Here is a 72089-nt window from a genome sequence, read left to right as displayed (position 1 = left end):
ATAATAATAATAATAATAATAATAAAACATTGTGTACAGTGCTCAGGTGCACTGCAACTCATCTAAAGTATATGTATAGTACATAGGGTAATGTACAAGCGTCAGGAAAAGAACAGTGCATGAGTCATGACATACACATGTGTATGAGTATGGAAGGGGGACAAGCAGGGGTAGTTTCGGCGGATTTTGGAAAGCATGAGGGCCTTAAAGGATGCAGTGAAGGATGCAATGCAAGTAGAAACGCAAGGGGGGCAGAAAAACCATTAATGTTATATTGAGATTTTGATTGAGATTTCAATCAAATATGAATAATTTAGTACAGATGATCTCAGTTGGTACCGAAATAAGTTAAGGAAACTAGTTGTCAGCCTAAATTCATGCAAACACAAATTTCTTTAATGGATTCCTCAGAAGCTTCTGCTGAATAAATGTGTAACTGTTAAATATTTTGGTAGAAAAAAAAAAAAGGACAATTAGAACTGAAACCTATTTACATCTGATTCTCTTTCTCAACACTTTGCCAAGGCCTCCAACTGTTATATTCAATTCCATGGAATATTGACTAAATTATAGTTAACTGAGCAGTCACAAAGTCCACAAAGTTTAATACTAGTTCCTTACGTTTTTGGGTCTTTAGCAGAGTTCATTCTATTGCAAAAATTCAAACCAGGCAGATATGATTCCTTGAGCTGATTTCCACAATATTTATGCATGGTACCATTGTTTGCTGAGAGTGCGGGTGCAAAGGTTTCTTTGCAAAGGCTTGCTGCTATATAATACAGGAAGAATGTCTCAGGAAGCTGTTCTACCAGATGGCACATGATTCTGTGTTCTATTCTCGCAACACACATGGCTGGTTCCCCCATAAGTATAACATTTTGAGAAGCATGTCTGCACCTACAAGCTTCTGGCTGGGCTACCTACAGAGATCGGCATAAGGGCTGGTGACAACCCAGAAATCAAGGACTGCTATTCACATTCTGTTACCAAATCAAATGAAACCAAAATCAAATACTATGGGAAACTCTAAAATATAAAGTAATGTTAAATCTGCTGGCGAATTCCACCATTTTGATGAACATTTAAAAACAATAATATAATAATAATAATAATAATAATAAAACATTGTGTACAGTGCTCAGGTGCACTGCAACTCATCTAAAGTATATGTATAGTACATAGGGTAATGTACAAGCGTCAGGAAAAGAACAGTGCATGAGTCATGACATACACATGTGTATGAGTATGGAAGGGGGACAAGCAGGGGTAGTTTCGGCGGATTTTGGAAAGCATGAGGGCCTTAAAGGATGCAGTGAAGGATGCAATGCAAGTAGAAACGCAAGGGGGGCAGAAAAACCATTAATGTTATATTGAGATTTTGATTGAGATTTCAATCAAATATGAATAATTTAGTACAGATGATCTCAGTTGGTACCGAAATAAGTTAAGGAAACTAGTTGTCAGCCTAAATTCATGCAAACACAAATTTCTTTAATGGATTCCTCAGAAGCTTCTGCTGAATAAATGTGTAACTGTTAAATATTTTGGTAGAAAAAAAAAAAAAGGACAATTAGAACTGAAACCTATTTACATCTGATTCTCTTTCTCAACACTTTGCCAAGGCCTCCAACTGTTATATTCAATTCCATGGAATATTGACTAAATTATAGTTAACTGAGCAGTCACAAAGTCCACAAAGTTTAATACTAGTTCCTTACGTTTTTGGGTCTTTAGCAGAGTTCATTCTATTGCAAAAATTCAAACCAGGCAGATATGATTCCTTGAGCTGATTTCCACAATATTTATGCATGGTACCATTGTTTGCTGAGAGTGCGGGTGCAAAGGTTTCTTTGCAAAGGCTTGCTGCTATATAATACAGGAAGAATGTCTCAGGAAGCTGTTCTACCAGATGGCACATGATTCTGTGTTCTATTCTCGCAACACACATGGCTGGTTCCCCCATAAGTATAACATTTTGAGAAGCATGTCTGCACCTACAAGCTTCTGGCTGGGCTACCTACAGAGATCGGCATAAGGGCTGGTGACAACCCAGAAATCAAGGACTGCTATTCACATTCTGTTACCAAATCAAATGAAACCAAAATCAAATACTATGGGAAACTCTAAAATATAAAGTAATGTTAAATCTGCTGGCGAATTCCACCATTTTGATGAACATTTAAAAACAATAATAATAATAATAATAATGATAATGATAATAATAATAATAATAATAATAATAATAATAATAATAATAATAATAATCATCATCATCATCATCATCATTTAACGTCCGCTTTCCATGCTAGCATGGGTTGGACGGTTCAACTGGGGTCTGGGGAGCCCGAAGGCTGCACCAGGCCAGTCAGATCTGGCAGTGTTTCTACAGCTGGATGCCCTTCCTAACGCAAACCACTCCGAGAGTGTAGTGGGTGATTTTATGTGCCACCGACACAGGTGCCAGACGAGGCTGGTGAATGGCCACGCTCGGATGGTGTTTTTTATGTGCCACCGACACAGGTGCCAGACGAGGCTGGCAGACGGCCACGCTTGGATGGTGTTTTTATGTGCCACCGACACAAGTGCCAGATGAGGCTGGTGAACGGCCACGATCAGATGGTGTTTGTTACGTGCCCACAGCACGGAGGCCAGTCGATGCGGTACTGGCTACGGCCACGTTTAGATGGTTTTCTTGTGTGTCACCGGCATTGGTACCACAAAGATACAAATTCCATTGATGTTCATCTATTTTGATTTTTTGATTTTCACTTGCCTCAACAGGTCTTCACAAGTGTCACACACTTGCCTCAACAGGTCTTCACAAGTGTCATAAGAAGGAAGGTATGCACAGGTGGACTGACTACGTCCCAGGTAGGGGCCACGGGTTATGGCCTGACTACGTCCCAGGTAGGGGCCACGGGTTATGGCCTGACTAGTCTTGCCGGGTCTTCGGATGGTGTTTTTATGTGCCACCGACACAGGTGCCAGATGAGGCTGGCGAACGGCCACGATCGGATGGTGTTTGTTACGTGCCCACAGCACGGAGGCCAGTCGATGTGGTACTGACTACCGCCACGCTCGGATGGTTTTCTTGTGTGCCACCGGCACTGGTACCACAAAGATACAAATTCCATTGATGTTCATCTATTTTGATTTGTTTTGATTTTTACTTGCCTCAACAGGTCTTCACAAGTGTCACAAGAAGGAAGGTATGCACAGGTGGACTGACTATGTCCCAGGTAGGGGTCACGGGTTATGCCCTGACTAGTCTTGCCGGGTCTTCGGATGGTGTTTTTATGTGCCACCGACACAGGTGCCAGATGAGGCTGGTGAACGGCCACGATCGGATGGTGTTTGTTATGTGCCCACAGCACGGAGGCCAGTCAATGTACTGACTACGGCCATGTTCGGATGGTTTTCTTGTGTGCCACCGGCACTGGTACCACAAAGATACAAATTCCATTGATGTTCATCTATTTTGATTTGTTTTGATTTGATTTTCACTTGCCTCAACAGGTCTTCATAAGTGTCACAAGAAGGAAGGTATGCACAGGTGGACTGACTACGTCCCAGGTAGGGGCCACGGGTTATGGCCTGACTAGTCTTGCCGGGTCTTCTCACGCACAGCATACTTCCATAGGTCTCGGTCTCTAGTCATTTCCTTAATGAGACCTAAAGTTCGAAGGTCGTGCTTCACCACCTCATCCCAGGTTTTCCTGGGTCTACCTCTTCCACAGGTTCCCTCAACTGCTAGGGTGTAGCACTTTTGCACACAACTATCTTCAGCCATTCTCGTCACATGACCATACCAGCGCAGCCGTCTCTCTTGCACACCACAACTGATGCTTCTTAGATTCAACTTTTCTCTCAAGGTACTTACACTCTGACGATTATGAACACTGACATTACACATTCATTGGAGCATACTGGCTTCATTTCTTGCGAGCTTACGCATATCCTCAGCAGTCACGGCCCATGTTTCACTACCATGTAGCATGGCTGTACGTACACATGCATCATACAGTCTGCCTTTTACTCTGAGCGAGAGGCCTTTTGTCACCAGCAGGGGTAAGAGCTCTCTAAACTTTGCCCAGGCTATTCTTACTCTAGCAGTTACACTTTCAGCACACCCACCCCCGCTACTGACTTGGTCTCCTAGGTAGCGGAAGCTATCAACTACTTCTAGTTTGTCTCCCTGGAACATGGTAGAAGTTGGTCTCTGCACATTTCCAGTGTTTATTGCTCCTGAGCATCTGCCACAGACAAAAACTATTTTCCTAGTTAGCCTTCCTTTGACATTGCTGCACCTCTTATGTGTCCATAGCTTACACTTGGTGCACCTTATAGAGTTTCTACCTACACCTTTTTTTACAGATCGAGCAGGGCCATCTACCTGAAGTCGTTTGTGATTGGTCCACCTTCCTACTTATTAGGACTTTGGTTTTGGCTAGGTTGATTCTAAGGCCCTTCGATTCTAATCCTTGTTTCCACACCTGAAACTTCTCCTCCAGTTCTGATAGTGACTCAGCAATTAGAGCAAGGTCATCAGCATAGAGGAGCTCCCAGGGGCATCCTGTCTTGAATTCCTCCGTTATTGCCTGGAGGACTATGATAAATAGGAGGGGACTGAGGACTGAACCTTGGTGGACCCCAACCTCTACCCGGAATTCTTCACTGTACTCGTTGCCAACCCTCACCTTACTAGCAGCGTCTCTGTACATGGCTTGCACAGCTCTCACCAACCATTCATCTATCCCTAGTTTCCTCATTGACCACCAGATAAGGGATCGGGGGACCCTGTCAAAGGCTTTCTCCAAGTCAACAAAAGCCAGGTACAAGGGCTTATCTTTGGCTAGGTATTTCTCCTGCAGCTGTCTTACCAGGAATATAGCATCAGTAGTACTTTTCCCTGGCACGAACCCAATAATAATAATAATAATAATAATAATAATAATAATAATAATAATAATAATGATGATGATGATGATGATGATGATAATAATAATAATAATAATAATAATAATAATAATAATCCTTTCTATTATGGGCACAAGGCCTGAAATTTTGCGGAAGGGGACCAGTTGATCACATTGACCTTAGTGTGTAACTGATACTTAATTTATCGACCCCGAAAGGATGAAGGGCAAAGTTGACCCCGGTGGCATTTGAACTCAGAACATAAAGATAGGTGAAATACTGCTTAAGTATTTTGCGCAGCATGCTAACAATTCTGTCAGCTCACCACCTTTATAATAATAATAATGAAATTATTGTTTATAGTGCTCAGGTGCACTACAACTCATCAAAGGTGCAAATGTCGGGAAAGTGAACAGTACATGAGTCGTGATATGTGTGCATGCATATGGAGGGAGCAATATCAGGTGTAGTGTTGGTGGATTTCAGGAAGCATGGAGGTTTTAAAGGATGCAATGGCTTGGCAACTAACAACTAATGCAGGTAGTTTGTTCCATGCTTCAGCAGCTCTGAGTGTGAAAAAATGTTTCCCAAAGTCATGGGAGCTGTATTGTTTTCTGACTTTGTAGGCATGCCCACGTGTGTTAGACACATGGAGCTCAAAAAGGTGTTCAAGGTATTTACTTTGTGGGTGTTTACCAAGTCAGTTGCCAGATGTTGGAGCTTCAGTGTATCTATCCCCAGGGAAGCGAGGTATTGTAGATGCCTGATGAAGGGTATTTGTTTGGTTGCATGTCTCTGAACAGTTTCCAGGAGGTCAATGTCCTGAGCTAGGTAGAGGCTACAGACTGATGAAGCAAATTCCAAGTGTGGCCACACCATAGCCATATACACAGCCTAAAATAGTTAACTGGAGAGTGGCTGACAAAGGTTTTGCTGAGTGATGCCAAGGCACCTTCAGCCTTCTTGACAATTTTAGAGATGTGCTTTGTCCAGCACAAATCGTTGCTGACAGTAATGCCCAGGTCATGTTCACAAGAAGACATCTTGATATTAATGTTGTAGAGAGAGTATACCAACACTGTGTTTTTTTCCCCAAAATGCATTGAACCTGGGATCATGTGGTTACATAGTGAGCTTCTTCATAACATATCTATATCTGTGCCTAGTACAATTTATCTTTTATGTTCTACTAGCAGTATCGCCCGGCGTTGCTCGGGTTTGTAAGGGAAATAACTATAAAGCATTTTTAGAGAGTTATAGCCAAAAAATGGAAAAAAAATTATGGTAAATTTTTTTTAGTTAAAAAGGTCGAGTTGCGTCCCCTAGACAGTCTGTGGTTTGTGTTTCTGATTCTCGACCCCATGTCGAATTTATCGATTTTTTTCAGAACTGGGGGAACTTTTCAAAATTTTCGCTGCGTTAGTTTTGAATTATGACATTGGGCTATGTGTGTGTTAAGTTTCATCAGAATCGGTTGAAAGCCGTGGTCAGGGTGAGGGTACAACCTAACAGACACACAGAAACACACACAGACAAACTGCCGTTTATATATAGAGAGATATCTTACTCGCTTTGGTCATTAGACTGCAGCCATGCTGGGGCACACTGCTTTGAAGAATTTTAGTAGAATATATCGACTCCAGTACTTACTAAATGTAAAGTCTGGTACTTCTTATTCTATCGGTCTTTTAAGCTAATGGGATGTAAACACACCAACACCGGTCGTCAAACAGTGGTGGAAAACAAACACATACACGACGACACACACACATATATATGATGGGTTTCTTTCAGTTTCCATCTGCCAAGTCCACTCACAAGTCTTTGGTTGGCCCAAGGCTATAGCAGATGGCACTTACCCAAGGTGTCATGCAGTGGGACTGAACCTGGAACCATGTGATTGGGAAGCAAATTTTTTACTACAAAACCACGCCTGTGTCTATTTAGTCGAATGTTTTTTTAAAACAGAACTTAGAAAATAAATGTGTAGTTGATGAGAAAATTTTATTGCTGGTTGCTGTTAAACGCTTAGGAATGGCACATCCTACTCTAAATAGCTTTCTGCAGCCACCTTGTTCATGATGATGCTGTTTCTTATCTACTAACAGACTGTCTTTTGACCTGCTTTGTTAGCAGATTTCTCTAGGAATCATTTTGAACCCAATTTCAAATGCTATCTAGAAAGATATCAGGTTACATAACTCTTGAACAATATAACTTTTTTTCTGAAAAAAACTCTATAATACAAACAAGATGTTTTTAACAATTCAAAACAATCTTCATTACGATTTATGAGGGTTTTACTTAATATTTTAAATGATATACAATTTCTCTCTAACCTTTTTCTTGTTTCATTCATTGGACTATGGCCATGCTGGGGCACCACAAGATGTTTTTAACAATTCAAAACACTACATTACAATTTGTGGAGGCGCACTGGCCCAGTGGTTAGGACAGTGGACTCGCAGTCAAAGGATCATGGTTCGATTCCCAGACCGGGTGTTGTGTGTGTTTATTGAGCGAAAACACCTAAAGCTCCACGAGGCTCCGACAGGGGGGTGGTGGTGACCCCTGTTGTACTCTTTTGCCCCAACTTTCTCTCACTCTCTCTTCCTGTTTCTTGAGTAGTGCTTCAATGGACTGGCGTCCCGTCCAGCTGGAGGTACACATAAGCCATAGAAACCGGGAAACTGGGCCATGAGCCTGGCTAGGGCGCATAAATAAATAAATAAAAAGACATTACAATTTATGAGGGTTTTACTTAATATTTTAAATGATATACAATTTCTCTCTAACCTTTTTCTTGTTTCATTCATTGGACTATGGCCATTCTGGGGCACCTCCTTAAAGGATTTAGTTGAACAAACTGGCCCCAGTACTTATGCCTTTAAAGTCTGCTATTTATTTTATTGGTCGTTTTTGCTGAACCACTAAGTTATGGAGTCATAAACATTTGGTTGTCAAGTGGTGTTGCTAGATAAATACAAACACACACACACATCTTTTATCTTTTACTTGTTTCAGTCACAAGACCGTGGCAATGCTAGGGCACCACCTTGAAGGATTTTTAGTCGTGGCCATGCTGGGGCACCACCTTGAAGGATTTTTAGTCGTGGCCATGCTGGGGCACCACCTTGAAGGATTTTTAGTTAAATGAATCAACACCAGAACTTATTGTTTTTTAAGCTTTACTTATTCTATCAGTCTATTTTGCCAAACTGCTAAGTTATGTGGATGTAAACACACCAATACCAGTTTTTAAGAAGTGGTGGGAGACAAACACACACACAGACACATATATGTATACACAAATGGTTCCTTTTAATTTCCTTCTTCCAAATCCATTCACAAGGCTTTGGGGTGCCTGGGGCCAAAGGTACCATACAGTGGGACTGAACTGGAACCAAGTGGTTGGGAAGCAAGTTTCTTTTATTCATTTAATTGGCCACAAGGGCCTTACAAAAGAAAGGAAGGTGTGGGCTGAACAAGGACACAATGAGATGAAATGATAGATGATATGATAATAATGAGGGCAACAGCAAGGCCTGTCGATTGCTGTTTACCCGAACACATTCATCATCATCATCGTTTAACGTCCATTTTCCATGATAGCATGGGTTGGACGGTTCAACCGGGGTCTGGGAAGCCAGGAGGCTGCACCAGGCTCCAGTCTGATCTGGCAGTGTTTCTACAGCTGGATGCCCTTCCTAACGTCAACCACTCCGTGAGTGTAGTGGGTGCTTTTTACATGCCACCGGCACAGGGGCCAGAGGAGACTGGCAAATGGCCACGATCGGTTGGTGCTTTTACGTGTCACCGACACGGAAGCCAGTCAGGCGGTGCTGGCATCTGCCACATTCGGACGGCGCTTTTCTTTTAACGTGTCACCGGCACGGGTGTCTTAACTACTATTTCCACTCAATTTTCATTTGATGTTGGTGCTAACGTACTTGACTCAATAGGTCTTCTCAAGAACAGCGGGTCATTCTTCTTCTTAAATACATATTGAGGCAACAAACCTCTTACATGGCTGTGTGATAAGAAGCAAGCTTCTTATCACACAGCCATGCCTGCACATCATCATTATCATCCCTTAACATCCATTCTGGATGCTGGCATGAGTTACACATGAACACACACATATGTGTGAGTGTGCATGTGTATATGTATACAATGAGCTTCCAAACAGTTTCCTTTTATCAAATTCTCTCGCAAGGCATCGACTAGCCTGGGGCTATAGTAGGAGACATCAAATATACTGAGCGGAGGGACTGAACCCAAAACCATGTAGTCACAAAGCAAGCTTCTTAACCACGCAGCCAAGATCGATATTTAGAACAGTAACTAAATATTTTAAGAAATTTATAAAACAATGATTTAGTTAAGAAAAAATATAGTTATGATTCAGGAATGGCTGTATGGTAAGTAGCTTGCTTACCAGCCACATGGTTCTAGGTTCAGTTCCACTGCGTGGCACCTTGGGTAAGTGTCTTCTATTATAGCCTCAGGCTGACCAAAGCCTTGTGAGTGGATTTGGTAGACAGAAACTGAAAGAAGCCTGTTTTATATATATATATATCACTGTAATCACTGTGACCGACCAGGCTATCAGATGTTGCTACACATCACTTGTCACGATGCGCTTCGCATTGTTTTCGCCTTCAAATGACACCACCCTGCTGGCTAAGTGAGCAGGCCAACAGAAGAAAGAGTGAGAGAAAGTTGTGGTGAAAGAGTACAGCAGGGATTGCCATCACCCCCTGCCAGAGCCTCGTGGAACTTTTTAGGTGTTTTCGCTCAATAAACACTCACAACGCCCGGTCTGAGAGTCGAAACCGAGATCCTATGACAGCGAGCCCTATGCCCTAACCACTGGGGCCATTGCGCCTCCACACACATACACGCGCACACACACATATATGTGTGTGTATGTGTTTCTGTGTCTGTGTTTGTCCTCTCAACATAGCTTGACAACTGATGCTGGTGAATTTACGTCCCCGTAACTTAGCGGTTCAGCAAAAGACACCAATAGAATAAGTACTAGGCTTACAAAGAATAAGTCCTGGGGTTGATTTGCTCAACTAAAGGCGACGCTCTATGATGGCCACAGTCAACGACTGAAACAAGTAAAAGAATAAAAGAATATAGCATGAAATATTCAAAAGCTGATATAAATTAATATCAAGGTGCAGGAGTGGCTGTGTGGTAAGTAGCTTGCTTAGTATCCACATAGTTCCAGGTTCAGTCCCACTGCATGGCACCTTGGTGAAATGTCTTCTTCTATAGCCTTGAGCCAACCAAAGTGAGTGGATTTGGTAGACAGAAACTGAAAGAAGCCTGTCGTATATATGTATATATCTATATAAGCTGATATAATTTATAATCAAGAGGTGAAGTGGGGAGGCATTGATTTAATGTTGTTACTGTTTTGCTTCAGATTTAGAATTATTTCCTTTATTTTCTTTCTCGTTAATTTCATTTAAGATAATTGATATAGTTTTAAAAGCTTTCTTCCAGACCATGAGGTTTCAGGTTCAGTCCCACTGCAAGTCACCTTGGGCAACTATCTCCTGTTATATCTCCCTACAAGGCAACCAAAGCCTTGTGAGTGGATTAGGTTGATAGATACTGAGACAAGCCTGTCATATATATCTTCTTTTACTTGTTTCAGTCATTTAGACTGTGGCCATTCTGGGGCACCACCTTGAAGAATTTAAGTAGAATGCATCTACCTTGATACTTTTTAAAGCCTAGTACTTATTTCATCAGTTTCTTTTGCTGAACTGTTAAGTCATGGACACGTATACATACAAATAGTAGCTGTCAAGTGGTGGTGAGGGAGGACAAAGGCAAACACACCAACACACACACACATATAATAATAATAACGAAATTATTGTATACAGTGCTCAGGTGCACCACAACTTGTCAAAAGTGCGTATAAAGCATATGCAGTAATGTACAAATGTCTGGGAAGTGAACAGTGTACGAGTCAGATACATGCTTGCATGTGTATGGAGGGGAGAAAATCAGGTGTAGTGTTGGTGAATCTCAGGAAGCATGGAAGTTTTGAAGGATGCAGTGCTCCGACAACTAACAACTGATGCCGGCAGTTTGTTACATGTTTCAGCAACTCTTAGTGTGAAAAAAATGTTTCCGAAAGTCATGGGAGCTGTGCTGTTTTCTGACTTTGTAAACATGTCTATGGGTGTTAGACAGGTGGAGTTTGAAAAGGTGCTCAGAGTTATTGCTTGTAAGATGGTTAATAATTTTATGGGTGTCTGCCAATTCAGCTGCCAGACATCGGATTTTAATGTGTCCATGCCCAGGGAAGTAAGGCGTTCAGAATATGGCAAATGCCTGATGGAGGGTATTCTCTTGGTTGCACATCACTGAACAGTTTCCAGATGATTAGTATCCTGGGCAAAATAGGGGTTCCAGACTGGTGATGCAAATTCCAGGTGAGGCTGCACCATAGCTATATAAAGCCTCAGATAGATAGCCGGAGAGCGGCTCGTCAAATAGTCAGCACCAACATGTCTTGTAGTCTTAAATTTTAACCATTTTAAGTAATTTTTCTGCTTGCTGGCAGATTCTAATATTTCTTGTATTTATGTCTGCCATTAATTACATTCTGAGTTCAAATTCTGCTGAGGTTGACTTCGCTTTTCCTCCTTTCAGGATCGATTAAATAAGTACCACTTACGCACTGGTGTCAATGTAATTGACTTAACCCCTTTGTCTGTCCTTGTTTCTCCCTTCTATTGCCCCCCCCCCCTGTGGGCAATAAAGAAATAAATATTTCCTGTCTTTAAGGCAGTGAGTTAGAAAAACCATTAGCATGGTGGGCAAGATGCCTTGCAGAATTTCGTCCATCTTTATGTTCTGAGTTCAAATGTTGTTGAGGCTGACTTTCATTCTTTCTTGGTCAATAAAAGGAGTACCATGTGAGGACTGGGGTCGATGTACTCAACTTACCTCCTCCACTGAAATTGCTGGTCTTGTGCCAAAATTTGATAAAGGTGGCAAGCTGGCAGAACTGTTAATATGTTGGGTAGAATACTTTGCAATGTTTCATCTGTCTTTGTGTTCTGAGTCCAAATTTCATCAAAGCTGCCTTTGCTTTTAAAGCCTAGTACTTATTCTATCAGTTTCTTTTGCTGAAGTGTCAAGTCATGGGGACATATACACACAAGCAGTAGCTGTCAAGTCGTGGTGAGGGAGGACAAATGCAGACACACTGACACACACACGTACATATATGATGGGCTTCTTTCAGTTTCCATCTACCAAATATATTCACAAGGCTTTGGCTGGCCTGAAGCTATAGTTAGAAGACATTTGCCTAAGGTGCCATGCAGTGGGACTGAACCCGGAACCATGAGGTTGGGAAACAAACTTCTTACCACACAGTCACACCTGTACCTATGTATATATATGTGTGTGTGTATATATATATATATATATATGTGTGTGTGTGTGTATGTATGTGTGGAGGCGCAATGGCCTAGTGGTTAGGGCAGCGGACTCGCGGTCGCAGGATCGCGGTTTCGATTCCCAGACCGGGCGTTGTGAGTGTTTATTGAGCGAAAACACCTAAAAGCTCCACGAGGCTCCGGCAGGGGGTGGTGATCCCTGCTGTACTCTTTCACCACAACTTTCTCCCACTCTTTCTTCTGTTGGCCTGCTCGCTTAGCCAGCGGGGTGGTGTCATTTGAAGGCTAAAACAATGCGAACGCATTGTGACCAGCGATGTGTAACTACATCTGATGGACTGGTCGGTCACGTGATATATATATATAACACATATATATATGTATATATAAATATATATAAGACAGCGTAAGCCACACAGTCACAAACACACACATATATATATATATATGGATAGAGAAAGAGAAGAGCTGTTATGAAATTGTCCTGGGTGTACAAGAATCCTGGAAGTCCCACATCTATGCCCCTGTGTCAACTATATGGCTAGTAGTGTACTGCTCTGATATATATATATATGTATTTACATACATACACACAAACACAGAACCAATAAAATAAGTACCAGTTGAACACTGGGATCAATGTAATCAACTTACCCCCTACCCCAAAGTTGCTGGCCTTGTGTCAAAATTTTGAAACTAATAATATAATAATGAAATTATTGTGTATAGTGCTCAGGTGCACTACAACTCATTAAAGGTGCATGTACAATACATAGAACTATGTACTAAAGTCAGGAAAGTGAACAGTGTATGGGTCATGATATACATATGTGCATGTGTATGGAGGGGAAGATATCAGGTGTAGTGTTGGCGAATTTCAGGAAGCATGGAGGTTTTAAAGGATGTGATGTCTCAGCAACTAACAACTGATGCAGGTAGCTTGTTCCATCTAGTATTTCAATGTTGTAGTAGAAGTGATCAGCATATTGGATATTGGGAATGTCTGATCAGTTAACAGAATTTCAATCATTGATTGAATATTTCTATGTCATCTATTTTTTTTTTATTTCTTTACTTTCTGATACAATATTTTGAATACTTTACATTTTCTGCATTGAACATCATTGATAGATGTAGGAGTGTCTGTGTGGTAAGTAGCTTGTTTACCAACCACATGGTTCCGGGTTCAGTCCCACTGTGTGGCACCTTGGGCAAGTGTCTTCTGCTATAGCCTTGGATCGATCAAAGCCTTGTGAGTGGATTTGGTAGATGGAAACTGAAAGAAGCCTGTCGTATATATGTATATATATATATATGTGTGTGTATATGTTAGTGTGTCTGTGTTTGTCCCCCCAACATCGCTTGACAACCAATGCTGGTGTGTTTACGTCCCCGTAACTTAGCGGTTTGGCAAAAGAGACCAATAGAATAAGTACTAGGCTTACAAAGAATAAGTCCTGGGGTCGATTTGCTCGACTAAAGGTAGTGCTCCAGCATGGCCACAGTCAGATGACTGAAACAAGTAAGAGTAAAAAGATTTAAAAAGGCTAAAATCTCTTGTATTTGTTGGGCCTTTTCTATGGGATTATTACATAAAATTGAACTAGGTGTGGCTGTATGATAAGAAGTTTGCTTCTCAACCACATGGTTCCGGGTTCAGTCCCACTACACAGCACCTTGGCTAAATGCCTTCTACTATAGCCTTGGACTGACCAAAGCCCTCTGAGTGGATGTAGTAGATGGAAATTGAAAGAAGCCTGTTGTATATATGTGTGTGTGTGTGTGCACATCTGTTCTCCCCACCATTTGACAACTGGTGTTTATGTGTTTACATCACCGTAATTTAGTGGCCTGACAACAGAAGTACCAGACTTAACAAAAAGAGAGTACTGGAATCAATTCATTTGACTAAAAATTCTTCAAAGCAGTGCTCTTGCATGACCAAAGTCTAATGAGTGAAACAAATAAAAGATCTGCAGAATCACCTGATCATCATCTTTTATTTACTGCGGATAAGAAATTCACTATGCAACCATAGTTTCTGGGTTCAACACCATCACCTTGAAGGGTCTTCTATCATAGCCTCTAGTTGGTCCAATGACTTATCAGTGGAATTTAGTAGATGGAAATTCTACTGTACTCTTTACACAAAAACATTGTGTGTGCATGTGTGTTGAGGTACATGGCCTAGTGGGCTCGCGGGTTTGAATCTCAGACCGGAGCGATGTGTGTTTATGAGCGAAACACCTAAGCTCCACATGACTCTGGCAGAAGGTAATGGCAAACTTCAGCTGACTCTTTTGCCACAACTTTCTCCTCCTGCATCTAGTGTCCCATCCAGGTGGGTAACCTATACGCTAATGAAACTGGAAAACCGGTCTTTATGAGCCAAGCATGGCTCGAAAAGGAACAAACAACATATATATATGTGGAGGCGCAATGGCCCAGTGGTTAGGGCAGGGGACTCACGGCTTCGATTCCCAGACCAGGCATTGTGTTTAATTGAGCGAAAACACCTAAAAGCTCCACGATGCTCTGGTAGGGGGTGGTGGCAATCCCTGCTGTACTCTTTTGCCACAACTTTCTCTCACTCTTTCTTCTGTTGGCCTGCTCGCTTAGCCAGTGGGGTGGCGTCACTTGAAGGCTAAAACAATGCGAAGCGCATTGTGACCAGCGATGTGTGGCAACATCTGATAGCCTGGTCGGTCACGGTGATATATATATATATATATAGGCACAGGGGTGGCTGTGTGGTTAAGAAGTTTGCTTCCCAATCACATGGTTTCTGGTTGTCCTTTTGTATGGCACCATGGGCAAATGTCTTCTACTATAGCCCTGGGCAAATCAAAGTCTTGTGAATGGATTTGGTAGGTGGAAACTGGAAGATGCCTATCATATGTGTGATGGAATGTAAATGTATGATCATGTCTCCTTGTCTTGACATTAAATTATTGTTGTAAATAAATGTCACTGTCACACAAGCAGTGCTATTCATTTCCAATATTCTGCAAAAGCATATCTGGCTATAAGGAAATATTACCTTGCTTGGAAACAGGTGAAAGTTGGTTACAGGAAAGGCATCTGGCTGTAGAAAATCTGTCTCAACTCCATCTGCCCCATGCAAGCATGGAAAAGTGGATGTTAAAATCATGCTGCTATAAAAATCATTGAAAGCACTGGTAAATCAGTATTTCCAAATGAAGTGCTTTGTGATAGTTGTTCCATCCAAGTTGCACAAACAATCCCTATCAGAAATGTAATGAACTAGCGATTGACCTATTGGAAACCTGTAACCACTGGTACTGTTGTTCACAAAATGCAATATGAAATTAAAAATAAACACATTAAGTTTACTTTCATTTGTGAATTAGCTTGTCATCAGGGCCATGTTTATGATCAGTTGAAAGCTTTAACTCTTATTCTCTGTTGTGTCTGGGAAGAGTCATTTTCTTTTTTGTGCCTTATAATGTAACACACTCACTGGTAAAATGTCCACTTTTTTCTTATTTTTATTTTCCTAAAATTTTCGTTGCGTCTTGCAACCTTTTCAATAGTTTTGACTTATTTTCTGGTTAATGGAAAAAAAAAAGCCATCAGAAAGGTTCAATGTGGTTCCTTGATATATTAAGAATAACAACCAAACCTTCCTTAAATCATTTTTAAAACAAGAAAGTGCTGGAGTTTCAGGTATGGGAGCACAGTCTAAAGCTAGTTTTAGGTATGGAAGCAAGGTCTAGGATCAAAAGGCCTTAGAGTTAACCTAGCAATTAGGGAAGCAAATAACTCACAAATTCCCTCAGGTAGATGGCCCTGCACAATCTGCAGGAAAGGCGTAGGTAGAAATTCCATAAGATGAGCCTAGTGTAAGCTATGGACACATAAGTGGTGCAGCAATATCAGAGGAAGGTTAACAGGAAAAATAGTTTTTTGTGAGGTAGGTGCACAGGTACAATCAACACTATAAATGTTCAGGAAATAGATTCCATCAAATGCCAGTGGGAAAACTAGAAGTAGTCAATACCTTCTGTTACCTAGGTGATTAAGTCAGTAGTGGGGCCGGAAGTTCCAAGAGCGAGGCTGTTATAATAAGAATAGGTTGGGCAAATTCCAGAGAGCTCCTACCTCTGTTGGTAACAAAGAGCCTCTCCCTCAGAGTGAAAGGCAGACTGTATGATGCCTGTGTGCAAACAGCCATGTAACACAGCAGTGAAACATGGGCTGTGAGTGCTGAGGATATGCGGAGGCTTGAAGGAAATGAAGCTGGTTTGCACAACTGGATGTTTAATGTCAGTGTGTATGTACAACAGAGTGTAAGCATCTTGAGAGAAAAGTTGGGCATAAGAGACATCAGATGTGGTGTACGAGAGAGATGACTGTGCTGGTATGGTCATGTGATGCGTATGGATATGGACAGTTGTGTAAGGTTCTGATCTCTACCAGTAGAAGAGGGAGACGAGGTAGTGAAGCATGATTTTCAAATGTTGGGCCTCATGGAGGTAATGACTAGTGGCCAAGACCTTTGGTGATATGCTGTGCTTGAGAAGACCTATCAAGCCAAGTGAAATCATAGCTGTGGTTGTTATTGGTGGCTGCTGTTGCTGTTGAGCGAAGCGGTCTTCGTCCCTAGTGGTAGAAGTCTGAAATGTGGTCCTTTGCTATTCGTAAGACCCGCAGAAGAGATAGCAGGTCAACCCCCGACACCAAGAGCATTGACGGATGGATGAATGTGCATCCAGGCTCAGCAGTTGCGTAGGAAGTCTGGGACAAGAAACAGGAAGAAAGAGTGAGAGAAAGTTGGGGCGAAAGAGTACAACAGGGGTCGCTGCCACCCCCTGCCGGAGCCTCGTGGAGCTTCAGGTGTTTTCGCTCAATAAACACACACAACGCCCAGTCTGGGAATCGAAACTGCGATCCTCCGACCATGAGTCCACTGCCCTAACCACAGGGCCATTGCGCCTCCACTTGTTATTGGTGGCTCGTAAATGGTACCTACCAAGAATAGGCTTTCACAGAGGCAATGTGGATGATGCCGGTGGCACATAAAAAGCACCTTCTGAGTACTGGACCTCATGGAAGCAATGACAAATGATGTGTTTGAGAAGACCCATTAAGTCAAGTGAAATCATAGTCATAGCAGATAGTGGTGTCATGCAAACTGACACCTGTTGCAGTGGCACATAAAAGCACCCATTACACTGAGTGGTTAGCATTAGTAAGGGCTCCAGCCATAGAAACCAACTAACTAGAATCTGGTGCAGCTCCTCAGCCCTAGTCAAACCATCCAACCCATGCCAGCATGGAAAACGGACATTGATGATGAGACTGAAGCAATATGATTAAATCCCCTTTATTGTTAAGATTGAAACTCCTATAGTTGTTCTATTGAAGAGAATGTCCAGTATGTTGTTAAACCCCAATCTTCATTATGATTGAAAGCATTCCAGATGTGACCAGCTCATTATTTTCCTCCCCAAGATATATATCCAGTACCTTGTTTTAAAAGAGACTTAAAGGGAGATTTGGTTGTTATCCCCAATATATGAAGAAACCATATTGAACCTTTCTGATGGCTTCTTTTTGCCTGGAGTACATAACGAAATTGGTTTAGCAATGAACAAAGTCTGCATATTTGAATGACACTAATTCAGTGCAGTCATGTACCTACTAGACTTTAACCTCTCAACACCTATCATAGAGCCACCTTCCTTTCAACTATAACTCCATTCAGTGAAGGGTCTCACGCATGCCAGCATGGAAAGCAGACGGAAAATGATGATTAGTCACATTTCAGCTGGTGTGCCTATAACCAAGACGACAACATGAATTTCAATACATTGGTGTATTAATTCCTTATCTCAGAAAATCCACACAAGATTATCTTTATTGAAACATCACTTAAATGTGAAAATCCTTTGTTGCATTTACAATATATCTATTATTCTATGACACACTCTACAGTCAAGATGAGAATTTTCAAAATGTTTCCCTCATTTGAACTTGATCTGTGTAGTTGAGAGGCTTGCGGCTAATTGTAAAGAAAGAAAAAAAATTGGTTTAATACTGATACCATGGACTCAAGTTGATAGCTATTTTGAGCCTGTTTTAGTCAATGATTTTCAGACAGGTACTTTAAAACCAAGGTATATTTATTTCCACGTTTTCCTAAACACAAGCACTATCATCAATGTGACCTCTCTGATACCCAAAGATATCTTTGATCTGAATTCTAAAGCTTTCAGCAAAAAGAAAGTTGATAATGAAAACCATTGGAAAGTTATCTTCAAACGCATACAATATTGAAATAAAGATACTCCCTTATTCTATACCTGTAGTCATTTGGAAAAGATCAAATGTTTACCTAGAATGCAAATTTGAACAGGCCCCTGAACACCTTAGGAAGAATACAAAGATTGTTATCTCCTGAAATAAATGCAATGCTATGAGAATTCACTAAACATTTTATCAACGAGAAAACTTTTCTAATTAGGCAAGCTGGCAGAAATGTTAGCCCACCGGGTGAAATGCTTAGCGGTATTTCGTCTGCCGCTCCATTCTGAGTTCGACCTTACCTTTCATCCTTTCGGGGTCGATAAATTAAGTACCAGTTACACACTGGGGTCGATATAATCGACTTAATCCGTTTGTCAGTCCCCTCTAGGTTTAGCCCCTTGTGGGCAATAAAGAAATAAGAAAACTTTTTCTAATTAGTAATTGTCTTTTATATATATGAATTCACTCAGTATTCTTAGTTTCTTCAACCCTACAGCACAAACTGATGGAAGCTTTCTACAGATAGAAATTCCAATATAGTGATACAAATGCATTTCATTCAATTATTATACTTATACCCTTAAAATATTCCAAGAGCTATTAAGTGTTGAAAAAACATAGCAATGTTGCTTTTCTCTTCCTTTATCCATCTTCCATTTCTTTTAACTGTTAGCCCATTTTGTAAATGCAGGCATTGCATCAAAGACCTTAATCATTACTATCTTAAATATGCCAACACAAAACGATACATTTGAATCTTAAACTAACAACTATAGCGTAAGACTAAATCTGTATAAATGTTATGAACAATTATTAATGATTGAGTGAGGTTTGCCTTGAAGGTAGATTGAATTACGCTGAAAATATTTCGTGAATAAAATTATGGTATGCAGGTACTACAAACGAACGGGTTAGTACCCGAGTGCAAGAGTGAATGACTAACATTTGCAAAATGAAATTACATGGTTTATCAATACAAGGGAGGTAAAAACTATAGTTATGTACAAGGGAAATAACTATGTTTGACACTGAACATTATCTTGCATCCTGATAAAAATTATTGTAAACGGACAGTTAGTGATTATAGCATTTGCTATTTCCGGTTCCTTACCAAACGAAATTTACACTTAGAATCTTCAAACCAGCAGAAAAGTCAGTCTGAATTTTGCGGTGGAGAAAATTCAGCAGGTATTCTGAGAGCATTGTAAACGGTAAAAACTGTTTGGAAAATGTTGAGAGATCAGTTACACGATGCTTGTGTGCGAAGTGTGATGTTGCATGATATGGAAACACAAGCACTGAATAAAGAGGACATACACTTCATTATTAATGGACTTGAAGCTTAATATTCAAAAGAATTCTGGCTGAATAATAAAATCATACACTTGTAATTAGAAACAATCTATAGCAGAGTGTCAAATCTAAATAGGAAAGTTAATATTTATAAATATGAACTGGAACAATAATTATTATAGTTTGATCAATCCTCAACTTCACCTCCATCAGCTGTAGCCACTGTATAGAAATAGAACAGGAAAGAGTGTACAACATATCTAGACTGTCACACTGAACTCCCATATATTTATATACTGCATGTCAGAGACTGTGTAGTGGTGTTGTCTAGTTTTTCTGTAACAATAATGTTAGTTGGACCCAGGATATCCTGGCAAATCAGTGGCTACACAATAAAAATACTGTATTTATTATTGCAACTACACTGCAATGTAGTTACATAAAACCCATTCTATATGGAGAAAGCATACTGCATTCAAATGCGTTGGTTTGTTTACTGGAACTGGTGATGTGTAAGAGATCAAATACACGCATGGTGTCACTGATCAGAATGAAAGAGAGAAACAAGGTTATTTGCTGACAAAGAAAAGCACGACAAAAAAAGTCTAGAGAATGACAGAATATTTACCTTTTTTAATGTTTCAAAATATTAGTCTTAAGTGAACATAACAATAAGACAACAATACTTTATCCTGTAAACAAGAGATATCTGGAAGGAAATGGAAAAACAATCCAAGTGCATGTTGTAAATGGTTCAATTGAAAATATTGAAGAGGTAAAAAAACAAAAAGAGAAAAAGGTTGAAAACCTCATTATTGTGAAATAAACTAAAGTGTAAAACAGAACTGCTTCATCTTCTGCATAACTCGTTAGCAAATTGAGGAACATTTTTTAAACACAAGTTGATATATAACTATATGAATGATATTAAGTTTCAATCATTATATAACTGATGCGCATTCATATATATGTGTGTATATATACATATAAGTATATATACACATATACACACACAACCTCACATACACGCATGAAGCATTAACACAATTTTTATCTTCAAAAGGATGATGGTGAATGCTCATACACATATGAAACTGAAGGGAAAAGTGTTTTCAGAATGTATAAAATATTTTTGGTACTGTCCAGGGAGTTTTTTTTTCTATTAAAAAAAAAAAAAAAAAAAAAAAATGCAAATTTCTAATGATTGATTAGCTGAAGAAATAGTGAAAATTAACATTCCACTGCAGCTATTGGATTATGTCGTTCAGTAAAGTATTTTGTTGTCTTTAACTAGCATGTTTCCCTAAATGAGAAAGAGAGCCAAAGACAAAATGGCGGAAAGGGGAGAAAAAAAAAAAAAAAAAAAGACACCCTGCATTTCCTCATGGAAGCTAACAAAAATATAACCGACTCAAAGAAAATATGAAACCTGATAAAAATCTGCTAAATGCATATCAAAATTAAAAGAGTATATAAAGTAGAATGAAAGATAAATTCATTAAATAAATAAAAATTATTAAAGTGAGAAGTAGTTTACAAACAAAAAATACTGTGAAAAGCATCAAAATGAAAGCATATTTTAGACTGAAATTTTGTGTTGTACAAAGTGTAGGAATATTATTTTTGAGGACATTAAACAAGGGTATAAAAAATTAAATGTCAAAATGCAAACTTAAAAAAAAAACTGATAAAAATAAAAGATGGGTTTTGACCAATCTTTTTTATTTTCTTGCAAATTTCTAGTCATTTAAGGTTGCTTATATATTTTTACAAGTTGGGCTGTGATGTGATTCCTTTACCACTCTCTTTTAAGAATCTGATAAAAATATAATTTTTTTTACATAATAGTTAGTATTTCCCACTATTAACCCTTTTGTAGCTACCACTATCAGAAGGAATATTTTTATTTCTTTCAATACATCATACAGTTTGATTAGCAAATGAAACAGTAAAAAGAGTAATATTGTGGACTTTAAATAATTCTGCAATCTACCACCCCACTTTATTCAGTAATCATTCATAAAAAGATTTAAACTGCCTAGTTTTAGCGTTTTCTGAGATAATGGAGCTGACAGAGAAACAAGAATTCTGGTAAACAAATGGCAAAACAGTGGCACCTAATATTCTGGATGGAAAGAACGATGATAGCAAACTGTCAATTTTTCCAACCTGATTAATAAATGCCAGTCTATTTCAATAATTATGCGAGAAAGCTTTACAATCTTACAAGCACAGATTTATTCCCATGCTTTTCATTAACATTCACTTTAGAAAAGCATCCTGATTACATATGCTAGACATTTAAACAACATTATTGAAGGCCTAAAAATTGCATCGGAATTAACATAACTTTAAATTAAATCTATAAAAATCCTTAGCTTCAGTAGTCCAGCTATGATGAAAATCTGATGCAATTTCAAATACTCTATACTTAATGAATACATAAAAGAAACCAATATTCAAATGAGACTGATCCAATGACTTTAGCTGATAATGTCAGGATTACAGTTGTGTTCTTATTGATCAACAGTCAATAATAAATGTGTCTATTGAAAGTGGATTCAATCACTCCTTTCATATAATAAATCAAATGGTTTTGTTAAAAGTTTATGACATAAAAGTAAGTAGATATATATCAAACTAATTTTATTAGTTGATGGATGACAAGTATCAAACACATTTTTGTAAGAAAAAGAACGTAATATGATCTGGTCTATGGCACCTGCATCTATCTCTCTCTCTCTCCACCATACATATCTCATTTTGCTAATGTAGAAGGAAAGTTAAAATGATTTTTTTTATATGAAAGCAAAGAAACATTCACAGGTATAAACAATACAGGCAATACTGAAATTTCTTTCATTTCACTTTCATTATATTAAAATCACTAAACACTCAGGAAATATTTATTTAAGAATTGTGTTACCGTTTGCCAGTACTTAAAGGTAAACTATGGTTTGTTTGAATTCTAATAATCGTCAGTTTGCTCTCATGATTGAGAATAGTAATTATCACCTAAGAAACTGGGTTTCTAGATTCAGTGTTATCTGCATTAACCCTTTAGTATTTAAACCGGCCATATCTGGCCAAAATATTTTATCTGTTTTATGTTCAAACTGACCAGATCCAGGCTCTCACACCTACCCTACAATGTTATTCCACATTAAGTAATTACACCATCAAGATCTTGAAGATATGAGATAATGCATGATTAATTCAAATCAATGGGAATCAATAAGCATTATGTTTGATAGAATAATTTGAACACTAAAGGGTTAAACTCTCCTATAAACAGCATCAAAGCAAATATCTGAGGGTATCGAAAACACAGCAAAACTATTGTCCAGGTTTAAAATGTGGTTATGTGATTTCTGTAATGGGACGGTTAATATAAAATACTAACAGATGAAAACCGAATTGTGTAGAGTTCAAAATGTTTGAATAACAAGAATAATGTTATGTGTTTGTAGAAAAAAAAAAAAATCTTGGAGATTTTATCAACAAAATAGATTTAAATGAGAAAAGTTGAATTTTATAGAATATTTTCAATTATGTGCATATGTTTGTTGTATGTGTGAGTGTGTGAAAGAGAGCAAACCGATTTCCTTCCAGAATTATAAAATTTCGATTTATATCAACTTCCCTTTGAAAAAGTTACAAAGAGTAACAACAAAGTCGTTCTTAAAACAATAAGACAATGCCGGCCCCTCTTTTCTGATGAATAGGCATGTAAAAAAAAAACAAAAAAAAAAAAACAAACAAAAAACAAATGACAACTGAGAAATCTATTAACTATTTTGAAAATAATTTATATTCATTAAAATTAACAAAAAAGATGTTGCACTGGCATTAGTTTGGATCCATTTTTTGTTTCTTTGTTTTAAAACAAACTCTTTGATAATTATATTTCGAATAGATAATAGCATTCTTTTTGACTTTTTTTTTAAAGATAAAAATTTACTTTAATATGGAATTAACCAGGTTTTCGGGAATTAATTCCACAGAAGTAAGTATTGATGACAATTTTGCAATAACTGAAGAAATACATAAAACCTTAGGGTACAGTGGATGACATAACAAAATACTTTTGGGATATTCCAAGCCATATTATAGCCTCTAAGAGCTGTTTTTGAAACTTTCAATCCCAAAGCGTTAGTGACAACATCACATGACCATAAGAGTATTGTTTGATTATGATAACGATTATGTGGTTAACAATATGAGGTGAGGATGATCCAAATTCCTGAGGACATTGAAGTAGAAAGAACTGGTGAAAGCAAAGAACTCTATAGCAGGTTCTTTAGTGCTAATAAGGAGTTCAACGTTTGTCCAAATTAAATTTGGATCACTTCATAACAATGTGATCAATACTCAAATAGCGTACATGACAGTCATATTCCTTGCTTTAGATTATGAAAAGATTTTATACTTCTTGAAGTTATTGTTAAAATAAGATGAAATACTTTTATGAACACTTCATATTTGAATATTAAAAGTTATCTAAATATCTATTATTTCCCTAGCAACAGACAAATATGACCAACAGATATTTACAATAGAGATCAAATATAAAAAAGTGTCTCAAATTAATTTATCATTCAAGCAATATTTATGGGATATTTTTGTTAGAGTTCAAATGGTAGAGTGATTTGGCAGACCTGGGTATATCCATTATAATTGAGAAGACGTACATTAAAGATTTTAAAGAAAACCCCTTTCTAGAAGATTTGACCATATTTTTGATCAAATATCATTGCAAAACATGAAGAGTGAAATAACATTTTTGTACCAACTTGTTGTTTCAAAACATTTGTCATATGATGTGTGATTGTGTATGAATGCATACATATATCTGATTTTTCTGGTACAATGTTCTGATTAGCGTTATCACAACCAAATAAAAATGCCATAATGATCTAAGGATAATTAAATATTGAATTAAAAATTGAAAAGTATTCAATAAGAACATTAGTAAATTTCCTGATTATTATATAATTATAAAACAGCTGTGGATATATGGAATTCAACCAAATTGGAAGAAAAAGAAAAAGAAATTACAATCAACAATGCACTTAAAGAATGTATTGATTCTATAGATTATTAGTCTCAACAAATAACTGTAATATTCAAAGTACATATGTTTAAATGTATACAAGAATCTAATAGTAAAATATCATTTCCAACACATTTTAATTCACTTGGTTCATAAGTCACACAAAACTTTTAACAATTTATGGAAGTTTTTTGATATTTCCTTATTCTAAACAACCTGCATATAAGCGTAATATAATACCATTTCTGTCTATCATAGAATTCACACCAAATATTTGAAAAAACATAATGCATACGAATATAACATATATTTGAGCAGATAATAATAGTGTATTGTGTGCATAAGCTATTCCCACAACAACAAAAGATGTTTTCCCTCCATCATTAAATCCAACAAATTTGTCACAGAAATTATAATCATTACAATCATAAAATGCTTCATACTTTATTGGAATTTTTTTTTTCTCTCAAATAAAAGGAAACCAGTGGAAATGAAATAAAAATGCTAGATATAATAATGTTTATGCCCTAAGATAAAGAATATCACTATATAAATGCTGTGAAGGATGATGTACAACAAATATTCCACATCAACAATTAACAGAGGAATATGTGTTGCTTGCTTGTTTTTTTGCTATGCATGAAGATGTAATGAAATAGCCAACAGCAGAAATGAAATTAAATAAAAAACTAAATTGTTTTTCTCATTACATATATAAATCCACAGGATCTCCTTAATGCAGATTAAATACTGAAGCCTCTTATAAGTCGTAATGTTAAAAGGTAAAGCAATAAGGAAATGAAGGGAAATTAGTTCCTTAATGAAATAATGAAAGTTTTCAATAGTTATTTTGTTTTCACATGGAATCAAAATTTCATGGAATTAATGGAACTTGTAGAAAACATTTCAAAATAATAATAAAAAAAAAAAATTATAGTGACAGAAGGAAATAAAAAAATATTTTTCTCAGAAAGTTAATAAATAACAATGAGTTTAAAAAAATGATATATGTAAATATGTGGTTACAAATATGTCATAATAAAATGGAAATTAAAAGTTTGTAAACATGCTATTCTTCATATATTAATAGTTTTATGAATGACCAGAATAAAAACAAAAATAAAATAAAATGAAAATTAATGCAGTTCTACATAGAAGCACATAGAACAGTAGTTTAAATCTGTGATATATTTTTTCCACATAGAAAAGAGATTTTACCAAAGAAGCAAATACTAGTTTTCCTTTTTAAACACAAATGTTTCAAATTTTCAGTAATGACTGTGAGATATATTTACAAGATAGGCACTCTCAAATGACTGCAACAACTAGTTTTACATTGCCATTTCCCCAAAATTTGCAATAGAAAATAATGTGTTTTAGTTAATTAGAAATAATAATTAAAAACGATTTATATCATCTAGTTTGTAAAAATGTATTCGAATACAAAAATCATATCTAAAAACATGTACACTGAAATTCTACCTTAATCAAATGTCAATACTTAAAATAGGCATAGATCATGATAGCTCATTAAAAAATGTATTTAAGAAAATTGTATAACCTTGTCAGCTATAATAACAAAACATGAGAACATTTTATAGAAAGAAACCTACAATACTTAGAACTACATTATGAAATACTATGGCAAATTTCACGAGTTCTATATACCTAGTCATTGATCTCTATGCAATTATAGAGCAGAATCCTACAGAACAAGTTTATATAGTTGACTATTTCACAGTTATTAACACTTATGTAAGAATAAAAAAAAAAAAGGTGGCATGTTTTCTCAAAGGAAATCTAAAAAGTAACTGTGTAGATAGATAAGTTCTTTTAATGGTAAAAATCTTCAATATACTTTTGTTTTTGTAAAAAATAAACTTTCCATCAAACTCATATCCATATATTATCTAGTTTATATTTTTTTATGAGAACCATGTAGGCATTATGTATTTCTCTGAATATATACGCTAAATACAAATGTCAACAAAGATTACTTATGTAGATAAAGAAAATGAAAGAACTCACAATTTTTAATTGTTAGTTGGATGCACAAATTAAAATTATGAAGACTTGCAGTAAGCAACAGCTTTATGATTAGTAAATATGTGTACATCTGTAGTGTGAAGATCTTAACAAAATGTTGAACAAGATTAATTAATATGAACTAAATGTAAAATATCCTGAATTTTTATTGCATCAGTAAATATATTTAGAAGACAAATGAAAGCAACAGACTGTCTTCTCAAAATTGAAATAGTTGGCCTTGAAATTCCAAGAAAGAAAGCATTGCTGATTAAAAAGGAAACATAAATGGAACAGTATGATGTTTTATAAAATTCTTTAAAAGGGAACAGCAACATGACAAGGAGGGATATATTATCAACAAATAACATACTTATAATTTAATTGTTATAATTCAATGAAGGCTTTAGAGATAATCTTGAAAAGCATTTAAAACTTATTTTGTGAGAGAAGACACAATTATATTGTTATAATTTTATGATAATATGCACCATCATGTTAATTTGCATATATGAATTTTAAACAACAGAAACCAAACATTGACAAAATATGAAAAGGTGTGTGTGTGTGTGTATGTGGGGGGGATATAATTTATATTCTTTTTTATTGAACCATAAATAATTTCTAACAGTGTCAGCCAAGAAAGATTGTCATGGCAAGCCTTTTAATTATGGTTTTAATAATTTTAAAATTTGAAGGAAAACAATTTAATAAATGATTTAATAGGTTATATATTAAATCTATATATATATATATGTATATATATATAGAGGAATGGTCTTCCTAGATTAAGTGACTATAAAACGATGAGTATATTTTGATTACAAGCAAGTAATTATATTTGTCATAGCACTGTAATTATTGCCATCTTCTGTAATAAGAGTTCATACACTTTGGCACAAAACATTAGAAATCAAGTGTGAAGAACAAGATTATAAAGAATGAATTAAATTAAAAAAAGAAAGTTTTCTAAACTCCTAACATAAAACAGGAAACTGTTTTTAGGACAAACTCACTCAAGACAAAGAAAACAGGAAAGTAATTTTTTAAATCGGACAAGAAATAAGAAAAATGTTAAGCTTGAGAACACAAGGATCTGACTCACTAAACTAAACATTTTATGAATACACACACATGTTTATGTATAAATATATATACATGTATATGTAATTGTAGGTTACATATGTAGACTTGTTTGCATATAGTTTATGTGTATACATATAAATGTATTATAAATGAATATAAAAGTATTACAAACACAATATACAACAACACATTATACATACATATATATATGTACACACACACACACACGTGTGTATGTGTATATATACACACATATATAATGTTATACCTATGTACAAATGCATATACACATTGACACATAGAAAAAAAAATGATTTTTTTTTAGTGGGTAATGTAAATGTTCATAAATATTTTAATTCCTCAGTATAGAATTGTTAATTGTAAGTTATCTAATTAGCTTATGATAATATATATATACACACTTTTTCATTATTTCTCTCACTGTCTTTCTCCTAATGTATTATTATGTTTGACATCAATGGCACACAGCTACAAAATATGTTCTCGATTTTTGCACATGTTCAACTACATATTACTCCACATCAGATGTGGCTCAATGACACCTATATACTTGATAAACATCAAACATTTAATGAAATGCTATGTCTAGTAGAGCGGTCATCCACTTCAAATGTACAGACTCTAGGAAATAAACTAAGTACTCAGATATTTCTATATAACTAAGTATAACCAACACAATAGTATTGATGTAGAATCATAGTAGCGATTAAAACACACATGCACGTGATATACTCACATCTGCATTATTATTTTTGTAATGATAGTGAGTGTACATAATATATATGTAATTTATACACATCTATTATTAACATGCTATCATTACAAAATTACAACAGAAAAATATAAAAGTATGTATATGTTTTAAATAGTTAGTATCATTCTCCCATGATGCAATTATTTTAATTTCAATACAATCTCAGATTAAATCATTTGTGAAATAAGTGCAGCTCATAAATTTAACTAAGACAGGATAAAAAAAAAAAAAGAAAAAAGAAAAAAAAAAAAGAAAAGAAAAATTACAATATTTTTACAAAATATAAAATGAAACATTTTAGAATCAAGTTAGTTATTTTTTCCTTTCCTTCATCGAATATATGTACTAAACCAAGATTATTGTTTTTGTCTAAGGAGTCAATTTCTGTACTTGGTGTTCACATTCAACAAATATTAAATTTAGTGATTACAAAATGTGATTTAAAATAGAAGATAACTTGGACTTTGTCAATAAATTTGGCAGTAATTTGATATTATGTGAAAATGTTTCTGTATATAAGTTAAGTTGTCTTAGTGTGGGCTATTTACAATGTAGTAGAATGGTGGATAAATTTTGTTGATTCTCAAATAAATTTAAATCTCAAAACTTTTAGTGTTGTTTTAATAGCAGTATAATTGCTATAAAGGATATACATCTCCCAGGCATAATTTTAGAAATAACATCTATTCATTCATTATGTTGGCAGTTCAATGTCATTTACACATTTTTTCCTTCTATAAAAAGAAAAAATTAAATAAGAGAAGCTGGATGATTTAAAACGCTTAACAGTACATGCAAATAGCCCACCAAAGTGAAGCAGTTAAAAAATAACAAATGAAAAAGATCTGTAAGATACCTAGTCTAAGAAGGCAACTGTTTATGAGACCAAGTCTTAGAAATAAATATCACAGTTAATGCTCTTTTAATGAATGAATAGAACTCGTAAACTTAAGGATTGTGAGGCTTATTGTGTAACTTAAAGGATGTTACACTGAATTGTATGAAAACTAATCTGATAAAATAATAAATATTGTTTGAAACATTTACAATGAAGTGGAAATTTTGTTTTCTGTATGTTAGTGAGTTAATAGAATATTATGTGTATAAAAATGCCAAAACTTTAAATAAACCCTTCAAGTCCAAAGCAGGCAACAGCACCTTAAAATTTAACCAGAGGAAAGTAAACTAGGCTCAAATCTTATGTCTGCTATCACCAACTCCTTGAAATCGGGATTTATAAAAGCCATTAGGAGGAGCTCCAATAGTAGTGAACGTCAAAGAGATAGATAAACTAGAAGGTGATGGTGATGATGTATAAGGGGAAAAGTATGACTAGATGTGTAAAGTGAAAGAGCAAAATTAAAAACAAAATGTAGCATTTATCACATACATAATAAAATGTCTATAGAGTTCCAGGTTTTTCAACGGTTACAGTCTGTTGAGTCCAGACTATAAATATTCTAACAAAAAGTGATCATTTCATATCTAAATATGTGTGTGTGTGTAGGTATAAAGATAAAAACTTTTGGTGGATGGTAACACTGAAGATGTAATATATAACTAATTTAATGATTAATTTGTGTAAATTAAAATACAATTTTCTACATAGTTTGATATATTTAATGAATATTAAAATCACCTAAAATCATCAGCTAAATTATTTTATTTCTTGTTTATTATGAGTGAATATTTGTATATCATGGATATATAATCAATGCAAATGAAAGGAAAACATAGCCGTGTTCGTCAATAATTAGTGTGGTGTTTAATTATTCTCACAGATTTCAGAATTACCAGCCATATTTAGATGCATCTTAATAGACTATGGATGAAAATAAACTGTCAGATCCTTGTAAGATGAGGGTAACTTTTAGCCATATATCTATATAAAATAAATAGTAGGCAAGCAAAAACTGCATATATTTAAGAGATTAGGAATAATGTTACAGATCAGTGTTATATCTATAAGCATGGCTCCTACAATGACTAAATAAATGTGTGTACTTTACATTAAAGTTCAGTATTAATGTAAGATGTCTTATTCAAGTTATAATTAGAAATATTTTTTGTATTAACATGTGTCAATGTTCGATACAATCTGGTGTATTGGAATGAACAAAAAAATGTGTAAATATATGAAACACTTCTAAGAATAGACTTGAAAGACAATGGTAATGCCATACCAGAATATTTGTAATGTATTTTTCAACCATATATTTAAATGCTTTCCATGAAACCAAAAGCAACTTTTTAATGAAAATTATGTTTAAAAAAAAAAACTAAGAAAAAAAAAAACTTATCTCTTTAAAATGGACATAACTTTCAGCAGGAATACAAGGACTATTTCAAATGTTAAGATGTTATAATCACCACCTATTTTATCTGTCAAATAAACATATAATTGATAAAGGAATAGAAGAAACAAATATGTTGAAAGGATTGAGATTATGTAATGAAATACAGAAATGATTGGTTTTTGTGAGAATTCATCTGTGAACAAACTGAAGAATGGAACCAGATAGAAAGTATGTTTAATGGTCGTAAGAATTTGAATAGAAATTTTCAGATATAATTTTATCCTAACTTCTTATAGAAATATGAAGAAGAAAATGTCTTTTAAGGTTTAATCTTCATAAATAAAAACAGACCAGTTTCAGTGAGAAGACCCATTCAACACTATCTAAATTCTAGTTTTTGGCACAAGGCCGGTAATTTTGAGGGGAGGGAGAAGTCGATTACATTGACCCCCGTTGCTAATCAGGTACTTATTTTATCAAGCCCAGAAAGATGAAAGGCAAAGTTGACCTCGGCAGCATTTGAATTAATTAATTAATGTAAAACCAGAAGAAATGCTAATAAGCATTTTGTCCAATTCTATTAGCTTGCTGCCTTGTAACACTAAATGTTAACTTATATTGAAATATGTTTTTGTGCAAAACCTGTTTCACATACACACATTTGCATATACATGTGTGTGTGTGTGTATATATATATATATATATATATATATATATATATATATATATATATATATATATATCTACATACAAAACATACATAAGAATGAGTCGATAATTCTTCACAATGCACTTATAACTTGTTCCTTAATTTCTATGATCCAACTTGCATACTCTTTTACTAAGGTCAAATCAGCTGCGATCAGTTTTACAGGTAGCTCTAGGTCTTGAGCTAGTTCAATGTTGTCATCACAAGAGAGTTGATCAGGCATCAGGCTTCTCATTGATGCATGACACTTGTACAACCGTCTTTGAATTCAACTGATTACTATGTAGTCTGTCGCAACAACACACTGTTCTCATACTGTGTCAAAAACTTTCACTAGAGTTCTGTCCCCGATATACCCTTAGCCTACAGAATATGGATCACTGAAAGTTGCTCTTCTTTGAGCAAACAGAAAGCAAAGTGGCCATGGTGAACATAACTTACTTAACTGATATTTCCAGTTCAAACCTAACTCATAGGAATTTGAGGGAGACCACATCTAGTGATATACACACAACCAATCTTCCTGCCAGTAGGGAAAAAATTAAGTGCATTGTAAATAATGACTCACCTTTGTGTGTGTGTGTGTGTATGTATATATATATATAATTTTGTGAATGTGTGTGTGTACATATATAATCCTCATTTAACGTATATTTTTCTATGCTGGATTGGGTTGGACTATAAACACAAATGTAAGTATATATACATATATGTATAGCTATATGAATAAACCCATAAATATGTATACACATGCGTTTATATACATACACACACACACACTCAAATATACACGTGTACAAACATATATTTGAATATTCAACTATTTATGAATACACGCGTACTTATATACGCACACACACACACACGTATATATCTATATATATTTAAGTACACGTGTGTATACACATGTACAAGTCCTTATTTGCAAACGGCTATTATTTGTCTGTATACATATGTTTGTCAAAAGTGAAAGTATAAAGATTTGGGGACCACACTGGAAAATACCATGGTTACAAGCATTAAAGACTATTATTTACATACAATACGCACACAAGTTTAAATATTTAACAAATTTTTCATTTTGCTAATTAATAAATTAAGAGGAACTTACAAAATAGTTGAAAAAATTGAAATTTTGATGGGAAACATTCGTTCTAACCTAGTCCTGTTCGTTCTTCGGCAGGTGATGAAAAATGATTAAGCAAAAAAGCTGCCACTAACAAAAAAATAAAATAATAATAATAATAATAATTGTAGCAAAATGAATACAGTAACAAGTTTATGAACAAGCCATTTAAGTGAGAAGTCACTGGAGAAAGATGATTACATTTTAAAACAAATTTGGCGGAAAGAATCCAATTGATTCTTGTAAACTCACAAATAAATAATAACAATTTATCTAATGGAAGTGAAATAAAAACTATCTTTGCAAAAGGTAAAAAAAAAAAATGAAGAAAATAAAACACATTCTGTGTGTGTGAATATATGTGTGTGAGTAATGTATGTGTGTAGATATTTCTGGTGATCCGGCACATTTATATAAATTGCCACCAAAATTTCTTCAACTGAATAAACTTCTAAAAAAATGTTAGTGAGAAATAGTACTACACCGTTATATAGACAATTATCCACATATAAATTGAAGAGTTAAAAAGATGTTCAAAGGATATTTTTTGAAAATGACAGCGACCAGCTAACCTCCTCTATAACACGTGTGGTGAATATCTAAAAACATTCTAATCTAGTACATTTTATCCTGTTTGTAAACCCACAATAATCAATGAAAACTTGAAGAATGAAGCTCGTGAGATTTGATTTCACACGCATACAATATATATATATATATATATATATACACATATATATATGTATATATATATACATATATATATAATTACATTAACGAGCCAGTGGTTGTCGCGCCCGTTTCATTTCTTCCTGTTGTAAACGTTGTTGAATAAGTATCTGAGCCTTTGTGATGCTATTGGGCGTACCGGTAATAGTAACCACTCTGTTTCGAGTACCAGGGACGTACACACCCTTCTTTGATATCTGAATGTTTGTTCCGGTCATCTGTTGAAGTTCGACAATTCCCTTGCCACCTGGTCCGAGGATGGCTCCAACAATAGTTTCTGGAACCTCTATTTCATTCTTCGTTGTCGGTCCGGACTTGTCTTCTGTAGGGCTGTACACAGACGAATTATGTCCAAAAGACATCTGATTCTTCATTTGGTCACCAGAAGTACTTGGACCTGCTGCAAAAACTGGATTATTCATTGAGTAGTTGACAGCAGTGCCAAATGAATCACTTAACATTGGGCTACCACCAAACCTGTCGCTGTTCATATTTGCTGAGGAATTATTGAAGGGACTGGTACTAGCGCATGTTGATGCAAAATTCTCCATCGCTGACGGGCAGCTGCCGACGGGACCAAAAATACAGTTATTGTTACTGCTATTGACAAACGGGTTGCTAACACTGGTAGTGGGCGTGTTACAACCAGACATCATATTTGAACCTTGTGGGCCTTGCAGGTTGAGTCCACCACTTCCAGTGCCTAAGTTGTTAAGGGCTCCTAGGTTTAAACCAATGTTGGTAAGAATACCATAATTAGCCAATGTACTCATCGCTGCTCCTATCTCTTCAATTGCCATATCGGTGAATCCATAGTTACGAAGTGTTACTTTTAAGTTTTCTAGTGCTGAGCTGTTGATTGCTCCTCCGGCAGCACCACCTCCTCCTGAACCTCCACCACCAAGGTTAGCATTGTTTACACTCATGTTAGATACATTAGAGTTAGAATTATTTCCGAAATTGTTAAATCCGAAATTGAAACTTCCCAAGTTGTTATTCGCTGCTAAACCCATCTGATCTTGGTTTCTATAGTTCATGTGAGTGAAGGGTAAAGCATTTGAATTGTTTCCTGACATGGGACCCAAGAATTCAGCATAACTTATATTAGGGCAGCAGCCACTCTGAGGATCTTCAGCTATAACTCGTAAGATCATATCGACTGCCGTTCTATTACCATCCACATCGCCTGCAATCGTAACACATCGTTCTGGTATATATGTACCTTTCTGGCTCTGTGATATTTGCACTGATACTCCGCTTTCTGCCTTAATCTGTTTAATAAAATTGCCTCCTTTGCCGATTATCATACCGGCAGTACTGTTAGGGACGAGGATTTTGATTTGTTGATTTCGTTCGTAAGGTCCACGATAGTCGTCACATCTAGTATTCAAATCTGGTTTTTCACGAATCTTTTCCATTATAAAGTTATGTACTTTGCGGACGGCTTCGAATGGCCCAGTAATCAAGCACACCCTTTCAGTCGTGCCTGGATAGAAATTGTTGGACTTGGACATTTTCAGTTTAGCACCAGCTTCATTTTGAACTCGAGCTATTGTTTCGCCACCTTTGCCAATGATAGCTCCTGCTATTGCGTTTGGCACCAATATCTTGAGACTAATAGACCCGCCAGAACTACTGTCTCCAGATTTATAGTCACAGGTATATATTTCATCGGACCCCATGCTGCCACCGCCTCCGCTCTGACTAGCGTTCATCTTGCTTTATGTAAGGAGAAAACTTTCTGTAAGGAAGGACGTCAGTGTTTCTTTTTTCTGCTGTCGCCCTCAAGATTAGTTCGGCGACGCTTAGTTAAATTTTCCTCTTTTTCTCTTGTGTTGCATGCAAACAGCTTTCTTGTAGAGCAAGACAAACCTCAAATTTCTTGAGTGTAAGAGTTATTCATCCTTAAATTTCACGAAAGGTGGCGCTGTAGCTTCCTGCATTCCTGCAGCGATTTTCTGCTTAAAAGAAGTAAAAAATAAAATGTAGCGAAATTTAAAAATCCATTAGAGACGTTCTTAAAAACATTAAATAGTACAATTAATTATTTTTATAATATCTGTGTGTATTTGACTAGCAAATATCGATATATACTGAATTGTTAATTCAGCAAACGGAAGTGATCAGGTCACACTACATCAAATCAGCTTAGGGAAAGAAGATGGCATTAATTCTCTCTCTTTCCTGTTTTTTTGTCCTTCCCCTTTGAGATCTTGTATGCTACATCTGTCAACTATTGATAACTTCCATACCATCTTCACTTATAATTCCATTCACATCTGGAATACTTTACCACCCAGTACTTTAATAGGGCTTTATTTTATCGTCTCTGATAAAGCAGTACTATAGACTTCGGTGTGGTTTTCAACTCTGTTAAGGGCCCTTAACTAAAAACTGCAGACATTTTTTGGTACCCTGGTCTACCAATTCTGTTAACCCTTTCGTTACTGTATTTATTTTGAGATGCTCTGTGGTTCTTCCAGTTACTTTAAATATAACAAATAATTTAGTAAAATAACTTAGTTATCATTAAGTTAGTGTTAGGAACATAAATTGTGACTAAGGTTTGGTGGAAGATTTTAATTCAAAACTTATGAAAATAAGACATTTGAACTCAGAGCCAGAGCTGGTTTCGGCCGGGTTGGTAACAAAAGGGTGGTTTTCCTGATATTTAAAAATTAATAATAGCAACATTTTTAAATACAATATTATTCAGTAAAACCGAGTTGATATTTGAATAACACATTAAAACAATGAAAATATTTTGAAACAGTATAATATATAGAGGTGGTGTGCATTTAGAAAATCGTTGGAAATAATTCTCTAATGCACCCAGACCATAACTGTAAGGATGCTTTTTTTTTTTAAAGCGTCGCAGTTTTATGATTCTACAAAAAAATGAAGAAAAAAGAAAAAGACGATGGTGGGAGGGGGAATTCTTTGCTCGCCCCTTTTCGAAATTAAAAAAAAAATATTTTTCAAATTTATGCCGTACATATTTTAATTTGATTATGGTGTTTTTTAAGAATCATATCAGATATTTAATGTATAAAATAGAAAAAACATTTTCGAAAGACAGCAAAAGTTGAAAAATTAGGAAGATGGTGGGGAACAAAAATATATTACTAATTTAAAAAAATTTTTAATCTCAGATGCTCAGAACACATCTGAAGAAATTACGGTTTTTGGTGAACTAGATATTTCCGATCCTATTCTATAGAAATACCTTTAATTTGAAAACATTCATCATAGTCAATATGACTACCTTTTGAGTTGAAAAAAAAAAAAAAGAAACGATCTTTTTATACCATTTTTTTTTTTTTTTGCTGAATCTGGAGGAAGAAGCAGAGTCCTTAATCCTTGCAGACTCTGCGAGACAGCAATGATCAATGCCGTTAATGATTTATTTAAACTTGCAGATCAACACAAGCAGGAGAGACGAGAGGGTGGGGATTCCGGAGGACCGATGTTCCGGAGATGAAGCATTTGGAATAGCGCTTGATGGAGGGGGAAAAAAAGGAGAGGACTGGACGCACCAAGGAAAACGAAACTTGGAGAAATGAGTGTGTCAAGAGTACTTCAATGATGGAGGTACAAGACCATTGGGCTCTGAGGGTCAGAGGCCATTATAGTAGCGATAGAAGAGAGAGAGAAAGTGAGAGGAGTCAGCATGTCTTGATGGAATGTCCATCAGCCGATTAGTTCTCTGTTGAAGCTATCATGGATAAGGCCGGCAGCTGTACCAGTGAGTGTGGTTATTATTATTGGCGTAATGACCCTCCCAAGACAAGATTTATATGCTGATTACAAGAAAAATGTCAAAAATTTACAGAATTATGTGCAAGTGTCAGCCCTGATTTAGCAAGCTTATACCTACGGTTACAATCTCATTTTTACAGAATCTATTTTATAGCAATGTGAATTCTATAATGAAAGCAGGCTCGGGGAAGAGTGTAAGTTGATTACATCGCCTCAGTGCTCAACAGGTAATTATTTTATCGACCCAGAAAGGATGAAAGGCAAAGTCGACACCCTTGCAGAACTTGAACTCAGAACGTCAGGTCGGACGAAATGCCGCTAAGGACTTTGTCCGGCGTGCCAACGATTCTGCTAGCCTGACTTAAACGAAAGCATTAATATTGTAACTGTTTCACTTTCCGAGATGCACCTCAAACAACATATATCTATGCCATATGAAATGCTAGCGAAATATATTTATACTCGAATCAAAACCATATCCTTAGACAAATCAGAAACCCCGAAATCCCTCCTCCCCTTTATTAAAGACGGTAGTGTGTAATTTGAGAGAGAGGAAGATTTGACTTCTATTTCTAGTGGATAGAATGTCCACGTAGTTATCTCAAATGTTGTACGAAAGAGTGATGTTTCACTTTCCGAGATGCACCTCAAACAACATATATCTATGCCATTGAAATGCTAGCGAAATATATTTATACTCGAATCAAAACCATATCCTTAGATAAATCAGGGATCTTTTCACTTTGACCGGCAGATTTTTAAAATAATTTCTATGTAACTAAAAAAATTTTAAACTTCGTATACTGGTAGAATGTGTTTATAAAACATCTTTTTCTCTTGGAAATTGCCGAAATGCAAGAAATTAAACAACAAATAGCTTACAAACTACAGAATTTTCTCAAGAAAGCCAAGAGAAAAAGATGTTTTATAAACTCATTCTACCAGTATACGAAGTTTAAAATTTTTTAGTTACATAGAAATTCTTTTAAAAATCTGTCTGTCAAAGCGAAAAGATCCCAAATCAGAAACCCCGAAATCCCTCCTCCCCTTTATTAAAGACGGTAGTGTGTAATTGAGAGAAAATTTGACTTCTATTTCTAGTGGATAGAATGTCCACGTAGTTGTCTCAAATGTTATACGAAAGAGTGATGTTTTACTTTCCGAGATGCACCTCAAACAACATATATTTATGCCATTGAAATGCTAGCGAAATATATTTATACTCGTATCAAAACCATATCGTTAGACAAATTAGAAACCCCGAAATCCCTCCTCCCCTTTATTAAAGGCGGTAGTGTGTAATTTGAGAGAGAGAGGAAGATTTGACTTCTATTTCTAGCGGATAGAGTGTCCACGTAGTTGTCTCAAATGTTGTACGAAAGAGTGATAATGTAAGGGAAGCAATTCCTGATTGCCGTTTTATAAGTTGAGCAACGGTCCATGGTTCTGTTGATTTGCGTCTGATGTCGTGTCGTTGACGACGACGACTTGAGCTGTAATTAAGTGTTGTGGCTTATTGAGACAGGAAATTATGAGAGCGACATAAACTTGAGTCGTATTGTCTTGTGTCTGAGTGGCTCAAATGATATTTTTTTTCCCAAATGAAGATGAGTTTACTCCCACAAAACCGCGGTTTTTGCTCAGATGTTGTCAGCATCACCCTCCTAACTAACGTTTCGTTCGTTTCTTTCGAAGGCGTCTGATCCTCCTCTCCATCCCGTCGGTTCAGGCAGAAATACTACCAAATTCACCCGGTTGAAATGTCCTTTGAATAGACTGACAGTTGAACTAATAACATAAACATTAAATATTTAGCAATGTTGCTTTTTAAAATTAGTTATTTAGGATTTATATGAAACCTGGAAAAAACAAAAAATCTTGGTTCAAGAGTAATTTTTGATCGCCTAATTATTGATCACATCTCGCAACCATTAGGAGTCACACCTCTTGGAGTCAAGGGTTCTTGAAATATTTTGCTTCCTCGTAAAATATTGAAAATGTCGAATAATAATAACTATCGATGCATAAATTGTGGTACAAGAGTCAAAGATTTGTTCCATAAACTGTCTTCGGGGCTTCTGACATGTGTTTGTAGCAACTGCAACGAAGTGGTAGATAAATACATTGAACACGATTCTGTTTTAATATTTTTGGATGCTCTTCTTCTTAAGACACAAGCTTTTCGCCATATCTTGCACAATCGTAGTCGGAAAACAGTGTGGAAAATAACATTGACATTTTTGCTTATTGAAACACTTGCCAGGGTGATCAATTCATCGAAAGTGATTTCGAAATGGAACAATCCTGATGCAGAATTTTATACAATTTTGGTAACAGAATTTTTGTATATGTTTGTAGAAGTTGCTTTAGAACAAATTACTGGGGTTTTGGTTATTGTCTGTCTTTCTAAGATGTATAGTGATTTAATGAAAATACCTCATCCCGGAATGAAACCACTTCTAACAGGACTATTTTTCTCCTACTTTCTTTGTAATGTATTTATTCCACTGGTTAGTTTATGGGGTGGAAATTACAGAAGCTGGTGTTGTGCTTTGATCCAACTATTTATTCACTTATCAAAAATTCAAGTACTCAGGGTGATTTGTAATTATGGTTACTTTACAGCCACTGTCATAACATTGATGGGCTACGGGAGCCAATTATTGCTGTTTTATTGTAGAACCGGAGAACTATTCCGTTATTATATACACAACATTTGGCAATTGTGCTGTTATTATTGAAAATATTTACAACCCATGTCAGAAACTGTCTGTACTATTTTGTGACACCCTGTTGGTGTTAAGGTTCAACTTGCAGAGTTTTGGTGCAGCCCCTTCTATACTGCTGAGTGGAATGTATTTGAAAGTTTGTCTGACGTGTCTAATAGAGTTCTGCAAAAATCAAAAGAATTATTTGAAATAATTAATTTACTTCAGGGCGATTAGTCTCATCACCTTTTGTTTTTCTACTTTCCAATATGGGAGAACAATTACGGTTTTTGTTTGGAATTTCTGAGAATGTGGACAATGTTGATTCATTTTAAATTGCAATAACCGTATTTGGAATCTTGATTTCAATGTTTTTAAACAAGTTATTTTCAAGTGTTTACTCATTGACTACAGAAAAATTTTATTTTTTATACATCTTTTTGCATTGTTGAAAATAATATTGTTTCAAAGTTTGGCACAAAACCACCTACTGAATATGATATGAAATCAAATAAAATACATTTTCTTGCCATCTCAAATAGTTTGTCATGAATAAATTTATTCTAGCATGTGAATGATTAGAAATTAACTGCTCTGTAAATGATATAGACATTATAAGCATCAACTTAAAGCAGAAAATAGCATTAGGCCCACTGATGAACAGTGGCCTTTTTTTTTTTTTTTGGTATTAAATTAATACATATAATATCTAATGTCATGTAAATTACTCCGTCTACATTGTTGCTTTTCTACAACTTACGCCCCATTCTATTGTATCATGCACAATACATGAGTTTATGTTGTGAAGTCTATTTGTTATATTAATCAATATTCATCTCATGCAAATAGGATAAAAAATTAATGGCTGAGATGAGTTGCTAATAAGATTATAATTTTCAGACAACATTCCTCCTTATGTATGAAGATTTGTTTCATCTCTAATCATCATCTGGTGTCTTATTACTGAATTTGGATTTTTTTTAACAGAAAAGATCCCTAGATTTAAACTGTTTAAAAATAAAGATTTCTTATTTGAATCTAACTTGCTGCTATGTACATATAGGGCACTTGTTGACTGTGGAGATCAAGCTTTCAACTCCACAATTGAGGATGATAATCTGGAAAATTATAATCTTATGATAAAGAGTTAATTGCTTCACTTTACTGTCAGATTCATTTGTGAAAAGGTGTTAACACCTTTTGACTTTGGCTCTAGGGAAGTATGTACACTCAGTGTAAGACAATAATAATGAGGTTAAGGTACTGTATAATCAGTTTTAATGTTCCAACCAGTGTATTTCCTAAGACAAAGAAATAAAATAAAAGTCAATTGGTGCTATTTACCTTAATTTACATATGATTGCATGGGTTGATCTCTAATTGTGGAGGAAATGTGTTCAAAGGGTAGACCCAGAAAGATGTGGGATGAAGTGGTGAGAAAGGGTCTCCAGATGTTGGGCCTCACTAAGGATATGATGAGGGGCTGAGACTTCTGGCAATTTGTTGTACTTGAGAACACACATCTAGCTAAATAGAACTATGGCTATCCATGCATACAGGCAGGTCCTTTACACACTATGCACCACATAAAAAGCACTTGTACTGTCGCCATATGGAGAGTACTCATGCTGGCATCATGTGAAGGGCACTCGTGTATGGTGCATAAAAGTACTCATGCACTCTGTAAAGTGGTTGGCTTTAGAGGGGGCGTCCAGCTGAAGAAACCATGTCAAAATAGACAATTGGAGCCTGCTCTGCTCTCCAGCTGGCCAGTTCCTTTCAAACTGTCCAACCCATGCCAGCATGGAAATAGATATTAAATGATGATGGTGATGGCAGAAGATGGCTAGCAGTAGTAAGAGCATCAAGCTGTGACATTGGAATATTTATATAAAAAGGTCCACATTTGGAAAATCATCATCGTTTAGCATCCGCTTTCCATGCTAGCATGGGTTGGACGGTTCGACTGGGATCTGGGAAGCCAGAAGGCTGCACCAGGCCCAGTCTGATCTGGCAATGTTTCTACGGCTGGATGCCCTTCCTAACACCAACCACTCCATGAGTGTAGTGGGTGCTTTACTCATGGAGTGGTTGGCGTTAGGAAGGGCATCCAGCTATAGAAACATTGCCAGATCAGACTGGGCCTGGTGCAGCCTTCTGGCTTCCCAGACCCCAGTCGAACCGTCCAACCCATGCTAGCATGGAAAGCGGATGCTAAATGATGATGATTTTCCAAATGTGGACCTTTTTATATAAATATTCCAATGTCACAGCTTGATGCTCTTACTACTGCTAAAAAAAAACACTGTCCACCCAAATCTGGATATGATATAAACAACATGATGCATAAGGTCCATACCTATAAATTTACACAAAAACCTAGAAATACTAATAATCTAACACACTCACCTGTAAAATTTCCACTTTTTTCTTATTTTTATTTCCCTAAAGAGAGAAAAGGTTGCAAGACGCAACGAAAATTTTAGGAAAATAAAAATAAGAAAAAAGTGGAAATTTTACCGGTGAGTGTGTTACATTATAAGGCACAAAAAGAAAATGACTCTCCCCAGACACAACAGAATATGCATCAACACACGAACTCATATAAAAAATCTTGCGAACCAAATCCAAAAACGAAATTAGAAATACTAAGTTTTTGAAGAAAGTAAAAAAAAAAAGAACTGACGTGAATTCTCCAAATCCAATCCATTTGTGCGACATTCTGAAAATTCTCCATCTGAGATTCTTTAGGTGAATAGGATACACACATTTGGGTGTGTGCACCAACAGCTCAACCAGCACACCAACTTGACCAATATTTACAAACACTGGGTAAGCTCAAATCAAAAGTCTTGCCATTTTGTTTGTGACCAGCTTGAACTCTCTTCAGAAGAACTTAACTAAAACTCAGAAACACACACACACATATGCACACACACATACTCACATACACATACACATGATGAGCTTTCAGTTTTCATCTATTAAATCCATTCACAAGGATTTGGTCTTTGGTCAGCCCAGGGCTATAGTAGAAGACACTTGCTCAAGACTTTGTGGTTAGGAAGCAAACTTTTTACCTCATAACCCATACACCATCCAACCCATGCTAGCATGGAAAATGGACGTTAAACGATGATGATGATCATATATATGTGCAAAAAAGAAAAAAATCCTATGATTATTTCTCAGGTTTCTTCAAATTTTTGACATTTCAAAGAACTCAAATAATCAAGAAAAATAAAAAGCTATTATTTTTGTTTTCTCAGCCCTAATCAACATGTGTACATTGACAGATTTTCCAGCTAGGATTTACCTACATTTTATAAAATATAGTGGAGGCACGTGGCTTAGTGGTTAGGGTGTCAGCATCATGATGGTAAGATTGTGGTTTCGATTCCTAGACCAAACGACACGTTATGTTCTTGAGCAAATCACTTCATTTCATGTTGCTCCAGTCCACTCAGCTGGCAAAAATGAGCAAAGCTGCGATGAACTGGTGTCCTGTCCAGCTGGGGAACACATACGCCATTGAAACCGGGAAACCGGGCCCATGAGCCTGGCTAGGCTTTAAAAGGGCGCATTTATTTTTATTTATAAAGTATAATGTCTTTTAGGATTGATTTTTAAAAAGGTTATTTTTTTCTCAGGCAGTAGAGTGTGATTTGAGCGAGATTTGGTTGATATTTCTAGCAGACTGAGTAACCTAGCAGGAAAAACTTTGCTAAGTTGATAATGTTTTGCATACATGGATGATTATAGAAACGTGCATACTAAATTTTGACAGCCTTTTAATTTAGATAGTGCTTTATATTTCAACAATTTGTGATAGTTTAAGAGATTCACTGGATGAGTTGTTGGGGTATTATTATTATTATTATTTTACTATTTTATCCTATCTATTGTCGATTCTGACAAAATGGACGAAACAGAACAGGAGGAAACACGTAGCATGGACAGTCGTTGAAGAGGTCAGAGGTCACTGGACGTGTGACGAAAGATTTCGGACAAAAGACACTGAAATAAAAATAATGGCAATACCAAGTATATAGTGCGTGTGGTTAACTAGTAAAAAAATATGACCATCCCTAAATATATAGTACAGTGCTTTTCAAACTTTTTGCTGGAGCGGAACCCCAAGGAAACATTCCACTGGCTCGAGGAACCCCTGTGCAATAATTTAATAGTCTTATGCACACATATAGTGTTGGCGAACCTCAGGAAGCATGGAAGTTTTGAAGGATGCAGCGCTCCGACAACCAACAACTGATGCCGGCAGTTTTTTCCATGCGAGTTGCTGAAGCATAGAACAAACTGCCAGCATCAGTTGTTGGTTGTCGGAGCGCTGCATCCTTCAAAACTTCCATGCTTCCTGAGGTTCGTCAACACTACACTTGATTTTCTCCCCTCCATACACACACAAGCATGTATCTAACTCATACATTGTTCGCTTTCCAGACATTTCTACATTACTGCATGTACTTTATATGCACTTTCTGACAAGTTGTGGTGCACCTGAGCACTGTATACAATAATTTCATTATTATTATATCTGCACAGGAGAATTAAAAATTACTGCCGATTTTAGCAGTTTTGTAACTTCTTGCGGAACCCCTGGACTGTACTGGCGGAACCCTAGTTGAAAACCACTGATATAGCATCTGTTTCAATACACGATTTCATACCAGTTGCCTTGCCAACCAAATACACAAACGTAATAGCGTCAATTTATTTTCTCGTAACGAAAGACAATGGTTTTTGCTAAAAGCTGTTCGAAATGCGGGACTTTACTTAAGTGCTATCATACACTCATGTGGATTTAAATGAAATATTAGTTTTTATTATTAACTTAGTCAATATTGGGTTATCTAAACTTGAAATGTCCATTCTCGAATAACTACACGTGTTAAAGAAATCCTAGTTACTTCCCTTGTGTTAACTCTGTTTTAAAGTAGCTTCACAATTATCCAATACTAGCAGTATCGCCCGGCGTTGCTCGGGTTTGTTTCGACCCTTTAGAATTGGAATTTTTGAAAAGCAAAAATTTTGCATTATGTAGCATGTTATTCTCTTTAAGTGAACATTCTTCTGGTTGAAATACACCGAAAAATGGTGACACAGCAGGTAAAAAAATCGTAAAAAATAGGGATTTTCATAGAAAAAAAGCACCTTTTTGATGTAAATAATTTTTGGTGTTAACATGGTCTGAGAGCAAGCCTTCTTCTATCATACTCTCAATTTTGGTCAACTTGTGCCGCAGGGTCTTGGAGGAGATAGTGTTAGTTAAAGGTTACCAAACCTGCCATACACAGACAACTTCAGCTTTATATAAATAGATTTAATTGCTTATGAGTTTTCTGCTCAATTTGAAAAAAAAAAAAAAAAAAAGCTCCACTCTAAGTGTAAGTAATAATATAAAAACCAGGGGTTACCAAAAGAAAAAAGAAAGTTATGTATTAAAAAGAACCAAAAAACAAATTTCTGTAAACTTGTTGCATGTAAATTGAACTTAAAGAAGGAAAAGAGTAATACTATTTGAGAAAATATCACATTTTTGAACAACGAAGTTAGGTAAAAATTATAATAGACCTTTAATACTATAATTAAATTATAGTAGACTTGTTCCATAATCGTTTTATGTCTATATTTCCATATAGGCATGGGTTAGGTGGATTTTATCACTTGTCAAAATCCCTTGTCACCTGCCTGTATAGCAAAAGAGCCAAAATGCGCCTTTTTGATGGTTATTTTAACAACCAGGTCCCTCTCCTTCCACTTTAAAGGAGGTTCTGGGTGGATTTTACCATGCCATTTGTACTAGTATTCAATTATTAAAATATGATTTATCTGTCTTTGAAGGGGTATGTTAATGATTTTGCTTATACATATGATACTTATCCTTCAAAACTTCCATGCTTCCTGAGATTCGCCAACACTACACCTGATTTTCTCCCCTCCATACACACGCAAGCATGTATCTGATTCATACACTGTTCACTCCCCAGACATTTGTACATTACTGCATATGCTTTATACGCACTTTTGACAAGTTGTGATGCCCCTGAGCACTGTATACAATAATTTCATTATTATTTTTAAGCGCTGCTGTAAATAGCAGAAGTGAGTTAGAACATTAAAACTTAGTGTGCATTCACAACAGAGTTCAAGGTTATTCTGTGCCAAATGGCTTTACTCTGTGTGCTTCATTACTATGGCAACAGTCCGGATACTTATTGATCAGAATATGTATATTCCACTTTTTAAGCTGAAGGATCTGTGACCTGAAGAAGATTTGCTTGCTGTTTCTAGCAGATTTAGTTGCTATGAAGAGCCTCACTTTGTTAATCCAGTTTCTTTGCATTTTTACTTTAAGCTTATTTCTCAGCTGAACCTGATGAAATTATAACATTCCCAGGTAATTAGCAACACCATTTATGTCTAAGAGCTAGCAGAAATTGAAAAGCATTAGTCTAAATAATTTAGTTTTACCTTTCTGCACATGGATTCTGCTTAGTTTTTCTTTACATTTCATTTGTGTGGTAAGTAGCTTGATTATGAACCACATAGTTCTGGGTTCAGTCCCACTGCGTGGCACCTTAGGCAAGTGTCTTCTACTATAGCCTCGGGCCGACCAAAGCCTTGTGAGTAGATTTGGTAGCTGGAAACTGAAAGAAGCCCATCATTTATATGTATATATATATATATATATATATGTAATGATAATACATATATATTTCTCTTTCAATTTCAGAATTACAACTATTAGCGGTTTGAGTTTGGCTGCTCTTTCTAGTGAGTCGAATGTCCTATTATGGCCATTCCTTATATTTTTGAATGTATATTATATAGTCTTTGACTATCTTTTCTTTCTCACTGGACCGCTGGTAGCGGAGAATTTTTTCGAGAATTTTTTGCTACCCTTATATTTATTAATTATATATATATATGTATGTGTGTGTGTCCCATGCTAGCATTGAAAGCGGACGCTAAACGATGATGATATATGTATGTGTGTGTGTGTATGTTTGTGTGTCTGTGTTTGTCACCCCACCATCACTTGACAACCGTTGTTGGTGTGTTTACATCCCCATAACTTAGCGGTTCGGCAACAGAGACCAATAGAATAAGTACTAGGCTTACAAAGAATAAGTCCTGGGGTCGAGTTGCTCGACTAAATGTGGTGCTCCCACATGGCCACAGTCAAGTGACTGAAGCAAGTAAAAGATTATATGTTATTAGAGTCAACCTTATAACTCCTTCCAAACACATTTAGTCACATGCAATTACATAGCATTTTCTATGGAGCTACTTTTCTCTTTATATCAATGTAGTGAGTTAAGAAAACTCTGATGAAGATCCAAAAAAAAAAAAATCTGAAACTTGCAGAGTGTTAGATTTCTGGTTGCCAAGAACTAAACTTGGGATATCTTTTACTTGTTTCAGTCATTAGACTGTGGCCATGCTAGAGCACCATCTTAAAGAATTTTAGTCAAACGAATCAACCTCAGTTCTATATTTAAGAGATGAGGAATTATGTACATTATTTACATTTGATAGATATTTGTCCTCATCTTGTTTGTTGTTAACAGAACATTTCGACTGATATGCACTCCATCCTTCACCAGGTGTCTTGGGGGAAATTTCGAACCTGGGTTCTCATTCCTAAGGTATTTTTCGATGTTGTTGTTATTATTATTATTATTATTATTATTATTATTATTATATTATTATTATTATTATTATTACGAGCAAAACATCCTCCTATCCAATGGATGGTGCTGAGTTGTCAAACATTTAAGCCAAATTTTCTCAAAACAACTTGTCCGACTGTCCCATAGGCCTCCCCTTTGAGAAACACTGATTTAACCTAAATTTGAGACACCAGCAAAAGCAGAAATAAAGATAGACTTTTTTCTATTCCAAAGAAAAACGATTTCCTACAGCTTTATCGATCGCATTCTCACCTGGAATCGATTTTTGTAATTTTCTCAAGACTTATACACGCCCTGGTATCGTTGATATCTAAATATCAAATTTGAGCGCAATTGGATGGAGGATGCCCGGGATCCTAGAAGCCACACACAGAGACAGACAGAACGGATTTTATATAAGAGATTATTATTATTATTATTATTCAGGTCGCTATCTGGAATCGAAGTCAGAACCTTTGGGTTAGTAGCCCGCGCTCTTAACCACTATGCCATATGCCCAGCGACCTGAATAATAATAATAATAATAATAATAATAATAACAATAACATCGAAAAATACCTTCGGAATGAGAACCCAGGTTCGAAATTTCCCCAAGACACTTAATGAAGGCTGGAGGGGTATATCAGCCGAAACATTGTGTTAACAACAAACAAGATGAGGACAAATATCCGTCAGATGTAAATAATGTAAATAATGAATCAACCTTAGTACTTATTTTTTAAAGCCTGATATTTATTATATCAGTCCAGTTTGCTGAACCACTAAGTTATGGGGATGTAAGCACACCAACACCAGTTGTCAATTGGTAGTGGGAGACAAACACAAACAGACAGGCTTCTTTCAGTTTCTTGTTTCTTATTTCTTTATTGCCCACAAGGGGCTGAACATAGAGGGGACAAACAAAGGGATTAAGTCGATTATATCGACCTCAGTGCGTAACTGGTACTTAATTTATCAATCCTGAAAGGACGAAAGGCTAAGTCGACCGTGGCAGAATTTGAACTCAGAACGCAGCGGCAGACGAAATACCCATTTCTTTACTACTCACAAAGGGCTAAACACAGAGAGAACAAACAAGAACAGACAAACAGATTAAGTTGATTATATCGACCCCAGTGCATAACTGGTACTTATTTAATCAACCCCAAAAGGATGAAAGGCAAAGTCGACCTCGGCGGAATTTGAACTCAGAGCGTACCTGCAGACGAAATACCGCTAAGCATTTCGCCCGGTGTGCTAACGTTGCTGCTTGCTCACCACCTTGAGACTATTTGTCTAATTGGCATGGTGCTGCTTACCAACATTTCTCCAACATTTCACTCACAGACAAACTCACTTTATTCTGTCTTTTTCACTTCTGCTACAGTAGCCTCCTCTTAAAACTACTTTACTCACTTCTCTCTCTCTTTTCCTTTCTCTTCTCTCTTTCTTTCTTTCTGCCTCTTGTCATACACACATTACGTGTACTCATTATTTCACCTATTTCTTCCTCTCCAGAATGTTAACACTCTGAAGTTCCCTCCCTTGCTATGTTTTTTCCTGCAGTTATTCAAGCAGGCCATCAACCACGTTGATCTCTCTTCTCTCATAGGCCCAGTGAGGGCCACTTATGCGCCTTTTCTCTAAACCAGACCCATTAAAAATAAACCCTAATACATATGCTTACAATTATTTCTTATTTATTTTTAATAGGCACAACTGTCGCTGTGTGGTAAGAAGTTTGCTTCCCAACATGGTTCCTGGTTCAATCCCACCGTGTGGCACATTGGGCAATTGTTTTCTACTATAGTCTTGGGTTGACCAAAGCCTTGTGAATGGGTTTGGTAGATGGAAACTGAAAGAAGCCCGTCGTATATATATATATATATGCACATATATATGTATCTATATGTTTGTTATTTCTTTACTGCCCACAAGAGGCTATACACAGAGAGGACAAACAAGGACAGACAAACGGATTAAGTCGATTATATTGACTCCAGTGCATAACTGGTACTTATTTAATTGACCCTGAAAGGATGAAAGGCAAAGTCAACCTTGGTGGAATTTGAACTCAGAATGTAACAGCAGAGGAAATACTGCTAAACATTTCGCCTGGCATGCTAATGTTTCTGCCAGCTCGCTGCCTTATATGTGTCTATATGTGTCTATATGGTTGTGTCTGTTATTGTCCTCCACCATCGCTTGACAATGGATGTTGATGTGTTTATGTCCCTGTAACTTAGCAGTTTGGCAAAGGAACTGATAGAATAAGTACCAGGCTTACAGCACTGGGACTGATTTGTTCAACTTAAATTCCTCAAGGTGATGCCCCAGCATGGCCACAGTCTAATGACAGAAACCAGTAAAAGATATAAGATATGTACACACACACACACACACATATAAAGTAAGCAGAAAATGGAGAACTATTGATCAGCAACAATTGACTTACATCAATTATTATTTTTTAATTCAATACAAATAGACTGCATTCCGTCTAACAGCTGTTTCTGCTTCCAGTGTTATATGGGATTGCCATTGATATGTTAAAAAAATAATATTCATCATATTTGGTTATAAAATCAATCTGGAACATGGATAAATAATATGTGTGTGTGAGTGTGTGTGTGACAGTAAGTTGCAAATTTAAAAAAATATTTTGTCAGAGTTCACTTTAATTCTGCTCACTGTGATGTTAAAAATCAAACACATTATAAATGCATTAGAGTTACAATAAGAACAGGGTGGAAGGCGGCAAGCTGGCAGAAATGTAAGCACACCAGGTGAAATGCTTAGTGGTATTTTGTCTGCCGTTATGTTCTGAGTTCAAATTCCACTGCGGTCGACTTTGCCTTTCATCCTTTCTGGGTCGATAAAATAAATACCAGTTATGTACTGGGATCGATATAATCAACTTGAGCCGTTTGTCCTCTCTGTGTTTAGCCTCTTGTGGGTAGTAAAGAAATAGGTATTTCGTCTGCCATGATGTTCTGAGTTAAAATTCTGCCGAGGTTGACTTTGCCTTTCATCCTTTCGGGGTCGATTAAATAAGTACCAGTTACGCACTGGGGTCGATATAATCGACTTGATCCGCTTGTCTGTCCTTGTTTGTCCTCTCTATGTTTAGCCCCTTGTGGGTAATAAAGAAATAGGTATTTTGTCTTTACATTCTGAGTTCAATTTCTGCTGAGGTCAACTTTGCCTTTCATCCTTTCGGGGTTGATAAATTAAGTACCACTTGCATACTGGAGTCAATCTAATTGACTGGCCTCTCCCCCAAAATTTCGGGTCTTGTGCCTAGAGTAGAAAAGAATAAGAGCAGGATAGAAAAAGTTGAGATAGAAAGGGATTTTCTTTTTTAGTGAAAGGTATTTCGCTTGTGTATGAAGTGTGAAATTGCATGACAGAATGTAGACATTGAATGCAGAGGATATGAAATGGTTGGAAAGAAACAAACAAACATTTTCCTATGTGTGTTGTTTAAATGTTAATATTCGTGAGTGACATGGTACAGATGAACTGAGACAAAAACTGGGTCTGAGAGGAATAAGTTCTTATGTGTAAGAGCGGTGACTGCATTGACATAAACATGTGATGTATTTGGATGATAACTGAGGAGTAAAGAAAGAAGAAGGAAGGGTCTCAGGATATTGGGCCTCACAAAAGAAATGGCAAAGAAAAATGACAAATGATGAGAGGGTGAGTTGAAGACAGACTATATCTACTCACACACACACACACATACATGTGCTTGGGTGTGTAGTGGAGATTAATAATATATTTTATCTTGGTTTAACCCTTTTGTTACCAACCCGGCTGAAACCAGCCCTAGCTCTGAGTACAAATGTCTTGTTTTCATAAATTTTGAATTAAAATCTTCCACCAAACCTTAATCACAATTTATGTTCCTAATACTAGCTGAATGATAACTAAGTTATTTTACTAAATTCTTTGTTATATTTAAAGTAATTGAAAGAAACAGAGAGCATCTCAACAGAAATATGGTAACAAAAGGGTTAACCAGTCTCTTACTACTCTAGGTTTCATCTGTGAGTGCACAGGGTCTTCAGGAAAGTAATTTTCAGTTATGATTTACCTGAAGATCCTGTGCATCTACAGGTGAAACTCACAAAACAAACAAGAGATTGACTTGACCAAAATAAAGTACATCATCGTTGTTGTTGTCATCATCGTCGTCATCATCATCATCATCATCATCAGCAGCAGCAGCAGCAGCAGCAGCAGCAGATGGGCAGTTTGACAAGATCTGACAGGTTCTATGCTCCAATGTCTACTTTGGCATGATTTCTACAGATGCCTTTCCTAATGCCAACTGTGTGTGAATGTATGTGCATGTGTATGTATGTATGTATGTGTGTATGTATGTATGTATGTATGAATGTATGTATGTATGTATGTATGTATGTATGTATGTATGTATGTATGTATGTATGTATGTATGTGGGTATGTGTATGTATGTATGTATGTATGTATGTATGTATAGGTTTGTATGTATTATGTATGTATAGGTATGTACGTATGTATGTGTGTTTGTATGTATATATGTATGTATGTATGCATGCATGCATGTATAGGTATGTATGTATGTATGTATGCATGCATGTATGTGTGTATGTTTGTATGTATTATGTATGTGTGTATGTATGTTTGTTTCTATGTATGTATGTATGTATGTATGTGTGTGTATATGTGAGTGTGTGTGTGTGTATCTTTGTCAATGTAATTCTGTATTTAATGTTTATCAGTATAAATGAGTGTGCCGAGTTGCATCACTTTATGTGAAAAACTGAAACAACTCATCATCATCATCCTTTACTGTCCATCATCCACACTGGCTTGGGTTGGATGGTTTGATCAGAGCTGGAAGCTGGAGAGCTGCACTTAGTTCCAGTCTGATTTGGGTTTGGTTTCCACTGCTGGATGCCCTCGAATATATAAAATATGTACCTAACCCAAATAAATATTGGATTGATATGATTGGCTAAAAACCTTGAAGAGGATATCCTAATCCAGCATTCCTACTGTCCAAAGTCAGTAAAATTACAAAATTACAAAGATATTGACCAGGAGTGGCTGTGTGGTAAGTAGCTTGCTTACCAACCACATGGTCCCAGGTTCAGTTGACTGTGTGGCACCTTGAGCAAGTGTCTTCTACTATAGCCTTGGGCTGACCAAAGCCTTGTGAGACGGAAACTGAAAGAAGCCTGTCGTATATATTTGTTTGTCTGTGTTTGTCCCCCCACCATCACATGACAACCGATGTTGGTGTGTTTACGTCCCCATAACTTAGCAGTTTGGCAAAGAGACTGATAGAATAAGTACTAGGCTTACAAAGAATAAGTCCTTGTGTTGATTTGTTCAACTAAAATGCAGTGCTCCAGCATGGTCGTAGTCATTTGACTGAAACAAATAAAAGAATGAAAGAATAGGCTGTGTAGTAAGTAGTTTGCTTACGAACCACATGGTCCTGGGTTCAGTCCCACTGCATGGCACCTTGAGCAAATGTCTTCTACTTTAGCCTTGGGCCAACCAAAGCCTTGCGAGTGGATTTGGTAAACAGAAACTGAAAGAAGCCCATCATATATATGTGTATATATATATATGCATGTATGTGTGTATATGTTTGTGTGTCTGTGTTTGTTCCCCCAACATCACTTGACAACTGATGCTGGTGTGTTTACGTCCCCATAACCAGGCTTACAAAGAATAAGTCCTGGGGTCGATTTGCTTGACTAAAAAAGGTGGTGCTCCAGCATGGCTACAGTCAAATGACTGAAACAAGTAAAAGAATAAAAGAGTAATTCTAATTAGCAGATTTTTGGTTCATTATATAACTGCACACACACATACACACACACACACATACATGCACACATGCACACACACACACACACACACACACACAGATAGACAGAGAGAGCAATAATTTAAGACTGTTTATTTTCTTTCTTCTTCGCTTAAAAATAATTTCTTTCTTAAGGGTTCCAGTTTTCAACCCTTTACATTTCTTCAATTCTTTCTTTTTTCTTATCTCTTCCCTAAATTTTATGCATTTCTCAGAATTTTGTTTTCCATTCTTCATGTGTTTTATTGTCTTATTCACTCTTGTTTCTTGCTTCTCTCGGCTCAGTTTCTTTTCCTTTTCTTTTTTATTGCCTGCTTTCTTTTGCCTTGTTTTGCCTTATTTTTGATGAAGCAATTTGTTGTTTAGTCTTAAATCTGCTCTGATGCAGCAGAACAGCAGACCTATGTGTTACAAATGCGTTCCAGTTCTGACAATCTCATGTTTTCTTTTCTTCTGACATAACATATAGGACTAGGTTATTCAGTATGTCCATCCTTTTATTAAGAGGGTACTCTCTCTTTACTCTTTTACTTGTTTCAGTCATTTGACTGTGGCCATGCTGAAGCACTGCCTTTTAGTCGAACAAATCAACTCCAGGACTTATTCTTTGTAAGCCTAGTACTTATTCTATCGGTCTCTTTTGCTGAACCGCCAAGTTATGGGGACGTAAACACACCAGCATCGGTTGTCAAGTGTTGTTGAGGGGACAAACACAGACACACAAACACACACACACACACACACACAAAGACACACACACACATACACACACACACACACACATACATATATACGACAGGCTTCTTTCAGTTTCTGTCTACCAAATCAACTCACAAGGCTTTGGTTGGCCCGAGGCTGTAGTAGAAGACACTTGCCCAAGGTGCCACACAGTGGGACTGAACCCAGAACAATGTGGTTTGTAAGCAAGTTACTTACCACACAACCACTCCCAGGGTAGGGCATGCCACAAGGAATATATCACTGTTATTTCTAATTGGGAGCAACCATATAGAAGTTTCCTCATTGACTTAACAATGTTTTTAATCCCATGGCATTGGTTGACATAAATTTACATTTGCTGTGTATTTGCTTTAAATTGGATCGTGTAATGTGTCAATATATACACAACCTTATCTGCTCTGGTTTTGAACTGGTTTTTATACTGGTTGGTGTAAATATGTGCTGTCACTCACAGAGTCAATAACAGAGGCCACTGTGCAAATGGCTACCATTGGGATGGCCTGGCTGCCTGATAAACCAACTTTAATATATTGATTCTATGTCAAGTGGTACAACTGGTACTATGATGTCTTCCTTTGTCTTGGGCCCTCAGCTCCTGACATTGTAGCATGTTTGGACATCTGCACCAGCTTTGGCTATCCCCATTCAGGTCTGACCACAAGTGATTTCTTTTTTTTCCTGAAAGAGATTGAAAATTGGAGACAAGAAAACTGATTTGAGTAGTGGTGAGGGAGGGAAAGAGGGGGAGGGGGAGGGGAGAAAGAGAGAGAGAAGGGAAGGGAGAGAAGGGGGGAGAGAGGGAGGGAGAGAGAGATGGAGAGAGAGAGAGAGAGAGAGAGAGAGAGAGAGAGAGAGAGAGAGCATTGGGGGTTTTGTTGACATGTCTCAGCCTAACAGAAAGAGATGCATTAACTGGTTTATATGCTCTAGTCAAATGCTAGTATTTGGCTCTGAACGTTGCATGCATTCTCGAATCTCTGAGCCAATGAAAAAACAGCATTTTTCATGTGGGAACAACATGTAGACTGCCTCATTAAACCTTCCTTCCAAATCAATAACAATGGATTTCAAATAAAGCCCATGTCTAGAAAAAAACGATTAAGCATGAAGTCAATTCCATTTGTAAGTAAAGCTAGTACAGCTGGAAACTTAAGTTAAACCCAAAGAAGTATACTTAGCTATTCTGCAACACAATTAGGTTCAAGTCAAAATTGGTGCCCCAGTTTGAAGATAACTGATAAAGAGATAACACATAATCTGATACTTATGCTTTTTGAATGGAAGTATGACAGACAACTAATATTTAATGCCTTAAAGCTGGCGAGTTGCCAGAGTTGTTAGCATGCTAGGCAAAATGCTTAGTGGCGTTTTATCTGTCTTTGTGTTCTAAGTTCAAATTCTTCCAAGGTCCATTTTGCTTTTCATCCTTTTGGAGTTGATAAATTAAGTACTAGTTTAGGACTGGGGTCGATGTAATACACTTCTCCTATCCTCCTAGAGCCAATATGGGATCTTTTCGGCTTGAATGGCAGTTTTTTTAAATAATTTCCACGTAACTAAACACTTTTAAACTTCGTATACTGGTAGAATGTGTTTATAAAACATTGTTTTCTCTTGGCTTTATTGAGAAAATTCTATAGTTTGTAAGATATTTGTTGTTATTTTCTTCAATTTCTGCAATTTCAGCCAATCAATGACATCTATTGAGGTGAAAACATTCTGTGCTGTATGAATATGTCCCTCGTTTAAGAAACAGATTGGGTTTATTTACATTTGTGAAGAAAAAAAGATACCCTTCCCCCTACCCCTACCCCTACCCCTAACCCTAAAACAGATTGAAATGCAATAGATCGATACCAGGGTCATAATTATGGGTGACAATTTCATATGACACCACTAGAAAAAACTGCCGTTCAAACCGAAAAGATCCCCAATATGTAATGGCTTACATCAAAACTATTATCTTTATTTTTGGAACAGTGGATCTCAAAGCACAAACAAAGCTATAAATAGCAGCAAATATAAATTGGGTAAAAAAATCCCTTTTGCATAGAAAAAGTCAAAGGCTGCCAATGGAACACAAATCCACATCTCCTGTAGACATGACAGGCATATCTCCAATAGTTTAACCCTTTTGCTACCAATCTGCCTGAGACTGCCTCTGGTTTTGTAGTACAAATGTCTTGTTTTCAAAAGTTCTGAATTAAAATTTTCCCCCAAACCTTAGTTAATTTATGTTCCTAACACTAGCTTAATGAAAACTAAGTTATTTTACTAAATTCTTTGTTATATTTAAAACTAGCAGTATCACCCGGCGTTGCTTGGGTTTGTAAGGGAAATAACTATATAAGCATTTTTAGAGATGTAAAGTATAATAGCCATCTCAATATGGCTAACCACAAAGGGGGCTGTTACTGTAGCTTTTTATGTTCTGAGATTTAATAATACATTTTTAGAGAGTTACTTCCCTTATATATGCCAAAAATGCATTAAAAATGGGAAAAAATGATGGTAAATTTTTTTTTAATCGTAGACTCATCGTAGACACACGCTAATACCCAGAAGGGCTCGATATGAATCACGACTATAAGATGCCCGCTTTTGGTTAAACTGCACCGCAAAATGTGGGAGTAGTTAGGAATCTAAATCATAGGAGACAGACACCACACAACCTCACTTTTATATATATAGATTAATTGAAAGAAATTGAGAGCATTTCCACAGAAATATGGTAACAAAACGGTTAAAGAATTCTCTGATTGTTGCAAATTTGTCTTGGCTCAAGTGTAGTGAAAAGAGTTTGTTATATAACTTCTATGTTTTTATTTCATATCATGCCTTTTGCAAGCAATAGCATTGTTAGTTACATGTATTCTCAATGGACCAATTTTTGGTGCAATACATTTTTTGAGGTTAGCATGGACAAGAGAATGCATGTGTATTTTAGATGAAATAAACACTGCAAAGTATTTTTGTTCAACACATTGGTTTATCAGCAATTTTCTCACCAATGTATATCTGTTTTGATAACATACCCAGACTTACACACACTCACACATACATATATGATTGCTGTCAACTCATAGGTAAGTATGACCATCACTGACAATTTATCTTATCCAAGATGTTTAAGAAAATGGCTCCTCAACAAGGTTTGTGCTGAAATTTAAAATCAATAACAGCTTGCACAACACTGCTAAGACTCTAACCTACAAAGCCAAGTGGTCCAAAATTGAGTGAGAGCAAGATCTCCAGCTTTGCAATGAAGTGAGTGTTATTTTAGAATTTTCTACTCTTAGAGAGACATCTAAATAAAGACTAGGGGTCTCTCATCCCCAATTGTGGAATGGCCATTGGCTCGACTGGATTCATTCAGCCTTGAACAAGTTTTGTTTTTCATCCTATAAGGTGTCCAATGAAAACCACCTTCCTTACCAATCAGGCTTAGTAGGGTTGGTTTAGTCATTCGTGGCCCAAACATGCAACAGGTTGTACTGGGTTACATATTACCAGTAGCACTAGTGGAACAGTAAGAGCACCTTCCGAGCATGATCATTTCCAGAGCAGCTAACTGGCTTGATCGTTACCAGCATCGCCTTACTGGCACTTGTGCCGGTGGTATGTGTAAAAACATTTGAGTGAGGTCGTTGTCAGTGCCACTGGACTGGCTCCTGTGCAGGTGGCATGTAAAAAAACACCATTTGAGTGTGGCTGTTGCCAGTACCACCTGACTGGCCCCTGTGCCGGTGGCACGTAAAAAGCACCCACAACACTCTCAGAGTGGTTGGCATTAGGAAGGGCATCCAGCTGTTGAAACTCTGCCAGATCAAGATTGGAACCTGGTGCAGCCATCTGGTTCACCAGTCCTCAGTCAAATCATCCAACTCATGCTAGCATTGAAAGCAGATGTTAAACGATGATGATGATGATATATACACAGGGTGTCCCAAAAGTTACTGATGGGTTTCAATTAATAATTTCTTTAATTTTACAAATAAATGCATGAAATTTTGATACAATGTAATGGAAATTAATATGCACAGGTCAAATTTTGCAACACCACTACATCACATATGAAAAATGATATTGCTTAAATGGCAGCTATTTTCAGCTTTGCACACCCATGCTCTTTCCAAATCTAGGCTAGTCAAGTCTGGGGAATGTGAAGGCCAGTTGACATTGCTGTAGCGGGAGATTATTCTCTCTCCAAAGCACCGCCGTAGCAACTGCATTGTTTCTCTTGCGGTATGAGCAGTTGCTCCATCTTGCTGGAACCATGGGTGAGGTCTACTTTGAATGGCCTTCACGTTCACCAGAATGACTAGACCGGATTTTTTCTTGTGGGGATACCTGAAAGAGAAGGTTTATGTCAACAAACCAGAGACCTTGGTGTCACTGAAGGAAAACATCAATAGAGAAATCAGGGAAGTAGGGTCTGAAATTCTTGAGGGTGTTATGGTGTAAGTTTTGGAAAGAGCTCGGGCATACGAAGCCGAAAATGGCTGCCATTTAAGTGATGTCATTTTTCATATGTGATGTAGTGGTGTTGCAAAATTTGACTTGTGCATATTAATTTTCATTTTGTCCTTTATATTGTAACAAAACTTCATGTATCTATTCGTAAAATTAAGGAAGTTATTAAAAATTGAAACTCATCAGTGACTTTTGGGACACAATATATATATATATATATATATAGGCGTAGGAGAGGCTGTGTGGTAAGTAGCTTGCTTACAAACCACATAGTTCCATGGGCAAGTGTCTTTTACTATAGCCTTGGGCTGACCAAAGACTTGTGAGTGGATTTGGTAGATGGAAACTGAAAAGAGGCCCGTCGTATATATGTTTATGTATACACACACATATATATATATATATATATATATATATATATATATATATATATACACATATATATATATGTATGTATGTGTGTGTATATGTTTGTGTATGTGTGTTTGTCCCCCAACATCGCTTGACAACCAATGCTGGTGTGTTTACGTCCCTGTAAATTAGCGGTTCGGCAAAAGAGACCGATAGAATAAGTACTAGGCTTACAAAGAATAAGTCTTGGGGTCAATTTGCTCATCTAAAGGCAGTGCTCCAGCATGGCCATAGTCAAATGACTGAAACAAGTAAAAGAGTAAAAAAAAAATTAATTGCTCATCTTCACTTATAGCCATTTCAATTAATACTCAATAAACATTATGTAAATAAACAATTATTAACTTTCTAATTTCCATTTTCTTTTCTTCTTTTAAATGAATATAAACTATATGTTTTTATATATACCTATTATTTTAAAGAAATTCTTTCCCCCAAAATACAAGGTATTGAACCAGTATATCCTTGAATAAAACCATCTCTTCATGAGGTTTACACATCCTCTAATTAACAATGAAGTTGATGTTGCCTTTCATCTTTTTGGGGTTGATAAATTAAGTACCAGTTGCATACTGGAGTCAATCTAATCTACTAGCACCCTCCCCCCAAATTTCGGGCCTTGTACCTACAGTAGAAAAGTATATATACATATATATTTTTTTTATTTGTATTTAGCAGAAGTAACAGAGTAACTCAAGGTTCAAGAGCTTTGTGTGTTAGCACTTATATCATCATAATCATTTAATCATCATCATCATTATTTAATGTCCATCTTCCATGCTGGCATGGGTTGGATGGTTTGAGAAGGACTCAATGAATCAAGGACTACTGCATTGTGCTCCAGTATCTCCTTTGTCAGAGTTTCTATGGTTGGATGCCCTTTCCTAACACTGACCACTTTATAGTGTGTGCTGGGTGTTTATATTCATTCCACAGGCACTACTGAGGTCACCATGTAGCCCACAGGTCAACGAACCCAAGGAGGGAGGGTATTGTCACTGTATGTTAGATGGGAGTTAAGGATTGAGGGGGATAGGTTGGGGTAGAGCAGATTCTTTTCATTGTAAATTAAGGTTTGCAGAGGAGTTTAGAATAACATCCCTAAGTTTATATATTGGTATATCCATATTGGTGTTGTGGAGGCACATGGCCTAGTGGTTAGAGCAGCGGACTCGCGGTCGAGGGGTCACGGGTTCGAATCTCAGACCAGGCCATGTGTATGTTTATGAGCGAAACACCTAAGCTCCACACGGCTCCAGCAGAAGGTAATGGCAAACTTCTGCTGACTCTTTCACCACAACTTTCTCTCAATCTTTCCTCTTACAGCTCACCTGTGACAGACCAGTGTCCCATCTAGGTGGGGAGCCTATACACCAAAGAAACCAGGGAAGGAACAAACAACAAATATTGGTGTTAACCAACTGAAATCAAAGAATGAGAGAAGGGGCCACAGCAGAGCAGGTTTTTAACTATAAAAGAGATTCATGGCTGCTCACATTTAGGAGAGAGAGTGAGAATGAATTTATAGGTTGTTCAGAAAATACTGTCCAATTTTTCCAAAACATTTTTTCAAATTCAATTTAAGATATTATTTTTGTAATGTTTTTGATGAGAACTCTTTAATTAAATTTTATTTCTTTCAGAATATAATTTTAAAGTGCAGAAATCCTTGATTTCAAATACGAAAAAAAGAAAAAAAATGTGTTTACTTTTTTGCATGAATTCAAGTTTGGACATAATGCTTCCCAAACAGCCATCAATATCAACAGGGCATGGGGGTGAAGGGTCCACTAGTGATTCGACAGTAAAACGGTGGTTTGATTTTGTAGTGAGGATGAGAGCCTCGAAGATCAAGAAGATAGAGAATGTGCATCCATTCATGATGATCATAATTTGAAAACAGTACAGCTTTCTGGAACCTAACCAGAGTATTACATCAGAAATTTACTGTAAGCAACTGGAAGAAATTCATGTTCACTTGAATGAAATGCGACCTACACTTGCTAATCAACGTGGTCCAATACTGCTCCACAATAACATTTGACTGCATGTCTCCAGGATCAGACTGCAAATTTGATATATGTGTCTTTACCACATCTTTTATAGTCTCCTGATCTTCCACCTACCAGCTACCATTTTTTCAAGCATCTAGACACTTTTATAGGGTAAAAAACCTTCCATTCCAAAACCAAAAGTCAAAACTGAATTCAAGGATTTCTTGGCATCAAAACCTTTGGACTTTTATTGAAGAGGCATAAATGATCTTGATAATCGATGGGAGAAATGCATAGCTGTTCAGGGATCCTATTTTGAATATTTAAACCTTTCTATAAGTCCACTTTTTCAAAAATATAGGCTTATTTTTAAACTTGGCCATTATTTCCCAGACAACCTAATAGATGTATCTCCAAGGAAATAAAAAGTGGTGATGAGGTGTCCAGGGGTTCTACCTCCATAAAATATTCAAGATATTGTTGTTTATCTATCTCTCTGTCTGACTGTCTGTATGTATGTATGTCTATGTGTATGTATCCCCGTGCAAGCTATCAGATGTTGCTACACATCGCTGGTCACAATGCGCTTCGCATTGTTTTAGCCTTCAAATGACGCCACACCGCTGGCTAAGTGAGCAGACCAGCAGAAGAAAGAGTGAAGGAAAGTTGTGGCGAAAGAGTACAGCAGGGATCGCCACCACCCCCTGCCGGAGCCTCATGGAGCTTTAGGTGTTTTCGCTCAATAAACACTCACAACACCCGGTCTGGGAATTAAAACCACGAGTCCGCTGCCCTAACCACTGGGCCATTGCATCTCCACATGTGTATATATATATTTATGTAATTATGAATGTATATATTGATATATAAGATGTTTATATAAGTATGGGCTAAGTGAGAAAAAATGCCTGATCTCATTATTGGAGCCAATTTACACAGAGTGATCATGTTATCATTTATGCTGAGTGGCCTCTGAATGAATTTGACTGTCAAAATAACAAATATTAAATTTTTTAATGGATAAGCTTGGCTATCTAATCTCCTCTCATGTTTCATGAGAACTACATACTGTATAGCAGCTGCTTAACCACTATACGCATATATACAATTACATACCTACTTGTATAGGTACGTATATTGGAATATAGAGGGTGTGTAAGATATTTGAGGACAGATTTATGCTTATAAAAAAAAAAACAGATATATAATAACAGATAATAACTTTGTTTATCAAAAAATGCTATGAGGATAAAAATAGACCTCCTTTCCTACAGTATTATTCAATAAAGCCACCTTCAGCTTCAAAAACTACTTGTATGAGATCTAAATCATCTACATGCTCAAATCAAGTGTCCCTGGTTCATTTTGGACATTACTCTGACTATGATACCATTCAAAGAATCTTTGGTGTTATGGGCATGTTCATTGACCTCTCTCTCAACAATGCTCCACATGTAATAGTCCAATGGATTGAGATTTGGAGGCCAAATGTTAGGGGTTATGCGATCATGAAAATTTTCAGCCATCCATTCCTGTGTTACTAGAGCCATGTGTGATAGTACAGATTCTTACTGATACACATCTAGCCTCCCATTGCATACACTTTCTATCCAGGGCTCAACAATTGTTTCCAGGACCTCAATGTAGGCAGCAGAGTTAACTCTAAGGTCTTGTGGAAAAAAGTAAGGAGGCATCACATGTCCTTCATTGCTGACAACCCTTAAAACGATGACAGCTGCAGGAAATTTTGTATGCATAACACTTGGAACTTCGGAAGGGTCTACACATTTCTTCTGTTATACAGATACACATATTTACACCCATTGACATGGTTCATGTATGAAGTCTGCTCAAAAATGAAATTGAACTTCTATAAAGCAAATTTATTGCTTTATTTAGAATTTAGTCAAACCTGTCTCCTACACAATAATTTCCACTTGCATTATTTTTTCCAGTTTCAGAATACATCTTCAGTCATGTTTTTGGGCATAGTGTGCAATTCCTGCAGCAAATCTTCTATGATCTCTTATTATTATTTATATAATATCAAATAACCTTAATGGTGGGCATGGCTGTGTGGTTAGAGAGCTTGCTTCCTAGCTACATGGTTTCGGGTTCAGTCCCACTGCGTGGCACTTTGGGTAGGTGTCTTCCACTATAGCCCCGAGCCAGCCGAAGCTTTGTGATTGAATTCGGTAGGCGGGAGTTACTGCCATGTGTGTATGTGTGCATATAGCTGCTCAGTGCCTCTCCGAAAGAGAGAGAGGGGGTGATTTCAACTTTGAGGACAGATTTTGTGAGATGGGTGGTGGGAAAGTAAGTGTCATAAAGAGTCGTGCATGAACAGGTAAGTTACTGTGGAGAACTACTCAGGTTTTTTTCTGTCCATACCTCAGAACTCTCTTGAATGCTTTTGGACATCCAGCTAAAACTCTTTATTGATTATCTGCCACACAGAACAAACTTATGACAAGCAACATCTGTCTAATTAAAAATTTATCGATATCATTTTCACATTTGAATGATTTTGGTGTGCTTCTTCAGGCATGGCAATGATGATTCAACATATTGCAATGAAGATCTCTTTGTTTCAACATTGTTGCTATACATTTGTTTCATCACCTCTTACAACACTTTTCAGAAAGTTTGCTTCAGTAGATGAATAAACCAATGGTTCCTGACTGACTCTCACTCAGTTCTCCTTTTATTCATCTGTCAATAGACATAACACAAATTTTGCAGCAACTCAATGCATCTTAAATTTTTCTTTTAAAATCATCATCATTTAACGTCTGCTTTCCATGCTAGCATGGGTTGGACGATTTGACTGAGGACTGGCAAACCAGATGGCTGCACCAGGCTCCAATCTGATCTGGCAGAATTTCTACAGCTGGATGCCCTTTCCTAACACCAACCACTCCGAGAGTGTAGTGGTTACTTTTACGTGCCACCAGCACGAGGGCCAGTTTGGTGGTACTGGCAATGGCCATGCCCAAATGGTGCTTTTTACGTGCCACCTGCACAGGAGCTAGTCCAGTGGCACTGGCGACGACCTCGCTTGAATATTTCACATGCCACCAGCACAAGTGTTAGTAAGGCAACACAAGCCCTTTTAAAGCCTAGCCAGGCTCATGGGCCTGGTTTCAATGGCGTATGTGTTCCCCAGCTGGATGGGATATCAGTCCATCGCAGCGTTACTCATTTTTGCCAGCTGAGTGGACTGGAGCAATGTGAAACGAAGTGCTTTGCTCAAGAACACAACGTGTCGCCCGGTCCAGGAATCGAAACCACAATCTTACGATCATGGTGCTGACACCCTAACCACTAAGCCACATGCCTCCACAAAATGTTCCTTCTCGAGCCATGCCAGACTCATAAGGGCCGGTTTCCCGGTTTCAGTGGCGTAGAAATTTCCCACCTGGACGGGACGCTGGTCCATCACAGAATTACTCATTTTTGCCAGCTGAGTGGACTGGAGCAACATGAAATGAAGTGTTTTGCTCAAGAATACGACGCATCGCCCGGTCCAGGAATCAAAACCACAACCTTACGATCATGAGTTCAACACCTTAACCACTAAACCATGCGCCGCCACTTTAAAATCATATGCCACAAACTATTACAGATTCCCACTCCTTTAGGAACTCTACAGACAATCTAGCAACTCCTTTCACAGATCATGATACATACTTTTGCAATTTGATCAACTTCCATTTTTGTGGAAAGTCATCAAGATTTGGGATTGTCTTCAGTAGAGGTCATTTCTGTTTTAAAATACTGACATCATTTGTCACATTGAGTTTGGCTCTGACAAACCTCTTCATAAGTCTGTCGCAACATGAATAATACATCTCTCTCTCTCTATTACTCTATTACTTGTTTCAGTCATTTGACTGTGGACATGCTGGAGCACCACCTTTAGTCGAGCAAATCGATCCCAGGACATATTCTTTGTAAGTCTAGTACTTATTCTATTGGTCTCTTTTGCCGGGGATGTAAACACACCAGCATCAGTTGTCAAGCGATGTTGGGGGACAAACACAGACACACAAATACATACACACACACACACATATATATATACATATATATATATATGGCATGTTAAAAGCACCAACTGATCGTGGCCAATGCCCGACCCCCCTGGCACCTGTGCAGGTGGCACATAAAAAGCACCCACTACACTCGTGGAGTGGTTGGCGTTAGGAAGAGCATCCAGCTGTAGAAACTCTGCCAGATCAGACTGGAGCCTGGTGCAGCCCCTGGCTTTCCAGACCCCGGTTGAACCATCCAACCCGTGCTAGCGCAGAAAACGGTCGTTAAACGATGATGATGATGATGATGATGATGATGATATATGGCGGGCTTCTTTCAGTTTCCGTCTACCAAATCCACTCACAAAGCTCTGGTCGGCCCGAGGCTATAGTAGAAGACCCTTGCCTAAGGTGCCACGCAATGGGACTGAACCCAGAACCATGTGGTTCGTAAGCAAGCTACTTACCACACAGCCACTCATTTTTTTTTTTACCAATTTGAAACAAAATTTCACACAAATTGTTGCTCTTCCAAATCCTCCATCTTTTAAAATTTGTGACAAATTGCCAAATGCATTAAGCATATATTCACTGTAGCACATGTAGCTCAGTAACTGACATGGGCATGATGTGGCTATTATTAAACTGAAGGTCAAAATCACCCACACAGCACTAGTCATGAGCACGCTGCTTTAAAAGATCAGTTTCTTTTAGTACAGATTTCTTATGTGCATAAGTTGTATGCAAATGCAAACTTCTACATATATATATTTGCTTGTATACACAAATATGAGAGAGAATCCACTATATGGATGCCCTTACGCTAAAGAGAGATCTGCATGAGTCTCAACCACTAAGAATTGTTCTCAAGAAAAATTTAGCTCGCTATGAACGTAAGCGAGCAGGACAAATAAAAAATAACAAAAATGTAGATTAACCCCATACAATTGTTTCACTGTTAATAAATTATGCCATTTTTGCTTACACAATTAATCTGCAGATCATCAGTGAGGTTCGTCATAAAATATAATTTGTCGAACTGCATGCCAGATATTAACACGAGGTCAAAAATACGAGTAGTTTGGCCTATTATATTCACAGTTATATTCAAATGCCATAAAGCATGAGTAACAAGTATACAAGAACACATCAGTGCTTCTGTTTATTATTTCTGTTTTAAAATGCTGGCATCATTGAGTTTGGCTCTGACAAACCTCTTCATAAGTCTGTTGCAACATGAATAATACATCTCTCTCTCTCTATTACTCTTTTACTTGTTTCAGTCATTTGACTGTGGCCATGTTGGAGCACCACCTTTAGTCAAGCAAATCGACCCCAGGACTTATTCTTTGTAAGCCTAGTACTTATTCTATCGGCCCCCACCATTTTCAGGAATTAAAAACAACAACTTAAACCCTCAAAGCCACTACAAATCTTCTCTCTGGGTGACCTCACATATGTAACGTTGCTAAAACTGTATTACAAAGACTAAGATTCCTCTTTGGAGCAAAGAAATACTTTGGTTCTGATTAGGAAGTTCAAACAACACTTTCAAAGGAATACTGCTCATATATCCGGGGCTGGTGCTGCCTCTACATACATGTGGTGACGCCATCTTGGAAATCTCTAGCACGCATGCGCAGAGTTAGATTCTTTGCGCATGCACAGAAAACTAGCAGCAGTGAAATTCCCTCGTATCGTTCTCTCGAACGCCGGTAGCTGAACAGGACAGTTGTGTTCTATCAGCTCTCTCAAGCTGCTACCTCGTGGCGTATCTCCGCTATGCTTGAACGGACGGGTTTTGGCTCACTCCACTTGACTACTGCGATAAGCTCCTAGGCTGACGATTCACCCAGAGGAAGAAATGTATATATTGCGAATCCAGAAATAAAATATTTATGCTGTTGAAGTTAATCGAAAGTCTTGACTCTTTCCTTCGATTAATATTCTTAATGTAAAGGATACGAGCTGCACCCATCCAGTGTGGGGACCTCTCATCCTGTTACCACATCAAAATTGTACACCACATCAAAATGGAGGCTGTCTATTTACTGGTGATGATTCACACACCAATACACTTCAACTCCTAGCTTGAAGACAAGCTGTCTTCCCACTCTGATTATTGTATCACTTTTGCAATGACTTCTTCCTGCAATGACTATACAAGCTCTCCCACACAAGCAATATATAGAATATTTCAATTAGTGGTGTAGATTTGGCACTTAATGTTACTATTGCTACTCTCATATAGTTTCAGTATACTACACAGTGTAGAGAATATGACTTAATTTTATACGAGGAAGTATTTTTAGACGTATTTTTAGATTTGTTCTAAAACATCTATTGGTCTATACTCATACAATGGTGACAATAAAATTATATTCAAATCAATCTCAAAGTAACCAGGATATAAGAAAAAACAGGATGTAAACATAACTGCACAATAAATCACATTAGGCGTAGGAGTGGCTGTGTGGTAAGTAGCTTGCTTACGAACCACATGGTTCTGGGTTCAGTTCCACTGCGTGGCACCTTGGTTAAGTGTCTTCTACTATAGCCTCGAGCCGACCAAAGCCTTGTGAGTGGATTTGGTAGACGGAAACTGAAAGAAGCTGTCGCATATATGTATATATATACTTTATTTAAAGCAGCAGAAAATTCAACAAAACCTGTTACTCTACGTAACAGGTTTTGCCGAATTTTCTGCTGCTTTAAATAAAGCATATTACTCTACTACTGGTATTTGAGTACTCTTTTTTCCACCTTGTTTCACATTTATGTGTTTACTCCGGTATATATATATATATATGTATGTGTTTGTGTGTCTGTGTTTGTCCCCCCAACATCGCTTGACAACCGATGCTGGTGTGTTTACGTTCTCATAACTTAGCGGTTCGGCAAAAAAAGAGACCGCTAAAGTAAGTACTAGCCTTACAAAGAATAAGTCCTGGGGTCGATTTGTTCGACTAAAGGCGGTGCTCCAGCATGGCCACAGTCACACGACTGAAACAAGTAATAGAGTAAAAGAGTAAAGAGTATTAGCCAATAATTTAGAAGATATGTTTTAAAAAGTTAGATCAAAATCACAACTAGTTTCAAGTCAACCACAAAGCACCTTTATAGGGGGGTACTGACAAGTTCTTGGTTTTGGGTTAAAGAAAATACAGGAGGATCAGTTAATTATGATTTTATTTAACACTAGCAGTATCGCCCGGCGTTGCTCGGGTTTGTAAGGGAAATAACTATATAAGCATTTTTAGAGAATTATAACCAAAAAGTAGCAAAAAAATGCATTAAAAATGGGAAAAAAATTATGGTAATTTTTTTTTAAATCGTTGACTCATCGTAGACGCGCGCTAATACCCAGAAGGGCTCGATATGAATCACGACTATAAGATACCCGGTTTTGGTTAAACTGCACCGCAAAATATGGTAGTAGTTAGGAATCTAAATCGTAGGAGACAGACACAACTTCACTTTTAGATATAAAGATATTTTTCTCTTAGATTAACACATTTATTGAAGTGGTTCTTCAGTTTTTCTAAGCCCAGTAAAAGAACTTGGAAGTTTAGGCCTCCAACCAGGCCTTTCAAGATACTCTTAAAGCCAGGAATTTTTCAGCACCCTTACGTATGTGCTTGTCCAACCTGCTAGAAATAGCAACTAAATCTTCCTCAAGTTATACAATGCTGTTTTGGAAAAAGTCATATCGGCTAATGTTGGCTTGAGTTCATTGCATGTTGCGAAAAGATAGGATAGTCATGGCCAAAATGCCTTTGGTAATATGTCCGCCTGAGTCAGTTCTGACCTGGTTCTGAACTACAAAAACGGCAATGACCCCCGCCCTTTCCTCCAGTAGTGTCTTCTACTATAGCCTCCAGCCAACCAAAGCTTTGTGAGTGGATTTGGTAGATGGAAACTGAGAGAAGCTTGTCGTATGTGTGTGTGAGTGTGTGTGTGTGTGTGTATGTGAGTGTGTGTGTGTGTGTTTGTGCATCTGTGTTTGTCCCCCACCATCACTTGACAACGGATGTTGGTGTGTTTTGCGTCCCTGTAACGTAGCGGTTCGGCAAAACAGTCCGATAGAATAAGTACTAGGCTGACAAAGAATAAGTCTTGAGTTCGAATTGTTCGACAAAAAAATGGTACCCCAGCATGACCGCAGTCAAATGACTGAAAACAAGTATAAAAGAAAAAAAAGTCGATAGGGAGTAATTTGAAAGAATTCAGCTGTTATTTCTAGCAGGTCGAACGAACACATAGAAGTAGTTATTGCAGAAATAACACCACGTACATTCTTTTCCGCAGAAATGTTTTCCCTCCAAAATACATTACAATTATGTAATGGTCTTGTGTTGTTTACGATATATTGTTGTCATTATTATTATTATTACTACTACTACTACTACTACTACTACTACCACCACTACTACTACTACTACTACTACTACTACTACTTCTTCTTCTTCTCTTCTTCTTCTTCTTCTTCTTCTTCTTCTTCTTCTTATTATTATTATTATTATTATTATTATAATAATAATAATAATAATATAATAATAATAATAATAATAATAATAATAAAATAATAATAATAATAATAATAATATAATAATAATAATAAATAATAATAATAATACTGGTTGTAGTCATTGCTGCGACTGCTGGCAATGCTGTTCTTAATAGATCTTGCTTTCTGCTTAATTTAAGCCATGAAAATATTTTTAGTTTCTTTTTCACCTTTTTTGAAAATTTTGTGTATCTTTTGCACCAATATAATTTTTTTTATATGATTATGTATTTTGAAATCATTCAGTGTTTCTTTTTTAAATTTTAAATCTTTTATTTTTCTTCTTCTTCTCAAGAGGAGGTTACGAGAATGTTTTCTTTGCCTTTTTTCTAGGTGAAGGATAGGACATGTAAGAAAAAATTGTTCTCTAACCTATTTACTCAAATCTCACAAAACAACACAGGAAAACAGATTGCGGTGCCAAGTTACAATGCGTGTTTAGGCAAAAAAAAAAATAAATAAATAGAATAAAACGTAAAAAAGCAAACAAAAACATTTCATGTCAATTCTTCATAAGTATGCAGATAAGTTAAGGCAAAGGCATTGTTTCAAAATGACACACACACATACATGCATATATGCATTCATACACACATGTTTACATGAATAATTCATAAAAGAGATATACACTATGAAAAAGGCGGCGAGGTGGCAGAAACGTTAGCACGCCGGGCGAAATGCGTAGCCGTATTTCGTCTGCCGCTACGTTCTGAGTTCAAATTCCGCCGAGGTCTACTTTGCCTTTCATCCTTTCGGGGTCGATTAAATAAGTACCAGTTACGCACTGGGGTCGATATAATCGACTTAATCCGTTTGTCTGTCCTTGTTTGTCCTCTCTGTGTTTAGCTCCTTGTGGGTAGTAAAGAAATAGATATATACTATGAACATTGTTTTCCACTTTCTCACTCACCCCAGTGAAAATACACACACACACAGAGGCACACACTCGATGAACTTCTTTCAGTTTCCATGTGCTAAATCCCTTCAGATGGGTTTGGTTGGCCTGAGGCTGTAACAGAAGACACTGTGGCACTGAACCTGGAACCAAGTGCTTGGGAAGCAAACTTTTCACCTCAGCTACTCCTGCACCTGTATGTACACACACACTCTCTCACACACACACACTCTCTCTCTCTCTCTCACACACACACTCTCTCTCTCTCTCTCACACACACACACACACACAGAGAGGCACAGATGTGGCTGTGTGGTAAGAAGCTTGCTTCCCAACCACATCATTCCGGGTTCAGTCCCACTGCATAGCACCTCGGGTAAGTTCCTTGGGCTGACCAAAGCCTTGTGAATGGATTTGGTAGATGGAAATCGAAGGAAGCCCATTGTATATATATATATATAAATATGTGTATATATATATATACGTATATATAGGTGCAGGAGTGGCTGTGTGGTAAGTAGCTTGCTTACCGACCACATGGTTCCGGGTTCAGTCCCACTGCATGGCACCTTGGGCAAGTGTCTTCTACTATAGCCTCGGGCCAACCAAAGCCTTGTGAGTGGATTTGGTAGACGGAAACTGAAAGAACCCTGTCATATATATACATATGTAAATATATGTATGTATGTATTTGTTATTTGTGTCTGTGTTTGACCCCCATCATTGCTTGACAACTGATGTTGGTATATTTACATCCTCGTGACTTAGTAGTTGGCAAAAGAAACCGATAGAATATGTATTAGGCTTACAATGGGTCAATTTGTTCAACTAAAGACTGAAATAAGTAAAAAAATATAAGAACAAAAGAATACCAGTTTGAGTCAAATGTTTTTTTTGTATTTCAAGCTTTAATTGACAGTTCAAAACAAAAGCGTTTATTCATCAAAATATATCACATCATATTCTATTGTCTGTTGTCATCATTGTGAAAAATGCTCAATTCCATGCTTATACCACTTGGCTGGTTTATAGGCAAAACAATCCCGGCACTCATTTTCAACATCATCCACATTGGGGAACCTCTGCCAGGATCATCATTTCTTTGTTAGACACTTTGTCCATCCATGCTATCCTTAATATTATCCTTAAGAACCACATTTCACAGCTCTCCAAGCGTCTTCTCATTTCTGATGTTCCATATATTAACACAGGGTTGACTCGACAGTTCAT

General features: G+C 36.8%; 2 protein-coding genes and 1 long non-coding RNA gene across 3 annotated transcripts; 1 reads left to right on the top strand and 2 right to left on the bottom strand.

Moving 5' to 3' along the window:
- Nucleotides 1-20522: 20522 nt before the first annotated feature.
- LOC118763590 lies at nucleotides 20523-28324 on the bottom strand. Its single transcript, XR_004999341.1, has 2 exons — nucleotides 23198-28324; nucleotides 20523-22974 (listed from the first exon to the last, which is right to left on the bottom strand). It is a non-coding gene; the product is annotated as an uncharacterized LOC118763590 (long non-coding RNA).
- Nucleotides 28325-32122: 3798 nt separating this feature from the next.
- Nucleotides 32123-35651, bottom strand: LOC115212088 (RNA-binding protein Nova-2-like). The gene has a single exon (XM_036503201.1). The coding sequence runs from the start codon at nucleotides 35429-35431 to the stop codon at nucleotides 33761-33763; it is 1671 nt and encodes a 556-aa protein (XP_036359094.1). The 5' UTR covers nucleotides 35432-35651; the 3' UTR covers nucleotides 32123-33760.
- A 3120-nt stretch (nucleotides 35652-38771) lies between these two features.
- LOC115211819 (protein ARV1-like) lies at nucleotides 38772-40715 on the top strand. The gene has a single exon (XM_029780528.2). It carries the CDS (start codon nucleotides 39473-39475, stop codon nucleotides 40214-40216), a length of 744 nt encoding a protein of 247 aa, XP_029636388.1. The 5' UTR covers nucleotides 38772-39472; the 3' UTR covers nucleotides 40217-40715.
- The last annotated feature ends 31374 nt before the right edge of the window (nucleotides 40716-72089 follow it).

Source organism: Octopus sinensis, linkage group LG5 (assembly GCF_006345805.1).
Source record: "Octopus sinensis linkage group LG5, ASM634580v1, whole genome shotgun sequence".
Lineage (NCBI taxonomy): Eukaryota > Metazoa > Mollusca > Cephalopoda > Octopoda > Octopodidae > Octopus > Octopus sinensis.
Note: the sequence above shows the minus strand (reverse complement) of the source record. Positions and strands in the feature narration are given on the sequence as shown.

Bases quoted from the DNA above. Each gene is read 5' to 3' on its own strand.
- LOC115211819 (XM_029780528.2), top strand. From the start codon at position 39,473: ATGTCGAATAATAATAACTATCGATGCATAAATTGTGGTACAAGAGTC.
- LOC115212088 (XM_036503201.1), bottom strand. From the start codon at position 35,431: ATGAACGCTAGTCAGAGCGGAGGCGGTGGCAGCATGGGGTCCGATGAA.